At 36.1% G+C, this 72089-nt stretch overlaps 2 protein-coding genes across 2 annotated transcripts; one reads left to right on the top strand and one right to left on the bottom strand.

Annotated features, from left to right (window-relative positions):
- Positions 1-11046: 11046 nt before the first annotated feature.
- On the bottom strand, positions 11047-21321 carry LOC149832199 (putative LRR receptor-like protein kinase At1g51890). The gene is made up of 14 exons (XM_090013187.1): positions 21243-21321; positions 19871-20330; positions 18043-18506; positions 17821-17956; positions 17643-17714; positions 17504-17555; positions 17348-17430; positions 17049-17227; positions 16247-16251; positions 15502-15720; positions 15282-15408; positions 12174-12236; positions 11898-12087; positions 11047-11691 (listed from the first exon to the last, which is right to left on the bottom strand). The coding sequence occupies exons 1-14, from the start codon at positions 21319-21321 to the stop codon at positions 11325-11327; spliced, it is 2496 nt and encodes an 831-aa protein (XP_089869313.1). The 3' UTR covers positions 11047-11324.
- A 15307-nt stretch (positions 21322-36628) lies between these two features.
- On the top strand, positions 36629-47183 carry LOC149832198 (calmodulin-like). Its single transcript, XM_090014358.1, has 4 exons — positions 36629-36784; positions 45216-45373; positions 46640-46720; positions 46800-47183. The coding sequence occupies exons 1-4, from the start codon at positions 36709-36711 to the stop codon at positions 46932-46934; spliced, it is 450 nt and encodes a 149-aa protein (XP_089870484.1). The 5' UTR covers positions 36629-36708; the 3' UTR covers positions 46935-47183.
- The last annotated feature ends 24906 nt before the right edge of the window (positions 47184-72089 follow it).

The raw sequence follows: 72089 nt of genomic DNA, 5'->3' as shown, positions 1-72089 counted from the left end.
TAAGGCAGTTAAAAAACTTTATATGTGATTTAATCATGCTCATATGTATTTTAAAGGCAGTAAAAAAACTATTTTTGTGATTCTATCATGCTCATATGTGTTCTAAGGCAGGCAAAAAACTGTATATGTGATTATAACATGCTCATATGTGTTCTAAGGCAGTCAAAAAAACTGTAGATGTGATTATATTATGCTCATATGTGTTGTAAGGCAGTCAAAAAAACTGTATATGTGATTCTATCATGCTCATATGTGCTCTAAGGCAGTCAAAAAACTTTATATGTGATTTTATCATGCTCATATGTGCTCTAAGGCAGTAAAAAAATGTATATGTGATTCTATCATGCTCATATGTGTTCTAAGGCGGGCAAAAAAATGTATATGTGATTCTACCATGCTCATATGTGTTCTAAGGCAGTTAAAAACTTTATATGTGATTCAATCATGCTTATATATATTCTAAAGGCAGTAAAAAAAATGTTTTTGTGATTCTATCAAGCTCATATGTGTTCAAAGGCAGTAAAAAAACTGTATATGTGATTCTATCATGCTCATATGTGTTCTAAGGCAGTAAAAAAATTGTATATGTGATTCTATCGTGCTCATATGTGTTCAAAGGCAGTAAAAATATTATACGAAAATATTATATAAAAGGTCAGTATTGATAAATAAAATATACTGAAATAAATTATATCCAATGCACCTAAGTTAAGGCAATCAAAGTTATATGAAATCTAACGACATGCAATATATCACATGAAACTTTCATACCTGAGAGGCACCTGCAATCGAAGTTCTCCTGTTCTGCAAAATACTGTTGAACTCATCTTGGAGAATGTCGGCAATTGTTTCATAGAAGTAGTCACGCATTGTGTCATTAACGATCTGGCATACATCATCACCGAAAAAAATAGGATGCTTGGAGTTGATGTCGACGGGAGAAGTTTGTGAGCCATGACTGAAGGAAGCAACGACTGGTGAGGTGTTCATATTACTCCTAAACCCGAACACACGACCCTTTTTGGGTTCACCTGCTGTAGTCACCCATGATACAGGATCAAATGATGGATGCTGAGTAGAGTCATCGCCATATCTCTCTACCATCTGTTGCTCATATGCCTCCTACAAAATAATGTTTATAGTATGCATTAATAATTAAGAATTACAATGTTTATGATAACTTGTATATTATAATGATTATTAATACAATAAATACGTACCGTTGTCATTCTAGCCTTCTCTGATACGAACTCTCTTGTGGTCTTACATTTATGTGTTTCAACAAACACATCCTTGTATGGTACAATGCCTCCTTTTTCTGCTTCCTACGAAGTGAAATGATAAAAGATTTAGTTAACAGGTTTGCAACAATACTTATAAAATTGACAATATATATATATATATATATATATATATATATATATATATATATATATATATATATATTAATGAATTATCATTTTCTTCAGGTGGCTCCCAAAAGTCTTAGATCCACCTGTGTGTAGTTGGGCTTCGAGCATTTTCGCTCGGTTTTGTGTAGCCTTCGCTAAGCGATTTCGATATGCATCCTTCACCCACTTGTCGCACATTCCCTCTCAATAATCTCTCCTGACAGTAATAGGGTCATGACCCTTCCACTGTAGTGGATCATCTATTCTGCCAGATGTTTTTTTTGTTGCAGTCTTCATATTGTGTAGCATGTCTGCAAATTGATTGGCAGTCACCTTCTGTCACACCTTCCTTGCATCATGTTTCTCCATCGTAGTCGTGAAGCGATTCGAAGCCTATATATATTTTCAGAAAGTTAGTAGACATGACTATAACAAAAAATTAAATATGAAACACATTAACTATGATGGATGACTGTATATCGTGAATAAGGACCACAATCTGTCTATCACCTCTTTTGGATACTTTTTTCATTAAGCGACCAGTTCTGGTAGATGTTGAAGAAGTGAATTCCTAATATCGTGTACTACTTCTTGTGGCTCAAACCTCATGTTGCACATGAATTGGTACACAGTAAATATCAATATACAATATTTATAAGATATGCAATAAGTGAAAATAAAATACTTATGGTCGATTATCGATATACACTATTCGAATGAGTCTTCTTGTGTCAGACTGAGAAAACTCTGCATTCTGTGTTGGCTCTTGACTTGTATGATCAACTAGTGTAGGTGGGTCATGTACAGGCGAAACATCATCTGTAAAAAATACGTTAGAAATCCTCAGAATGTGCATTTCAACTAATTAAGCATCTAATTAGTTAAATGATATACCTATCAAAGGAGCCTGTGAAGATGAAGGTTGAGCCTGGCTACTACTGGATGAACGACCACTGTAAGCTCCACGAACCATATTCTAACAAATAAAAAATGTCATGCAATACGTTCAAATTGTTTCAAATCATTCACATCAATGCATTATATTTCAATACATTCAAATAATTCAAGTCAAGTATTGCAATACATTCAAATCATTCAAATCAATGGAATACTTGTAAATCATTCACATCATTGCAATACATTCAAATCATTCACATCAAGTATTGCAATACATTTAAATCATTCACATCAAGTATTGCAATACATTCAAATCATTGGAATATGTGCAAATCATTCACATTATTGCAATACATTCAAATCATTCACATCAAGTATTGCAATACATTCAAATCATTCACATCAAGTATTACAATACATTCAAATCATTGGAATACCTGCAAACCATTCACATCATTGCAATACATTCAAATCATTCATATCAAGTATTGCAATACATTCAAATCATTCACATCAAGTATTACAATACATTCAAATAATTCAAATCATTCACATCAAGTATTGCAATACATTCAAATAGAGGTTTGTATTACAAGATTTTGCTCACTAACTTGAGAATTCTTCTTCATCACTTGTTTGACTTTCATATTCTTCTTCTTTTCATCATCTTCTTCTTCTTCATTTTTTGCCCATCCACTTGGTATATCATTTGGATCACATTCTTCTATGAATGTTTCATCGACCAATGGAGATATGACATGCATATCATGCGCAACATCGTGACCATAAGAGAAGTCATAGATATCATCTGATTGATAGTAATCACTCTCTTCAGTTAACTTGTCTTCTTGTAATTAATCATACTCAGGGTATAATTTGGACTTCACCTTGCAAACTGCCCACCATTCATTTCTATCTGACTTTTTTGTACTCAGATATGAAGTATAATAAACTTGTTAAGCTTGCAAGGCTAATATGAATGGTTCATATGTTCCAAACCTTAATTTATGATTCACCTCCACAATGCCTGAGGCTTTGTCGACTCTTGTTGTAGTTGGATCATACCAATGACACTTGAATAAAGTTACCCTATTATTTATGCCTAAGTAAGTCAACTTCATTATTTCCTCTATAACACCGTAGTAATCATGTTCATTTTCACCGTAGTTGCTACCCTTGACACACACGTCACTATTCATCATTGATTTGTTTATACCATAATCTTTTGTATGAAATCGATAACTATTTACGATATACCCGTTGTAACATTGCACAACTTTGGTCGAACCATTTTGTAAATCACATATTCCTTGATCTTTAGCATCACCATGGCGGACCTACACACAAACATAAACAATGTTTGTGATCACGACCAATTAAGTAACTTAGTGTTGTTTACAAATACACAATTTATGTGAGCGTCCTTACCAACTGTTTCAACCACTTCACAAACTTAGTTTCACATTCTTTTTGTACTTCTGCATTAGTGAGATGTGAAGCTTCTCTTCGCAACTCTAGATCAAATCGTCTGCAAATCACAAATACTTATATTACTGAACCATGTATGCACATATAAAACATAAAAGGATTTAGAATTGTGTTGCGTCTACATATACTTACTCGATGTATGGATCGATCGCTGAGCAATTAAAAAGAATATAGATGTGTGTTGGGTCTTGATCTCGATCTGTCAAGAGTCTTGATCGACAACTACCAAATGCATGCCCAAGTGGTTGAAATATCAACAGCTTGTCAGCTACAGTTACTTGTTCTTCATCATCGTTATGAGGCGGGCATGTGTAACGTGTTGGAATGTGAGGTTCAAAGTACATAGATGAGAAATTTGAAATCTCTTCTAAAGTGTACGCCTCACAAATAGAGTCTTCTACTTTTACTTTATTACGAACCTTTTTTTTGAGGTCAAATATGCATCTGTCAAAAATATACATTTCAAATTTGAAATATCTGTCATTGAAGAGACAAATATAAGAAAATATATACCTTTCAAATGGGTACATATATCGATATTGCACAGGACCACCAACCCTTAGTTCATATGGAAAATGTATGATCAAATGTTTCATAACATCGAAAAATGCTGGCAGAAAAATATTTTCTAGCAGACAAACAGTAGTGATGACAAAGTCCTTAAGATTCTTTACATCAGATACTACGACTTCCGATGCACACAATGTTTTAAAAAAATCATTCAACTCAGACAATACCCCCCATATAGGTTTGTCTAACATATCATGGAATGCTAGGGGTATTAATCATTGCATAAAGATATGACAATCATGACTCTTCAACCCATATAACTGTCAATCGTCAATCTTCACAGCCCGAGCAATGTTAGAGACATATCCATCTGAAAATCCCAACTATCTCAACCATTGACATACCTGTTTTATTTGATCAGGTCCAAGCACGTACCTTGCCTTTGGTTTCAGTACTTTGCCATTATACGCTTTGAGTTTCAATTCTAGTCTTTTACATATTACTTTTAAATCCATACGGGCCTTCGGATTATCCTTTGTTTTCCCTTTAACATTCATTATTGTATTAAACACATTATCAAACACATTTTTCTCCACATGCATCACATCCAAATTATGTCATATCAATAGGGTCGGCCAATATGGTAGTTCTCAAAAAATAGATTTCTTTGTCCAATTGTGATCCTTCCCAAATCTAAGGAAGGGCGTCGGATTACGGGCATCTATTAATACATCTGAAAAGTATCGCAATCTTCTTAAAATCTCTATGCCAGATAATCTTGTGGGTGGACCTTCCATTTCAGTTGTGCCTGCTTGAAACGCATTCTTTTGTCGTCGGAACGGATGGCCAATGAGTAGAAATCGACGATGACACTCAAACTAGCAAGGCTTTCTTTCATGCGTCAATCTAAAAGTTTTTGTATCCTCCCTGCAGTATGAACATGCCAACCTCCTATGTGTGCTCCAACCAGATAACATATCATATGCAGGGAAGTCACTGATTGTCCATAGAACAACGACCTTCATATTAAAATTTTATTTCTTGGGGGGATCATACGTAGTAACACCGTCATCCCACAGTACTTTTAGTTCATCAATCAATGACCTTAAATATACATCAAGATTTTGGCCAGGTGAGGTCGGACCAGGGATCAATAGAGACAAGAAAAGATTTGGACGCTTCATACACAAGATTAGTGGAAGGTTATATGGAGTTACAAATACTGGCCAGCATGAGTATGGAGTTGATCTACCCCCAAATGGATTAAATCCATCTGTACATAGACAGAGTCTAACATTTCTCACTTTCATTGCGAAGTTCTGATGAGTACGATCAAAGTGCTTCCAAGCTTCCACGTCAACATGATGCATGATCTTGTCTTTATCATGTCGAACTTTATTTGCATGCCATCTCATGTGTTTAGCTATCCTTGAAGACATATACAATTGTTGCAATTTAGGAGTGATAGAAAAGTAGTGGAGTGACTTGTATGAAACTTCTTTTGATCTTGTGCTACCATTGCCTCTTGTCTTTGGCTTGAATCGATGATGCCCACATGACGGGCATGATATATTGTTTTCCTGATCCTTGAAATACAACATGCAGTGATTTGGACAAACATCTATCTTTTTATACCTCATACCTAAAGCGTTGACCATAACCTTCGCACGATATAAATTTTGTGGCAATTTTTCATCTTTAGGCAACATACTCTTCACAATCATGCACAAATAGTCAAAACATGATTAACTCAAATTATACTCGGAGTTCAAATTCATTAGTTGAAGAACTGCAGACAAGATAGTGTGACTCTCGTAACCGTTTCAAAGTAGCTCATCAGCATCTCTAAGTAAATCATAAAATCTACTAGCTGCATCGTTTGATGATTCTTCATTTACTGCAGTTGTTACATCATTAGGATCCATAGCAGAACCTAGTTTTGTTCATGCGGCATCAAATATCAAATCCATATATGGATTATCGTGCACCACATTCACCCGTGCATCAAAATTATTTCTAAATTCTTTACCATGAAGCATCCAATTCTGATAATCGCTAACAAAACCCTTCTTGTATAGCTCATCAGCATCTCTAAGTAAATCATAAAATCTACTAGCTGCATCGTTTGGTGATTCTTCATCTACTGCAGTTGTTACATCATTAAGACCCATAGCAGAACCCAGTTTTGTTCCTGCGGCATCAAATATCAAATCCATATATGGATTATCGTGCACCACATTCACCCGAGCATCAAAATTGTTTCTAAATTCTTCACCATGAAGCACCCAATTCTGATAATCGCTAACAAAACCCTTCTTGTATAGGTGATGAGGTTCTACAAATCGATTGTTCTTACAAATCTTGCAGGGACACCTAATCCGACATGTAGGATCCACTGTACCGACACTTGCCGTTGCAAATTCAATAAAACTTTCAACACCATCCATATATTCATGCAATAACTCATTGCCAACTATCCTACGATATATTCATTCACGGTTTGCAGTCATTTTGTCGTATGATGTTACAAATAGTATCCTAACCAGTTAAAAGAGAATCATCAGTATGATAAAGAAAATATCAAATTTATCATGCAATATATGATGTCATACAATCACAAGAATTATGATGCGTGCATTGATAACTTAATATTTTCATGTGCAAACTATTCATAACACGATACATTCATTTGAAGCATGCTTTTATTATACAATTTTACATGGAAGTCATAATCAAATTGAAAGTAACTGCATGCAAGCATGGATATAATCACATCAAACATTGCAATACATCGAAAACATTCATATCAAAAAAATGTCAAACATGTACCTGCAATAAACACACTCTACTATCCCGCTAACTACTACCATGCCTAGTATGGAATCCGTACTCCAAAAATAAGAATATTTCTATTCTCATAAATTAAAATCATGCTGAGCATGATCTTCAAACTCCAACAAAGCAGTCCTAGATATCAACAACTAAGTGAGTATGTGAACAGTAAAGTGATGTATCCAATAAATTAAATAACATGTGATGTGCTTGCAACACTTACTCACCACGGGTATTTACCCGATTTGCATTGTTTTTGTCACTTACTTACCACGGGTGGCGGGGCACAAGCGGAATCCATTGAAAAATCTGCAAAAGACACTATGTTAAAATGAAGTCACCTTGTGCCGAAAGGAAAAAAATTAGAATAAATATTGAAGTCTAACAGGATTCCGGCGAGGCGGAACGCCTCCCGAGCGTTGACCACCTCTCCGTTCGGCCCGACCGCCCTCGAGTTTGGTCGACCAGTTAGTAGGCCAGCGATGTACAACAACAGCACAAGGTCTTCAGAGGCAGTGATCATCCCCCGAAGCGACAAACACGGGGTGATGCCGTGGTTCAAGAACCCGGCGATCGTCGGGCACCACTCAGCTCGTAGCCCCCCTGCCGAAAAAAAAACGAGGCAGGAGAGGCGACCCCCTGTCGAAAAAAAAAACGAGGCAGGGTCGCCCCCCTCACCCCTGCCGGAAAAGCAGGGGGGGTGACCCCCTGCCCGAATAAAAAAATGAGGCAGGGGGGGCGACCCTCTGCCGGAAAAAACAAACGAGGCAGGGGTCGCCCCCCCTGCCAAAAAAAAAAGAGGCACGGGGGCGACCCCCTGTCCGAATAAAAAAATGAGGCATGGGGGCGACCCCCTGCCGAAAAAGCAGAGGGGCTACCCCCTGCCCGAATCAAACAACAAGGTAGGGGGGTCGCCCCCCTGCCAGAAAACACAAAACGCGGTAGGGGGGCGACCCCCTGCTGGAAAAGCAGGGGGTAACCCCCTGCTTGAATAAAACAATGAGGCAGGGGGTCGCCCCCTGCCGAAAAACACAAAACGCGGCAGGGGGTCGCCCCCCCCCCCCCCCCCCCTTGCCGAAAAAAACAAACGAGGCAGGGAGGCGACCCTCTGCTCGAATAAAACAATGAGGCAAGGGGGTCGACCCCCTGCCAAAAAAATAAAAGGGGCAGGTGCCCCTTTTATCGAAAAAAAACTAAAAAGGGATTTACCTGGGAGACGTCGAGCGGCGAAGAAGTGCGTCGGGCGAGCGGGAGAGACGAAACAGGAAAGATGAAAAAGGGCTCTGATTAGGGATTTGCGCAAAAATTAGTGACGAATTTGGCGACAGTGGAATTCCATTGCAACGCCATCGTAAATATAGATAACCAGTTAGTGACGGAATATTTTCGTCACTAACGTCGTCGCTATGTAGCGACAAAAAAACGTCTATCGCCAAATCTGTCGCTACCCATCGCGTGTGTTGCGACAAAAAACTGTCGTCGCTAACTAGCGACGGAAGTATTTCCATCGCTAGTTTCGTAAATATTACAAATCTTAGCGACGAATTAGTTTCTTTCGTTAATCTGCTGCAACTTGGCGACGAAAAAAATCTGTCGCAAATATCCGTCACTAATTGACAATTTTCTTGTAGTGATATTTAGTGGTTGTATGATTGTTTAGGGCATTAAATGCATATTTTATAATTTTATTGGACCTTGTAAGTCTTATTATTTACTTTTTCTGTATTTTCTTAAATTTACCTGAATTTTTAGGGTTTTTTATTTTTTCTGAGTTTTTGAACAATTTTTCAAAATATCATTAATTTCAAAAGGCTTATTCAAAACTATTCGATTCAGGTCTGAAATAGCTGATTTGTTGAGTGGTTTCAAAAAATGGATCGGTTCAAAACCGATTTTTTATAAAATTTGTTTGAAGTATTCAATGATTTTGCAATAGAAAAAGCTGACTATGCACATCGGTTTACAAAATTTCTAAGGAGAATTCATTTGTTTTGAATGGATGGAGCAATTAAAACATAAGGAAGAAGAAAACTATTGTAAAAGCATCATGGGACCAATTATTGGAAAAGGAAAGAATGCATTAAAAGAAGATTAGCTACTCCCCTTAGTGCTATAGTAGGATTATTATTTTTTTCCTTTTGAATTTTTTATGGGTCAAGCTCTAGGAATACGATCGACATTCTTTATTCAATAAAAACATGTTTTAGATTATCCAAAAGTTTTATACAAAAAAATAATAATTAAAAAGCCAGTGATCCATGATATACAAAACTTTCATGATTGCAAAAGATCATCATTCACTCTAATGTGAAGCATAATCATCAAACCATGTTAAACAAATATGTGGCATCGGATTGATTCGATAAAACTCACACATATGACTTTCTTCTAGAGAGCACATTATGGTTGACTATACCATATATAAAAAGACATCTAGTTCATATATGGTACGTGCCCACAGGGGCTCAAGCACACTTGGATAGGTGGGTCAGTGGGTCGGCTTAAGATGTTTAACATAAGGCAGGGTAGTCGTGGGGCCCCACCCAGGTTTTTCCCTCACTTCGGCAAGGGTTCCTTGTCATAAAAAAAAAGTTGAAGTTCTATGCCCGAGGTGCACGTCCCTTGCGGCAGGAGGATACCCAGAGGTTTTGTATCCACGATTGGTTGGGAAAGGGACAGTTGAGGCAGTCATACTTCCCTAACTTCCCTCAACAGGTGGTTTTCTTTGTTATATAGATATGGTCACTAGAATCTGAGAACTAATATGTGAACCACGATTTTTATGGATTTTGTGTTCTTTTTTCTTGAATCTAACAGTTAGATTGTGATCTACATGCTTGGTTTTATAAGAACCAGCTTTTGAATCATCCGATCTTGATGCATAAACAAGATTTCTTTAAGGCTTTAAAATCAATGGCTCATAATAGTAATAAATATTCAAGCATTCAAAAATCACATTTTTTCATCGAAAATACACTATCCAATGGTTGATTCCTAGCAAATTCACCACGCCAAGCACATCCACATGGTTGGATTTGCAAAAAAAGTGTTGGAAATGTCCACATTTCTAGTTCTCATATTATATATATAGTATTATATATAAAATCATAAGCATAAATGAATTTGAATATTGGCTTTTGAACCAGGTTTGTGGTTTGTCTTGGGTTGCAGGTAGGGGTGTCAATGGATAGGGTATGATCTGATCCCAACCCCTATCAAATCCTATAGGGTCAGGGTCTGGTTACGAAGAAGGGGGTCCAATTAACTATCCAGGTCGGACCCATGAGGCTATTATTAAATGGGTCAGGTATGATTTATGAAATTTTATATCAAACCTGGGTCCAACCCCAGTTCCGATTAAGATCCGTAAATTTTCAATGTAAAAATCTTAAAAATATTATTTTACTGAGTATGAACCAGGCCTGGTTTATGTAATTCTTATCGGATTCAGGTATGATTTATAAAATTTTATACAAAACCCAGGTCTGACCGCAGTTCTGATTAAGATCAATAATTTTTCAATGTAAAAAACTTAAAAAAATATTATTTTACCGAGTATGAACTAGGTCTGGTTTATGTAATTAGTATGGGATATTGAGAACTATCTAAGAAAAAGAAAACTGAATTTCTTGGAAAAATATCATGAAAATATTGTGGGCAACATCTAAGAAATTCAGGTTGCCATTCTTTCAGCATAAATTACGCTCGACAAAGGTATCTGAATTTCAAGCAAGAAGAGGGTGCCGGATTTTGTTTTAGATTTGATAATGTATGGATATTATCTGAAACATTAATCCTATATAATTAATGTAAATTGACAACTTTTGTAGGTAAGACCACCTTGCACCTGAATGAAAGAAGGGCAAATAACTGAGGAGTTGATTAACAAATTGTCACATATCAAAAGTTTTGAATCTGCAAGCCACATTAACATGACCAATATTGTTATTCATGGTGCTTAACACTTCATGTTTTAGTACATAGAGATGCAGAATGCAGGATAATGTGAGAGAGTGCCTTCTTCTAAAACATCTTATACGGTCTTTATACAGTGAAAAAAATTGCTCCCTGCATTAGGAACTCTGTAATAGTTTTTACTCATTGCTATCTACCGTGTTTTTAATCCACTAACTGAATCCTTTTTGATTGACAAGTCGCCTAAGGATAATCCAGAAGTATTTCTCTTTTGATGCTTTTCCTAGTCTTTTATCGGCTACCCTCCAGCTCCATAGCTTCTTTTAGCTTTTTTATAACATCATCCATTGTAGGTCTCATGTTAGCAGTCTGAGCAGTACACTTCATTGCTATCTCTGCAACAATACGTAGGGAACTGCTACTGTACTGCCCCTGCAACCTAGGATCAACCACACTCTGAATATCCCCTTCTGAAAGCTTTAACATGGCCCATTGAATGATATGAATACGGTCATCTTCGGTAAAGATAGCTGGCCGGCCTGAGATAATATGCTCATCTTCGGTAAAGATAACAGGCCGGCCTGAGATAAGCTCAAAAAGAACTACACCAAAGCTATAAACATCACTTTTTTGGGTGAGCTTATTTGTATTGTAATACCTGCATACAAAAAGATGGTGTATAAGGTTGATGTACTTGACAAGTGGAAAGAGATTTTTTTCTAATGACAAGTGGAAATAGATTAGAATTCCATCTTTTGCAGGAATGAGAGCTATAAGCTTAATGTAGATGAGAAAGCAGAGAAAAATATGCTTCATATGCATTTTTGCTGAGATGAACATGTCTAAGTTAACAATTCAACATACTCTGGATCTATGTATCCAGGTGTGCCTGCAACTACAGTTGATACACATGACGTCTCATCTATGATACCAATCCTGGACAACCCAAAGTCAGAGAGTTTTGCTTCCATTTTTTCATTGAGAAGGATGTTGGATGTCTTGACATCTCTGTGAATGATTGGGGGCCTACATCCTGAATGCAAATAGTCCAACCCTGCATACGAAATCAATTCCTTCAGGTATTATTTAAAGTTTATTAAAAGCTATAAACAAAACACAGTTCACTAGAGAGTTACAAACCTGTTGCAGTACTTGCTGCTATTTGAAGTCGTTTTCCCCATGTCAAGTCTTCTGATTTTCTGTCTGCAAAATCAGTGATATGATTGCTGCATGCACTGTTCTTCATTCAATTTATTCTATTGAACTTGCTGATATAAATGAACAAGTGGATACATATTATACATCTGAATTTCATTTTATGTAGTCAAAAGCACTAGGAGGTGCCTAGTCGGTAGACCCCTAAAAAGACTAGTCTAAGACTAGGTGTGACTAGCCAGTAGTTGGTATCACAATTAAAAAACAGAAAGGTATACAAAATATACACAAAAATATGTTTAATTATTTTAGTAATAAGATGTTTTCATCACACAAGTACAAAATTATACATGCTTTAACAAAATATACATAACCAGAATATATATATATATTCAATTATTCATAACATATTCAGTATAACCAACAAAATATGCTTTCGGCCTTTCACAGAAAAAATGATTTTAACACACATTCACACATATATATTCTATTCATAGCATAATCAGAATATGTACACACACACACACACACACACACACACACACATATATATATATATATATGTATTTATTTATAAATAAAGCATACTTTTAAGCTTTTCACAGAAAAATCAGAGGACAGTAGCACACATATAAATAACATATTACATAATCAATAATACTAAGCATGCTTCCAGGATTTTATGGAAAAATTCACAGAAACTCACACATATATACAAATAAAAATCATATATATAGAACTTAAAGCCTTGAACAGAAAAAGTCATCAAAAACAAAGTGACGCATACATGTATGAAAACATAATCAATTAGAATTAACTGTGCATGATTTCAATGTTCACAGAAAAAATTCCAGAAGCAAAGTAAAACACATATATGCAAAAATTAATCAATATATATATAATTAAGCATGTTTTCATCATTTGATAGAACAAATCACAAAAACACATGCACATATATATAATTATATCTACAAAAAAAAAACAGAATACATATCATAATAATAATGAATGACTGAACAGCCCCCACAGCTAGGCGAGGGCAGCTTAGCCGTGAGTCGACGTCTAGTCTTTGTACCTAGTACCTTTTAAGGTAGCCACCTAGGAATTGCAAAGCCTAGGCATTTTACTTATGCCTAGGATGACTAGGTGGACTAGTCGGCACTTCTGACTACATGGATTTCATTATATTGATCTGGCTTCAATTGCCCAAACTATGATGTGCTGGTAAAACTTAACATGGTTCTCCAGAAAAGGATGATGTAGGAAGGAGGTGGTTGTTATTGGGTTGTTTTTGGACTCTCCAACTCTTGTATGTATGTGATCCCTTTACGACTCCAAATTAATTTATTATAGCAGCAATTGGTAGTCCCAAAACTTTAAGTTGCAACATATCAAAAGATTTTCCTCATTTTCTCCACCAAGTTACTTTGCATGTAGATTGCTACCCAGATTGGTAATTTTTTAGTATCAATCTCCAAAAACCACACCAAATTTAAACAGATGCTGCGGGAAGTATGGTTAGCTTGGCAGATTTGATGAAAGGTTCCTTGCACGAAAGTAAGGGTATCTGCAAACTGAAGATGAGCTAATAGATTCCCTAGAATCAACATTTCCTCCACAAAACAATAGCAAGACGGCTCAGCCAGACGTGAAACACAAAATTGAAGAGAAGAGCATGAGCTGTTTCCATGATGTGATGATGCTTATTTCTGCTTTATTATTTTGTTGAGTAGTTTAAGAATGGAATGCTCATAAAATGTTTGCTAGAATGGAGGACTGAAGATTACATGGTGTTTACTTTCTCCATGTGATTAGATGATGGAAATTTCATTAATATGCGTATAAAAAATAATTAAAAAATATTTCATTATGTTGCTACTCTGAAGATATCCATGTAACACAAAAAAAAAATCAATAAATGGTCTGTGATGGAACCCAACTTATTATTGTCAAGTCTTAGGAATAAGTCCCTGCACATCAATATGAGCAAAAGAAAAAGAAGTATTTTTATTTTTTCTTTCTTCCCACAAAGGAAAAGATAATATCTAGATAATTGAATCTATACAAATTTGAGTAAAACTAGTTGCAGTAGATAACCAAAAGCCTAAGCATGGATGGTGAAACTAGGCAGAGATGAAACGTGACAGAAACAAAAAACAGTCATAAGGTTGATATTGCAGTAATTATTGGAGAATGGCATGCCGAACAAATGCTGTTGATACAGTATCTGTCTCTGCAGCTTGTACCAAACCACCTCCTAGCTTGTCCCAATTGGCATCTAAGATTGGTGATCCAGCAAGTAAAAGTGGCATGTTTGAGGAATAGAAATCTAAGATGGACACTAAAACTTCTGCAGTGTTTTAGGTAAGGCAAAAAACTTGGAACAAGGTAGATAGGTAGCCAAATTTCTCAATGTAAATGTGGTCTAGTCAGTTTCATATATGACGCACATAGATGAAGAAAGAAAACTATTGGATAGAAAGGAATCATTTAGAACCATGTGATGAGAAGCTCCAAGGAGTATCAGAACATGCAACAAGACTTTGTAGACTTGTTGATGATAAATCCTAACATGACATACAAAGCATATTGCAGAAACTGTCTATCTGCCATTGTTTCATAGTAGATACTATCTAGATGCTATCACAGACTACAGAAAACAAAGATGTCATCTCAATCTAGTTTTCTAGTGCATTATAATGATTCAATCATTCATGTGTTATGTGAAAAAATGTGGAATTCATTAGTTTTCTTGTACTGCATTCATGCATCCACACCATCATAATGCAAATATTTTGGGTGCATACCTCATGTGAAACCGCCATCTCATGAATTTTATTTTTTCCAAAATAAACATGTCATGGTGTTGTGTCCTTTGTCGCTACCTATTAAATTTATGAAGTCTCCTGCATTGTTAAGCTTCCATATGGTGTGTGTGTGTGTGTGTGTGTGAAAAATTCATCACTTGGTTGTTCACTTACGAACCAGAGAGGGATCCCATACCGTTGCTGTTTAATTTTGACAGTCTAAATTTAATAGCAAATGGAAAGTGGTACACTTAATCTTGAAGTTAGAAATGGAAGCGGATAATACCTGCAAGCAGCTCTCTCAAGTTACCATTTGACATGTACTCGTATATGAGGATCATATTGGCACCTTCTTCACAGAATCCGACAAGAGAGACAAGATCTTTGTGATGAATTCTCATCAATAGCTTAACCTGCAACTTGGTGCAATTGTCAATCAGTTCTGTCAAGCCATTTATGAACATTCTTTTTCTTATTTTGGAATATTTGTTGGTTCCCATACAAACCTCTGAAGCAAATTCCTTGATTCCTCGAGGTATTGATCCACCTAGTATCTTGACTGCGACTTCAGAACCACTTTTCAGGCAGCCATGGTAAACAACTCCAGATCCACCTTTACCTATGACCTTCTGAAAATCATTTGTCATACCAATAACTTCTTCATATGTGAAAGCTTGGTTGCTTTTTGGCTCCAGTGAATCTTTTTGTTTATCTGTGGTACCTGTCTTTCAAAGTACAAGTGTCTCAGAGTGGGAAATGTCTTGAGTGGCTCATTAGTAGTTCAAGCCTACTGTTGCAAAAGTTCACTCTAGTTCATATAGTGACCTCAATGAGCGAAGCTTTATCCAGATCTTGTTCTCGTATAGTAAATGGTTTGAGCCTATGCATGTAAACTAATTACTATGTTTGCTACTGTTGAGGAACATGATGAGTACATTAAGTTAGGCTGCTGGTTTGAATGGTAGATTAGTAGCATCATTTCATTATTGCATGTCCATTGGCATTTTGACTTGTTGATTTACTTTCGAATTGTCTCACTTTTTCCAACTATTGTCTTCTTGGGCTAATTCTCATTTCTTGCAACATTAGCCTTGGGTAGGGTTTCCAGTATAAATAACATGAAGGGATTTTATTATGTTCTCCATATGGGAATTTTGTTCCTTTGACTACTTTCATATGCCAATCAGTCTTGTTACTTTTATTTTATTATGTCTTGTTCGGTCATGTGCTTTCCCTACGTGGTTTGATTACCTTGCCTGGTGGTTCAACAGCTAGGCCATGGATTGAGCTTCATTCCTGGACCCATAGGACCTCAGCCTAAACCTGGTGTAATATTTATCAAACCAGGCCTTGGCAGGTTCTGGTCACTCCAAGAGCCCAACAAACTGGACCTTATTGGATCCAGGCCAACTCAATAAAAACCTTGGCTGCCTCTAACATTCAAATGTTTAATATTATATACATATTGGACTAATGCCCCTCATTGTTAATCAGTTTAATGAAAATATTTTTCTTCACTATTTTCTGTATTGTACCATTATAATGGAAGTGCTGTGTTTCTATGGAGAGCCTCTCAAAGTCCAATTTATCTGGTGGGTTGGCACTTAACAGGTTTTTATGTAATTCCCTTGATGTTTTTGTATGCTTAATATATACAATGAATGAATGTGCATGGATCTCATGATTTTTATGCATTTTTAAGAGAAGAAAAGGACACTTTAACTTTCTGAGATAGTCAATTTTCTTTGACTATTTGCTATAATGATTTTTATTTTCAGAAAAGAATCCTGGTCATTGTTGTCAAAGAAGTTTGGAAACTACCTGGCTGTTTTTCAGGTTCAGTCCATGATGATGATAAAAAAGATTACCACGATGGTTGTCATGCTAGATGTGCTAGATAACACTATTAGCACCACAGTTACTGTAGTGATCTCGTTGCTTTTTTTGCCAGCCTGATTGCAGGACTGATCTTGACAAAGCTGAGATGCTATTTTTGTTTTAGGCTTTTAGCAAAGAATCTTGGTCATTGTTGTTGCATAAGTTTGGAAATTACCTTGTTTTTTTTCAGGTTTAGACTTCATCTTGATAATCAAAACGATTAACACAATGACTGTCATGCTAGATGTGCTGGATAGCACTATCAGCACCATTGTTACTGTTGGGATCGTGTTGCTTTTTTGTCCAGACTGATTGCAGGACTGATCTTGACAAAGCAGGGAATTGTTTTCAACTCTGCACTCATCAAGCCAAACAAATAGAATTTCTTTTCAACTCTGAATTTATCAAGCCAAATAAATAGGAACTACCTCACTGATAAAATAGATCCTTTTGTACTCCATATTGACTACAAACCTTAAGAAAAGTAGACCATCATTCATTCTTTGTTGTAGAGCACTTGGAATCTTTCCAGTTAGTGAATTTCTTGATAAATCTCTGAAATTTACAGATCAGTAGACTGATAAAGTGCCACTTTACTTATTTTCCCTACATAACCAATATTATACTCACAGTGATGTTAGCGCTGCTAGAAAAGGAGGTATTGAACCGTGCAATTGATTTCCTGATAGATTCCTGTACAAAAGATATTAATTAACCGAAAGGCTACACTAATCCCAAAGACCATTTGTATCCAATCAGGCACACTCACAGTGAATTTATTGCAGTTAATTCAGCTAAATAATCGATGATTGTGCCATTCAATCCACTGTTTGAGAGATCCCTGCAGAGTAATAATGTTTTCAATTTTAATGTACTGAACTTTGCTAACGTATGAGCAATATATATCCAAGAAATGCCTGAAGGAAGAAGATTTTAGTGGCACCAACAATGAAACAATTCTTGGTGATGATGAATAGTTACTACAAGTCACACCATCCCACTGATAATTCTGTGGCAAGCATGGATCTGCTTTCCAGTTCTTCTTTATGCCATAGTATTCTTTGATTGCTGTTATTGCAGTGACTGCAAATGGGAATACAAGGTGAGTCCGTTTTTATGATATCAGCAAGTAGTTTACTGGTGTACCTTGTATACAGAAAGCCACTTACCATCTTGGGTGGAAGTTGCCAGTCCAGTCAGTTGAATGACTTGGTAGACCTGGAAGCCATTGAGAATTGGACCCTGTACTGAATCTTTTGGTACAGATATCGAGAATGAATAGTGGCTTGCACCTTTAATAATAGTTGTGTATACAATTCTTGAAACAAGGTACTTCGGAGAAAATGGGCCAAAAAAATATGCCCCATTCTTGGTTATTGTCATATTTCTTACTTGGTTGGCTGGGAGTTGCATTAACTCCACAAAGTGCATAAAAAAATGGAAAGTAGAGTCTGGATCTGCAGCCCAATTGATTCGGATATCACTGGATGAAGTTACAGCAGTCTGTAGCACACTGGAGGGTAGATCAAACCAATAGGTTGCATCTTCCTGTATGCTGAGTGTGGTGTTGATGGAAAGCCCATATGAACTACTACCTGGTATCCATATGCGATCATAATGGTCAACTGGGCACCTGTACATATTACCATTCTTTTTGTTATTGCAGTGAATGTGTATTTATTTTTTATACACAGGATCAGCATGTTGATGACTTCCCACATTAAAGCTTGTACAGTGAGAGATGTTCAGTACCGTTTTCGGGAAATTGCAGTGCTGATGCTTTCATCATTTTGAAACTGTTTTTTCATGAATTAAAGCAAGATTTTCTTTGCAATGATGTTGAGGTTAGATCTCCTCTATGATTACTTTGCTTTCAGATCATAACTTGGTTTTAATTTCCATTTCTTTGTAGACATTACTCTATGTTGTATGCCAGAAGATGTACATGAACAATGCTGACAAAAAAGTTGATAAATTTGACCTAGTTGGATCACTATTTTGTGCATACTACGTAGAATACATTTACTAGATTGTAGTTCATCATTAATACATGTAGGATTAAAATTAGATCCACTAGAACTGAATCAATGGTGGCTTTCAGTCCCCAAAACATTGTAAACATAGAATTTCACTTCTGGGAGTAACCTAATTGGAAGAAGACTGCACAAGAATTTCTAACTTTGTTTTTTCTTTATCTGAAATGGGTTACTTGATTTTGTGGTGGCCTTTTTAATTTGATCACTTCCCCTTTATTGGACTGTTTTTTGGAATTTGCCTTTTACAATGATGTAAACATATTCTTCCTATTGATTTTTATATATTCTGAATAAATAGATTGGCTTTTGCATGTGATCTTTCATGAATGTATGACGTAGATTTAGAGTAGATTGTCAGTGGATCTTGGTTCAGGAATCCAATCAGATGAGCATATATCTGGCCCATACATGCATTCAAACTAACATAAATTTGGTTCTGACATTTGATTAAATTTACATATATTTGAGTCCACTCAGTCCAGATATTTTCACTATGATTTAATTTAAACAATTGGCACAGGTTTATGTTAAGCAAAGTTCAGTACATACGAAGCACCTATATACTTTTGTTTTATTATATTCATTTTAATTCATGAAGCATGGGTATCATTTTTGGCTCACCATTGTTCTTCATACAATAGAAGTGGATGGTTCGGATAAAATATAAAGATGGTAATGCAGAAAGTATTAAAAGCTTCTTAGATATATAATGTACTTCATATGTTATATAGTATCTGTATTTGGCAGCAACCAGATGCACCTACACTGGCACCAGACAAGTACTAGCATCAAACTGGGCATGCAGCAAAATTTGAAGCACCTATGCTGAATAGCCATTTTGGGGGATCATTTTTCTGCATGATATGTGCATCTGATGGGCCTTTGTTGATGATCTAGTACGCTGGTACACTCAAAACAAAAAATCACCAGTATCATGCTTAAGATTAGAAGCTTTACTGACCTGATCAGCGCAGTTGCTCCTGTGTTAACACGCATGACAGTTACAAGGGAAAGAGATTGGCTGACAAATGAAAAGATGTTATCGTTAAGTTGTCGAAGCTCCAAACTTGAGATGAAGGGAATTCCATCTGTGGTTTTTACCAGGCATATGTACATGGAAGTTGATGTAGCTTTGGTGGTGATCTCAGTTGAAAGAATGTGAGATGAGTTATCAAGCTTGACTGTATACCAAAGATCAACACCCATGTTGAGATCAAATGTCGGCAGTGTGTTCTTCCCATCATAATTTCCATACATGAAGGAAGCTCGAACCAAGTACCTTTTACCCCTGGTTACTGGTGTCAAATTGTAACAGTTTCTGTTGTAAACTGGAAAGCTTCTTAGTGTATTGTAGATCGTTGAGTTGCTGAGAAAAGCAGAACTGACGTGTTTATTGACACCAGTGTCGATGTACTCATCGTCTGGAACATATAATAAACCAATTTCGTTGGTTGAGCTAGAATTTTTGGGCAGTCCACAGTCAACATTGATGAATCCTGAAAAAAGTTTGATCGATTTTTTAATATTTCTATGTTTTGACAGATTTTTTGGGTTCTCATGCATATTATCTACAGCTTGTATTGTCAGACCCTTAAAAAAATCATGGTTTTCTTTCGTGTGCAGTAACTTTGCATTAAAAGAAATCATCATTCAAATGGTTCTATGATAAAACCCTATTAATTTCAAGCTGAAATTCATCTGCTGGAGTAAGCCTTTAAATGAATCATGTAGACTACATCCTTGCAGCAATATGAATATGCGGAAATTACATGACACTGCCTTTTAAATAAGTCATATACGCTATGGTTTTTTAATTTTACAGGGAGAGTAATTTGTTAAATAAATATCATAGAGCAACCTGAGACAGTACAGGACAAATTTTATTTTATCGAGTTTTTATGTCATTTTTCACATATTTATATTTCAGAACATTACACTTTAATGGAGATCTTATTGAGGGTCTTTGAAGATTCTATTTAGAAGTGACGCCGGATTGTGTCAAACAAATATTTTTATTCTTTGAATAGAGAAGGAAAGGAAAGCATGAAAATTTTGAAGATATCATTGAATAAGGATTTAACATGTTCTTAACATATTGTCCTTAAGAAATCAAAACGACACCAGTGACCTGGCGCCCTGTAAGGAGCTCTAAGTCTCAACAATTAGGACTTAGGGCATATGCCCAAGCTAGCCAAGTGGGTTTTTGACCTAACCCACCTTGCCGAGAGAGAGAGGGAGACAGAGGTGCACTTTTCTGTTGCATAGATGATGAGATTTACAGCAAAGGATGCAAAAGGGAAGTTTAAAATACTACTGAAAAATATGTTCCTCACCTTCCTGTCCACTAACCAGGACTGCAATTCCTAGCATGACAAGGAAGTTTAACCCAAATGCTATCATGAAGGGATCCATCTTCATCCTCTGAATTGCTTCAAGTAGCAAAAGGAGGTAAGGGAAAACAAAACTGCAAGATGCTAGCCTGATATCTTTGGAATATACAGTTTCCCATGGTGGCTCATGGCAGCAAGTCTTCGGGATACATGATTAGTGTTTCTACTGGAGAAGCCCTGCAGTTAAAAGAAATGCTAACGCCAGTCCGTGGGAAAAATGTCCAGCAGAGTCAACTGACCCAATCGTAAATTACATGATTCAAACACTGAGAATTGGAAATCTTCCATGGGAAATTACTTGCCCAATCGTATCACGTATGTAAGTTTGAAATTCTCCGAGGGTGTGGGGAATGTCTTTGTTAGGCTACGGGCCAAAGATGGCTGAGTTGGGTTTTTATCACCATGACAAATCTACACTTGCTTCTACCTTGCAACTTTTGTCTGCTCGTTGAATAATTATGCAATGTTCAGCAGTAGAGCACAACGTTAATGTATAGTCCTCAAGCCATCAAGACCAAGGTCTTTTGACGGTAAACCATAATACTCTTGAAATGTGGAGGTAGGTCTATAAGCTAATTGTAATGCGCTTGATAGATGCAATCCTGATATGAGTTGGCGCTGACTTGATTCTGTAGATAGAGATAACAGAATTCTTTTCACTTCCCCTCAAACTCAGCTGGGGACACAGGCTCAGTTTGCTTCTCAAATGAAACATAATTTTGGCTAGATATTTTGTAAGAATATCTGCAATTTGAGTTTTTATGGGCCACTTTTTTGCAAGGCGGTAATTTCAATATGTTTCTTGCATGTTATGAAAAACTGGATTCACCATCGTATGAAGAGCATTGATGTTGTCGCAATGTAATATAAGAGGATTTTGAATTGGCACTCCAATGTCTCGAAGTATATATTAAATCCAAGCTAGTTTGGTTGTAGTCAAGGTCATGGACCAGTACTCGGCTTCAGCACTTGACCGAGCAACAATTCTTTGCTTTTTTGCCCTCCAAGAAATGCAATTGATTTTCAAGTATATACAAAACCCAGATGTTGATCTTCTGTTGTATGGACATCTTGCCCAGTTTGCATCTGAAAAAACATATAAATCAAGAGTACTTTGAGATAATATTCTTATTCTGAAGTCAGTTGTGTTGGATTTTTTGCTCAAAACTCCATAAGTATTTTTTGTCTTTTATTTTTTTCTAAGTTTGTGGGTATAGGGTTTCTATAGAAGTTTAGCTCCATGAAGATTTTGGAAAATCTTTTATCCTTATATAGAGGGGTGGTGCTTCAAAAGGTAAGGCCCTCAAGGGCATTAGATCTTAAGCTTGTATATCACTTTATTTTTGTATTTTGACCCTTGATCTTGGACCTTGGGTTTGAGTTTGGTCTAGTATTTGGTACGTATCTAATCCCTACGTCTAAAACCGACCATTGATCAACCCATTAATTGACTTTGACCCAACATTAATCCTCTTCAAATCTTATCGGGATCCGTTTGAACCTGCCCAATAATTTTGCATGGGCATTAAAGGTTTGAAACAGTCGATAAGTTGTCCCTTATCCTTGGCTTGGTTGACCATTGACTCTTGATTCGGATAAGGTCAAATTTGACCTTGCCAAGGTCGTTTTTATCCCTATTTGATACCCAACTTTTGCCTAACATCTCATCCTTTATTGTTGATTGTTTTGGCCACCTATAGCATTTTATTGCTAGATATTTTGACCTCTTTATAGCCTTAAAGGTGGCTTGGGGATTGGGGCTTATATAAACCCCAACCCTCTTCCTTTCTTCACATCCCTCATTGTTCTCATCTCCTATCTCTCTCTCGTGAGTGCTCTTTGCTCTCTCCATAAGCTCGGTTTCTTTTCTCCTCTTTAGATTCTCAAAGGCCAGAGTTCGAATCCAGTTAATATTTAAATTCATGTCAAATTGCTATCCTGATCCAGTTAGCTCAAACTCGTTTGGTTCAGATCTATTTACAGATTCTGTTAGCGCAAACTCCTTTGGTCTCAATCCGGTTAGCCCATATCCAGTTAAGATCCATATCCAAACTCATACTTGTATTCATACTCAGGATCCAGACCTAGTTCTTATGTGAATCATTATCCAAGATTCAATTCTAGTTCTTGTTCGGATTTCTATCTAGGATCTAGATCTAGTTGTTGTTTAGATCATTATCCAGTATTCAGATATGATTACTGATCAAACCCATATCCAGTTGATCGGATCTTGATCCAATTGTTATTTAGATTCAAATCCAAATGCTATTTAGATCTAGATCTAATTGCTATTCAGATCCATATCCATTTGCAATCTAGACCCAATTGGTGTTCAGATTTATTACTAAGATCTCGGTCCAATTGTTGTTCGGATCTATACCCACTTATAGTTTAGATTCATACCCATATCCAAACCCAGGACCCATACCAAATTCAAACCTAGATCTTCATATCTTAATCAAGAGCTTGTTCAAGGTGGTTCATGTCGAGGTTATCAATCTCACCCAGTGCAAGGCATGGATTTATTTTTTTTAGAAGGCAAAAGCTCGATTGTATCCTGAGAGCATAGTTGCATGAGTACCAATTGCACCGAAGACTTCATCCTAAGTAGGGCAACTATCGCTTGAAAGATAGTGTGCGTATATGCTTGCCTCTGAGTGTACCTGGTTCTAGCGTAGTTAATTGACCCACTAAGTTAAGTAGAAATTTTAACAATTTTCAAGCGATAGCCCTGCAAAATGCCAACTGTGAAGGTTGGAAAGCAAGAGTTGTCCCAGTTTGATAGCACTAATTTCAAATGCTAGCAACACAAGGTGCTCATCTTTTTCATGATTGCAAATATGGTGTACTTGCTCATGGAGAACTATCCTGAAGAACGGAAAGGCAATGCAAGAGATGAATGTGAAAGAAGGATAACTTAGTGTGATGTGAACACATACTGAATGCACTCTTTGATACCCTATTCGACCTATACTCAGAAGTTAGCATTGCAAAGAAGTTGTAGGAAGCCCTTGAAAGCAAGTACAAAATTGAAGATGCAGGAAAGCATAAGTTTTTGGTTAATATGCATATGGATTTCAAATTCTTCGATAATACCACTGCTACTTCAAGTCTATGAGATGCAGATCCTTGCTTATTAGATCAAGTTTGAGAGTATAAACCTTGATGAATCATTCCAAGTGGCTACAATCATTGTTAGATTTCTCCCATCTTGAAAAGATTATAGAAATGAATTAAGACATAAGAATAAAGAGTTTACCTTAGAACAACTTCAACATCTTTGAATCGAGGAGGAAACTCAATCTCAAGATAAGAAAGATGAAGTAAAAGAAGTACGTGCTAAGGTAAACATGGTTTAACAAAAATCAAAGTTCAAACCTAGACTTAGGAACACGAATAAGGAATCCAAGTTCATTGCTAAGACGATAAATAATGTTTTGTGCTATACTTGTGGAAAACTGGATCACTAGGCGAGAGAAAGTGCCGACATAGGAAGAAGTTCCAAGGCAATAAATCTAGAAAACATGTAAGTCCCATTTGACATCTTTGAATGGGGAAGGTAAGTAAAAAAAAAAATCTTGAACGAATGGGTAAGACAATTCTCCAACTGTCTCTCCCACTCATTGCAGGAAAGGAGTGAGGATAAGCCTCCCCCACCCCGATCGTCATGTGGGAGGGTGAGTCTTTGCCCACCAAAAGAGAGAATCGAGAAAGAGTTCGAGAGTGACAAAGAGAGCAGGAGGAGATTCACCAGACCATGCCGCTGGGAGGAGCCACTATCGGTAAGTACGCCCTCCCACTATTCTTTGTTAATACTTTTTTTTAAAAGGTATGTCGGCATGATATAGAGAGAAAACCAACAGGCATGGTTGTCGACGTTATTACAAAGAGAGAAAGATAGGGGAGAGGGTTGGCAACCAAAGGTTGCCGACAAGAGAGAAAGAGAGAGGGAGGTCGACAACTAGAGGTTGCCGACAACCTCTATGGTGAAGGCTGGAGGTCGAGAAGGGGTTATGCCCCTTCTGCCTTAACTCTCATCCAAGATTTGGCAGAACCGACTCAGTCTAGGATAGTAAACCAGACCGAGTCGGGTCTGCCGTGTCTTGGATCAGTCTGGGATGACTCAGACCGAACTAGAAAAAAAAATCTTGGTCGACCAAACCAGTCCGGGCTGAACCAGACCGAATCAGTCTAGGTGTGAACCCAAACCATGTTAGGTCTAACTAAGACCGACTTGGTCTGGGTCAGTCCAGATTGAGTCTAGTCAACGAGTCTCAAACTCAACTCGATTGATCGAACCGGTTCTGACCAAACTAGACCGAGTCGGGTCTAACAGGGTCTTGGTTTCTTATTTAGATATGGATTGAATTGGACCAGACCAAGTCTAGGTCCAGTTTGATCCAGTTGACCTAGACTGATTCAAATTGAACCAAATCTAGACATAACTAGGTTGGATCTAGCATAGAGTTTGATGGATCAATCTTAGATCCATATCAGAACACGATCTAGATCCTATTTGAGACTATTCGAATCAATTCTAGATCCAACATATAGCTGGATCTAGATCTAGTCCATAGGTGGATGGATCAGTTCTTAATCCACATTAAAACTGGGTTTGGATCCTGTCTAACAATTTTAGATCCAGATCAGAACTGAATCTAGACATATTTTGTAATTTAGTATGGATCTAGTTTGGAACTGAATTGAATCCAATTCAGTCTATTCCTGACTGGGATAAAAGTAAACTAGCCCAGTTTATCCCTCACAAATAGAACTGAACCCAATTAGAATAGTTGGGTCCAGTTCAATTGCACCAAACTGGATATAGATCCACACTTGTTGGTAAGTGGATCCATTATAATTTTTTTTTAGAATTCAATTGAGTTTGAACCCAAACCCAATTGGCTCTAGACTAGGTTTAGTAAAACTAGTATTCTAAACTTATATCAAACCTATTTTGACCTAAGATAAGTCAAGTCAAATCACAAAGTTGAAATGACCAAATACCCTTTTGTATACCGAATATCCAATTAAGTAAAATGGGAATAACTTTGCACTTCGAACTCAAAATTGAGTGAGTTTGACACATTGGATTAATATCACAGAGTCTGTCCTATGGTTCTGACCAAACACGGGGCATAAAAATCAAGGTCTGACATATCACCTTAGAAGGGGTATTGATAAATTTGTCAAAATATAAATAATGTATGCATATTAATATGAACATGCTTGTGTGATTATTAGATTTTATTGTTAGAGCCTTTAGAAACTTGATTGTGACTAGAGTGCAACATTCACATTTAATGTAAGGGATATTATAAGTAACCTTAGTTATGAATAAATCATGTTAGCATCATTTGTTATATATTAGCATGTTTAGAAATATATCTCTTGAGTTTGAACATGATATGCATAGAATGATCATGCATGAGTTAATTGCAATGAGATGAATGTATACACATGTCGATTGTAATATGTTATGCATACTAGAAAAAAAGATTGTCTTTTGACAACATATCTATGTTATACATTCTAAATGATATGCATTGTAATAAAAATTGTGATTAGCCTTGAGTCCCTTGAGTTTAGCCATATTATTTGAATTTAAATTGGGATTAACATATTTAACCCCTTAAATCCCGAAAGTAGCGACCTTTGGAAATGACTACCTAGTTCACAACTAAAGTGCAATCACTATGAAGAGTGAACCACCAGATTTAACGATGTAGAAACTTTACCTCGTTTTATGTTTAATATGATATAAAGTGTGAACCCTAGTATGATTTTGAGATTGAGAATGAAACCCGTCGTGATTATTTTATGAAAGTGTTGTAGGATCGATGCAACGAGCACTAGAGGGGGGGTGAATAGTGCTTTTAATCTTCATCTTTGAAATTTGAAGAAATTTGAATACTGCAAAGCAATCATACACAAAGAACACAATAATTTTATCCTGGTTCGGTCTTCCAGACCTACATCCAGTCTCAAGCAAAACCCGCTTAAGATTTCCACTATCACACTTGTGTCACCACAAGATCAAACATACCAAAACCGATCCCACTTTCAGCAACAACCCTACTGAAAGCAAACTTCTCTTTTAAACCAAGGAGACTATTTCCTTTTACAGAAAAATTGAAATAACCAACTTACAATCAACCTACGAGCCTTTCTTATAAATGCAAATGGAATGTAATAGGGTTCTAAGGATGTTGAAATACTCAACTCGCAATTTCACTAACTCACAGAAAGAATTAGAGTGAAAAACTAGAGTGAAAATACTTAGTGAGTGAGAAAACGAATACTTGAATGAATAGGAGTGGAAAACAAAGAATTCGATCTTTCAAATCAATGTAATTCGATTCAATTCAATTATTTTGAGTGTAGATCACACTCTTATTTATAGTTGAGGAATTTCATATGTTGGTGGTACGAAAGGGTGTCAAAACTGTTAGTTTTGAATGGTTAAATCGTTTGAAAATTTAGAAAGATGCACCTTTTAAAAGTTTTAGAAAATGGCTATATTAGTCCACTGGAATAGTTATTAGTCACTGAAATCAAATATTAGCAGACTGACAGTTAAAATCAGTCGACTACTATGTCTAGCCAAACAAATTTAAATTCTGGTTTTTGAAACTTAGTCGACTAAAGAAAAGTTAGTCTACTGAAAAAAATCATTAGTAGACTGAAAAAAACTTTTAGTCGACTCCTGCTAATTTTTTCAGAAATCGAACATTCTGGACGATCGACTAAGAGTCGATTAGTTGACTAATCAGAAAGTTGAGATTTTGCTTTAAAAAACAGGCACGAAAAAATCGATCGACTGATGAGTCTATTGATCAACTGATAAACCTGAAAATATGGGTAAAGAGCTTTCTAAATTGATTTTAGCCAAGGATTCTTTTATTTAAGTTTTTCTTAAGTATTTTTAGGTGAAATGCAAGTAAGATATGTAATCAAAGTAAGGCTCTTACAAGAATCTAAGACTTTTAAAGAGATTTACATTTGCACACTTGTCTTCACGGATTCTTCAACGAATTCTTCATTTTTTTTCATCTTTCTTCATTGCCTTAGCTGAAATTCAGTTTTTCCAGTTGTTCATCATCAAAATCTTGTACTTGAATTATCGTGTATAACTTTCTTGTCTTAACATTTTATAATGACATTCATGGGAGAACGAGTAAAACATGAGCTTGAGAGTAAAGTTCAAGGTAATGAACTTAATATATGAGTTAGGGTTTTATATTCACACAGTATCAGAGACTCTAGACAACCATAGATTGAGAGAGTTAAGGAGAAAATTTATAATATACAAACCTTGTGTAGTGTATCAAAAACTAAACTCGGATTAGGAGCTTAGAGCACACTACAGTTGTAAGTTTAAGTCAATTATTGCTTATAAGTATTTTTTACTGAGTTGTAAACTTACCCTCTGAATAATTACAACTATAGGTTTCAGGTACACTAGTTTAGGGAGGACATGATTAGCTACTTCGACTATGCAGCAGAGTTATTTGTTAGTTGTATTTCTTATCATTGAACATTGATGTAATCTTTATTTTCATGTATTATGAATGATGAACCTTGTTAAAGAATTTGAGTCTATAAAAAAATTTAGTCATGTTTTCTTTGTACTAACTCTATATACTTTATCTTTGGGAAGTAATATCAACCGAACATGGACTCTAGAGGTTCCAGATCATGGTGTTATAAATCCCGATGATAACTTGGTGGCTATAGCTAGTGTGATATTTATGATTAATTCGATAAATGATAGTGCATGGATTTTAGATCAATATTTCACTCATGCAATGATAGAAATATGTTCAAAACATACAAAAAATATGAGGAAAGACCATATGATCTATATGAGTGACAAAAAAAACTAAGGTTCATGAAAAAGGCAGTATGGAACTTCACTTTACCTTCGAGAAATGTTTAACCCTTTAAAATGTGTATCAAGTACCTACCATCACAAAAAATCTTGTATTTGTCTATTTGCTTACAACTCATGATTTCAAAGTTGTATTAAAATCTGACAATATTATACTATCGATTAATTACAAGTTTATAGGCAAAGGCTATGCCATCGATGAGTTGTTCAAGCTCAATTTGATGAATAAAGTTGATTTTACGTTAGTTTATATGTTTGACTCATATTGTAGTACGTTATATCATGACATGTTAATTATAAGTCTTTTGATAAGCTTTGGTAACTTATGACTTATTCCTAAATACAAATCTAAACATGTTAGAAAATGTGATGTCTAAATAGTGATGCATGTGATTTGAAAATTACTCTAACTCGTAGGGGTAAAAATTATTTTATAATCTTTATTGATGATTTCACAAAATAAGCTTATGTCTATTTCATGAAATCAAAAGATGAATTATTAAAAATATTTAAGATTTTCATAGATGAAGTTGAAAGCTTTCATAATTATAAAATAATCTTTTAGATTTGATAGAGGTAGTATATATTTTTTAAATGAGTTCATTGAATTTTGTGAAATTCATCAAATATAAAAAAAAAAAATGGTCAAGAAAAGAAAGTTTGAAAATTGCTAAGGTCATTGTCTTTTAAAACAATCACATAAACAATGGCATGAGAAATTTGATGAAGTAATCATTTCATATGGTTTTAGAATTCACGACTTTAATAAATGCATATATACCAAAGTAGAAAATCGTCATGTTACAATTATTTATCTCTATAGAGATGATATATTCATCATGAGTAATAATGCTTAAATAATACCAAAAGCTTTCTTTCATGTGAATTTGACATGAAAAATATGAGTTTAGCTAATGTTATACTTTGTATTAAATTAATGAGACATGAAAATGGTTATGCATTAACTCAATCATACTACATTGAGAAATCTTGAGAAAAAATATAATCATTATGATTATAAGCTCGTTGCTACTCTAATTGATCCTAGTGTTAAGCTATCAATTAATACTAGAAGAAGCATATTTCAATTGGAGTATGAAAGTATTATTGGTAGTCTCATATATGCTACGAATGAAACTAATCTAGACATAACTTTCAGCATGAGCAAGTTGAGTCAATATATGAGTAATTCCATGATGAGCATTATGATGCAATATATTGAATCCTAAAGTACTTGAAAGGATCTCTAGAATATAAAATATTTTATAAAAGAGAACTTGTTGTACTTGAAGGTTATAGTGATGCAAACTGGAATTCTAATTTCAGTTAGACATTCATCCAAAAAGTGGTTGGATATTTAAATTTGAATCTTGAGCAATTGCTTGGAAATCTAAGAAACAAATTGTGATAACTCATTCTACAATAAAAGCAGAGTTGATAGCACTAACATAAACTAGTATGGAAGCTGAGTGGTGAAAGAATATCTTAATAAAGATACTATTAGGAGATGAGTCAATACTCCAATAGCTATGTGTTGTGATAGTCAAGCAATTATATATAAAGTGAGAAGTAATATTTATAGTGAAAAATCTAGATATATAAGTCTAAAGCATAATTATGTGAATAGTTTACTCAAGCAGGAAGTATTCTCAATTGAATATGTGAAATCTTGTCAAAACTTAGTGGATCCAATGACAAAGAAAATTTATCGAGATATCGTAATTAAGACATCGAGTGAAATAAGGTTGTCTATAAAAGCAATCATTGTTGACAGAAATCCAACCACATGATAAGGGTCAAACTATATCGAGTGATTAAATAGCAAGAACAAGCCTCTGAGTGATTTGATTGAGCACTTTATTTTTTTAAATTTGATGTCAAGTGCTCAAAAACTATATACGGAGGTTGAGTTTGAATTGAACTCTTAATAAGATCCATAGCCTTTATGGCTAGGGTATTTTAAACAAGTTTATACCCTTGATGGACTTACTGATGTAAGTGTGAATGTGAGAATCACCTTATATGGGACTTGGGCTTTTATCTTTAGATTACTCATGAAACTGAGATATAACACAAGACCTTTAATGTGCAAATTGTATATATTGGTAGACATACTATGACCAACTGAAGTGAAAGTGTGTGTTATGGTGTTAGAAAGGTCAATTAGGATTCTTATTTTAAAGCTAACGCTATAGAGATCCCAAACTGACTAAGACTAAGTAACACTAACATGGAGGTTCAAACCCAAAAAAGTATATTAACTTATGCACTGAATCTTCACAAACAACCTCTGTAGTCCTCTTATGTAGTTTTGATCCACATGGCAGATTATTTAATTTTTGGCTTAAAACTACCTAAGTATTCTCTCTATCTTTCATATTTTTCTAAGTTTGTGGGTATAGGGTAAATCTTGAACTTATATAGACGGGTGATACCTTAAAGGGAAAGGCTCTTAAGGGAATTAGATCTTTGGCTTGTGCATTACTCTATTCTTTGATTTTCGATCTTGAATCTTGGATATTGGATCTTGATCTTGATCTTGACCCTTGACCTTTAGATCTTAGATCTTGAGCTTTAGGCTTAGGTTTGGCTCTGGTCTTTGACTTATCATTTTAGTAGTTGTGACAAATCTAATCTCTAAGCCTAAAAATGACTGTTGACCAACCAATTAATTGACTTTGACCCAACATTAGTCCTCTTCGGATCTTTCTAGATCTTATAAGAATCTGTTTGAACCTGCCCAATGATTTTTTATGGCCATTAAAGGGTTGAAACGGTCCATAAGCCGCCCCTTATCCTTGGCTTGGTTGACCATTGACTTTTAACTCAGTCAAGTCAAATTTGACCTTGTCAGGTTTGTTTTTGTCCCTGTTTGGCGCCCACCTTTTGCCTAATGTCTGAGCCTTTATGATTGGTCGTTTTGGCCAACCATGAGCTTTTATTGCTAGATGTTTTGGCCACTTTATGGCCTTAATGATGATCTGGGGTTGGGGCTTATATAAAACCCAACCCTCTTCCTTTCTTATCATCCCTCATTGCTCTCCTCTCCTATCTCTCTTTCACGAGTGGTCTCTGTTATTTCCATGAGCTTTGTTTTCCCTCTCCTCTTTTGATTCTCAAAGGTCAGAGTCCAGATCAAGTTACTATTTGGATCTAGATCTAATTGTTATCTCGATTCAGTTAACCCAGATCCAGTTAGCCCAAACTCGTTTAGTCTCGATCTGGTTAACCCAGATTCAATTAGCCCAAACTCGTTTGGTCCTTATATGGTTAGCCCAAACTCATTTGGTCCTGATATGGTTAGCCCAAATTCAGTTAAGATCCATATTTAATTAGGATCCATATCCAAGTTGAGATCCATATTCATACTCGTAAATGTACTCAGAATCCAGATTTGATTCTTGTTCGGATCCCTATCTAGGATATAGATCTAGATCTAGTTGTTGTTTGGATCCCTATCTTGGATCAAGATTGGGTTCTTGTTGGGATCCCTATCCAAGATTCAGATCTAGTTGTTATTTGAATTCCTATCCAGTATCTAGATCTGGTTACTATTCAGACCCATATCCAGTTATTAGTTGGATCTAGATCTAATTGCTATTTAGATCCAGATCCAATTGCTATTTAGATCCAGATCCAATTGCTATTTAAATTCAGATCCATCTGATATCCAAACTTAATTAGTGTTTAGATCCATTACTAAGATCTCAATCCAGTTGTTGTTCAGATCCATACCCACTTACAGTTTAGATCTATATCCATATCCAAACCTATGATCCATACCCAATTCGAACCTAAATCTTCCTATCTTAGTCAAGAGGTTGTTCAAGGTGGTTCGTGTCGAGGTTATCGGTATCACCCAATGCAAGTCATGGATTGATTTTTGCAAGTAGGCAAAAGGTCGATTGTATCCTGTGAGCATAGTTGCATGAGTACCCATTGCACCTAGAACTTGATCCTAAGTGAGGCAAATATCGCTTGAAAGATAGGGCATGAGCGTACCTAGTTCAAGCTTAGTTGTCTAACCCACTAAGTTAAGCAGAAATTCTAACATGTTGTTCCTTTAATATACTGTAATAACTTTTAAAAACTTGAAAATGCTCAATAGAAGGGTTATGCATAAATTGGCTAACATAATTTACACTAAAAGAAAATTTTGATAGTGTAATGGTTAAGTATTGCAGGTCCCAACTAAGCTCTTGTATTGAGTGACATCTTCAAATAGTCTTTCATCTTTTTTATTTTTCAATGCCATAGGAGTGATTGTGGGTTTGCTTTCATGTATTTTTGCTTTTTCAAGGTCACATGCATATTTAGTTTGACAAAAACAATGCTATGCGGAGTATGAAACTTCAATCCCGAGAAAATAATAAAGTTTTCCTAGGTCTTTTTATAGCAAATTCCTTTTTCAACTTGGAAACAAAAAAAATTATTAGACCTTTATTATCCCCTATAACCACCATATGAGAAGAATCATGATTCCTTGACCACAACACATAATAAACATTGATGGATCAGCTGGGCAACAAAAAACAAAATCCAGAAAAAATACACTTGTCAATCAAACTTAGGATGCTTGTTGTAAACCATAGAGGGCTCTTTTCAACTTATAAACATGGTCGGGCAATTCTAAACTTTCAAAACTAAGAGGTTGTTTTATGTAAACAATCTCATTAAGATCCCTATGCAAAAAAAGCATTTTTAAAGTTGCTATATTTATCATTTCTTAACCGTTGCAACAGTTAAAATAGTACAAATACTAGTAGGATGAATCACTAGAGAAAGTCTCATAAAAATCAATTCTTTCAATCTGATTAAAACTGTGAGCTAGGAAAAGAAAAAAAATTTGGTCTTGCTGGAGAGAGAGAGAGAGAGAGAGAGAGAGAGAGAGAGAGAGAGAGAGAGAGAGAGAGAGAGAGAGAGAGAGAGAGAGAGAGAGACGGCTCCGACTACCGACCCCTCTGCAATAGAGAGGGAGAGAGAGAAAGGGACAACTTCTACTGCCAACCCCTCTGATATTGAGAGGAAGGAGATGGAAGAGGCTATGCCCCTTTTTATGATGACCTATTCGGTTTGGGTGCAACCCGGGTGGTCTGGGTTGCACCTAGACCGAAATAGGTAAACAAAAAAAAATACCAGACTGAACCGGTCTGAATCAAACCAAACCGATACAGACTGACTCAGTTAGACCGAGCCAATCTGGGTGTGAACCAAACCGAGTCTGGTCTGACTGGGTCTTGGTTCTCTCTTTAGATCCTGTATAATCTGGACCAGACCGAATCTGGGTCAAGTTCGATCCAATCAGTCTAGACCAATTCAAATAAAAATGTATTCAGATAAATCTGGGTATGGATCCTGCCTAACAAATCTAGATCTAGTTTGGATCAGTGTTGGATCTGGTTTGAATCAGTATTGGATCTAGATCCAACTGAATGGATCAGTTCCAACTCCATATCAGAATTGGGTTTGGATCCAGTCTAACAGTTCTGGATCTATATCAGAGCTGAATTCAGATCCAACTCATAATTACATGAAACAGTTCTAGATCTAGATCAAAACTGGGTATGGATCCAGTCTTATAGTTCTGGATCCATATCAGAACAGAGTCTGGATCCAGTTTGACATTTTTGGATCCAGATAAAAAATGGATCTAGTTCAAGTTTGTGATTAATTACGAATTTTGAGAATCCAATTGAGCTTTTGAACCAAACTCAAATGGGTTGAGACTAGGTTCAGTAAACCTAGTACTCTAAGCTAAGACTAAACCTGTTTTGACCTAGGATGAGTAAGATCAAATCATAAGAGTTAAAATAACCAAACTACCCTTGTATATACCCAATATCTGATTAAGTAAAATGAGCATAAATTTGCACTCTGAACTTAGAATTGAGTGAGGTTTGATGCGTTGGACTTGTAACGTAGAGTAAAACCTCTTTGTTCTCTAGCTAGTGAAATCAGAGGCACAAAAATTGAGGTCTGACGAGTCAACTCAAGAGGAATATATTGATGATTCTATTAAAATATAAAAAGTTGTGTAATAATACAAAAATGCTTGTGTGATGATCAGATCCTATTGTTAGAGCTTCTTAAGACTCGATTGCGATCAAGGTATAATATTTATATTCGAGATAAATGATATTATAAGTAATCTTAGTTGTGAACAAACCATTTTGGTTGTATGTTATTGCTAATGTTGTATTAGCATGATTAGAAAGATAGCACTTGAGTGTGGGCATGTTATTCAAAGCAATTCCATTGTAATATTTAAAAATAACATGATATGTTATGTCTCATGTTTTTTCTTCTCTATTTTCCAAATGTTGCACCAATTTGTCAATGCTAAATAAAACAAGAAATTTTTCAAATACCTTTTAAACGTTTCGGTCTAATTCATGGGCACACCAAAAGTTTCAGAATTTGTAAATGCCCATCAAAGTTTTTACCTGAGCTAATCAAATGACTCACAATTTAATTACCTCTAATTAATTCAGTTACATATTTTTTAAAATAATCATGCTACCCATATGTTTGGCCATATGAGCCCTACTTTTTAGGAAAATGCATTTATTTTGGGTTTAAATATTTATCAGGTCAGTTATTGATGAACCAAACATACCGCCGTTAGTAGGTCGAGTAATTGTTAGGTTGATTGGCTTACTGCAATTTAAGCTTTACACACACACACATATATATATATATATATATATATATATATATATATATATATATATATATATATATTAAAAATAACTATCAGTTTGTTTGATGGTAGTGTGGTTAGTTTTTTGTTTTGCTCAAACTTACTTTCCTAGGATAAGAGAAAACTAATAATTTTATTTTTCCAATTATAAGGGCAAAATAGTAACTCTAAAACATAAGTTAGGTTAACTAAAAAAACAACTCAAAGTTAGTTTTTGATTAAGGATATTTGATTAAACAATAAAAAACTTTGGTGGGTATTTGCAAACTATGTAAGGCTTGTATGTGCACAATTTAGTCAGAAACCTTTGGGTCATTTGAAAATTTTCCTTTTAAGAAAAATAAAAAAACACGTAAAAAAAAAAAAAAGGTATAATAAAGCATAGAAAATGGGGATGAGATCACCGTATCCAGGTATCAGGGATACTTTGAAAAAATCAGTTATAAACTTTGAAAACGCTACATAAAAAATCACCATATTTTCAAAATATCACCGATCTCAACCCAAACGCAGACGGCAAATTTTTTAAGCTCGAGCTTCGAGGCACCAATGTGAAGTCGTAAGGACACGAACACACGTGTATGCCAGCTTGCTGAGATGACCGCCGACGAGAGACGCACGAACTCGCTAATCTCCTCGCACCGTCAGATTCTCACGACGGGCATAGAGATCTGGACACGTGTCCATCTTAAAGTTCGTGGCGTCGCAGTTTTCCATTTTTTGGCGTCCAAGAGAGCAGAGAAGAGTGAGAATGGGATAAAAGGGGAGCTCTGCGAGCATTCTCGCGTGCTCTGCTGCGTTAAAGGGGAAGATCAAAGATGGCGGAGCAGCTAACGGAGGAGCAGATCGGCGAGTTCAAGGAGGCCTTCAGCCTCTTCGACAAGGACGGTGATGGTAAGGCCTCCATGTTCCTCTTCCCTCTTGTTGTTTCTCGTCTTCCTGCTCATTGTTTCCGTCGGGATCTTGCGAAACGGAGAGATCTGGGGTTTTATGTTCGCGTTCGCGTCGTGTTTATCTTGTTCTGAGTGATTTGATGCTAAATCTGGCTAATCGGGCCCTCATTGCATCCATCCTCTTGAAAATGTAGAGTTCCGGTGCGAAAGAGAGAGCGTTTGTAGTTGTTTTTTTCCGTTCTCGTTGAGTTTGTATTGTTCCGAACAGTTCGAAACTAAACCAAGACGGATCTTCCCCTAGCTGGAAATGTAGCAAAATGTTAATTTAGACGGGAAATGGAGGAATCTAGGGTTTTCTGTTCTCGTTCTCGTTGTGTTTATCTAGTTCCGAGCGTTTTGAAGCTGAACCTGAGGGATTCCTGATCTCATTTCTTTGATCCTCCGGAAAATGTAAAGGTATTTTCAGTTAAGGGCTGAACGAGGGATTTAGGTTTTTTTCCTTTATGTTCTGGTTGTGTTTGTCTTTTTTCGAGGCGTTTGACTTTAAATCTGTTTGAATTGTTTCTTCGCTTGGAAAATGTTAGCATAAGTGTAAATTTGGGCGGGAAATAGTGTTAATCCAACCTTGTGGCAAAGCAGGATTTAAGAAAAGAGATCTCAAAGCCTAGAGGCACGTTCTTAAGATCGCTATCTTTAGAATTTTAATCGCTCCACTCCGGGAAGTTCGAAGAAGCGAAAAGGGGTTTGTTGCAACTAGGCTTGAACCTCAAGAGAGTCACTCCTTCGCAAGGACAGATGATCTCTACCACACTTGTACTCTGCAAGCCAAATCGAGAAGGAAGAAGAAGATTGGAGAGTCAAAAAATTCTTGTGTTCCCAAAAGACAAAAATAGAAGATATTTATAGACTTTTAGAGAGGCCAAAACGTTTTGCGATAAATGAGATTAATGACCATAAATCTGACGGTTTGAAAATAGGACGAAAAGGTACCTGAACGGTCACCCACCTTCGACTGTCAATCAAAGGCCTTCAAAACCATCAAACAGTCACAATGCAACATTAACTCGATATACATGCAACTTAAAGCCTTTCAAACGGTCAGATAACACAAAACCGAAAAGTCAAAATAAACATTTGCACCTCGCACCGCTGCGAGTGTGCGAAGTGCGCCATCAAAACACCACATTGCGCCTCAAGCGCCCTTGCGCACATGCGCGCGCACGCGTGCGTGCGAACGGCACGTCTGTTGCTGCACGATGCACAACAACGTCCGCAAGCCACCTAAAGACACAAGGCTTACCAAAGTAAAGAATAGAGAACAAAGCCGGTATTTAAACAACTAGAAAAACTGATTTCTCTTAGATATGAGACTAAACTTTTAAAGCACTTTTGGTGGAAAGAAATCACCAATTTTAAAACTTTTATAACAATCCCCCACTAGTTTTAAAATATATTTGGCTTGCATAGAAACTTATGCATTAGTGAGAGTGTCTGCATGACTTGAACCCCCCACTTATTGAAAGAAAACCTAAATTAACCAAGGTGCTAAGTGGACTTACCAACTTAGCTCCTTATATTGTTAACAGAGTTTTCAATCATACATGGGTTTCCAAAAGTTCAATTGTGTGGATTTTATGTTGGCACATTTAGAGCCTTGTGCTTCCATGGATTCATGAGTGCTTTAGAGAATCGCCAATTCTCATAAGAAATTGTTCACGTTTCTACACTTATATAAGTGAGTTTGTTTAGGTGTACTGTAACACACACCCTAGCCTTAAGGCCTACAAACTCATTAAGAGTTATTGGCTCAACCCTCACATTAGTTACACCTCATGAGCACACATCAGTAATGGACTTACATAAATGTGCTCAATATTTGTCATTCACCAATTCATTTCCCATTGAACCTAGGCATGTGGGATCTCCAGCGCTCTAGGTTGGGTATCCTTAGGTGATGACTTAATTGACTTAATTCCCATTCCCCTCGATGTTTTATTGATGACATCTCTCGAAAGGCCTTTCGTAAATGAGTTTGCCAAATTTTGACATGACTTCACATATTTCAATGATATAATATTGTAATCAATCATTTGTCTTATAAAATTATGTCTTAGACTAATATGTCTAGACTTTTTATTGTATTTCATATTACCTGCTTTACATATAGTTGATTCGCTATCACAAAACATTGAAATAGCAGGTATAGGCTTCTCACCTAGTGGGATATCCACTAGCATATTCTTAAGCCATTCAACTTCTTTACAAGCAGATGTCAAAGCAATAAACTCAGATTCCATTGTAGAATGAGTTATACAGGTCTGTTTCTTAGACCCCATGTAACTGCTCCTCCACCAAGGGTAAAAACCCAACCACTCGTAGACTTGGAATCTTCAAAATCGGTATTCCAACTTGCATCACTATACCCTTCAATAATAACAAGAAACTCAGTATAGTGGATTTCGTAGTTTAAAGTATGCTTAAGATATCTAAGAATCCTGTTCACTGCATTCCAATGTTGATGACCATGATTATTAGTATATCTACACACTTTACTCATTGCATAGGCAATATCAGGCCTTGTGCAATTCATTGCATACATAAGACTACCTACAACACTGACATATTTTAATTGTTGAACACTTGCACCAACATTTGGAGTCAATTTCATATTTGGATCATATGGTGTGCATGCCGGTGAACTATTCATATATCCATACTTTGTAAGAATTTTCTCAATATAATGTGATTGACATAGTGCAACGCTATTATTATTTCTTACAATTTTGATTTTTAAAATAACATCTGCCACACCCAAATCTTTCATACAAAACACTGAAGATAAAATCTTTTTGTTTGATTTATGCATTCACTATTGGAATCCAAAATAAACATATCATCAACATATAAACAAATAATGATAATTAAGGTACCATCTACTTTCTGTAGACACATTTGTCAGCATCATGAATTTTAAAACCATTATGTACCAGAGCACTATCAAATTTTTCATGCCATTGCTTAGGGGATTGCTTTAATCTATATAAGGATTTCTCAAGTTTGCAAACTTTGCGTTCTTGCACTAGCCCTACAAAACCTTCAGGTTACTCTATATATATATATCTCTTCATCTAATTCTCCATTCAAAAGGTTGTTTTCACGTCCATTTGATGGATTTGAAGCTTATATATAGCATCCATGGCAATCAAAATTCTAATAGTAGATATTCTGGTTACAGGAGCAAAAGTATCAAAATAATCAATACCTTTTTTTTTGTTTAAAACTTTTTGCAACCAAATGAGCTTTAAATTTATCGATTGATCCATCAACTTTTAATTTCTTTTTGAAAATCCATTTGCAGCCACTAGTTTTGCAACCAATAGGTAAATCCACTAATTTCCAAACATTGTTAGCCATAATTGACTCTATTTCATCATTAATAGCTTCTCTCCAAAAGACGGCATCTTGAGAAGACATTGCCTCTTGAAAAGACACAAGATCATTCTCAATTAAAAATGTATAAAAGTCAGAACCAAAATTAGTTGGTTTTCTAATGCGTTTACTGTGTCTAACTTCAGTTTCTGATTCATCAGCACAATCATTAGAATATTTAATCATGTCATTAACAGGATGTTCATCTACTATAATACGACTGCCATCAAGAAGAATCAAATGTATTTTTATGTTCTATGAAAGATGCATCTCTAGATTCTACAATAACATCATTAACAATGTCCAGAAATTTATATGCTTTACTATGTTCAGCATACCCAACAAATGCACATTTAAATGCTTTAGGTCCAACCTTCTTCCTTTTATTTTCTGGAATTTTAACATATGCTAAACAACCCCAAACACGAAAATAACTAAGATTATGTTTCTTACCAAAACACAATTCATAAGGTGATTTTTCAGATTTGGAATAAGGAACTCGGTTAAGAATGTAACAAGCAGAAAGTATAGCCTTTCCCTATAAGTTGGAATGCAAACCTGTATTAAGAAACATAGCATTCATCATTTTTACAAGTGTTCTGTTTTTCCTTTCTGCTACTCCATTATGTTCAGGAGTTCTAAGAGCTGACGTTTGATGGATAATACCATTAACTTCACAGAATTTATCAAATTCTCCACCTAAGTATTCACCTCCTCTATCTGTTCTTAAATGTACAATCTTTGTTTTAAACCTATTTTGTATTTCAGTTAGATAAAGAAAAAATTTGGAAAATGCTTCAGATTTATGTTTCAACAAATAAACATAACAGAATTTCGAGTAATCATCTATAAAGTTTATAAAGTACTTATTGCCACCACGACTCAAAACATTATCCATCGTACACACATCAGAATGCACTATAATCCTTTTCTCCACAAGGAAACGAGAGTCTAGTTAGCTTAGTTTGAATGCATGTCTCACACTTATATTTATGTTCTATTCTAATATGACAAAGAAGAAGACTAAAGTTATTCATATTATGAATGCAACGAGAATTTATGTCCTAATCGTGAATGCCAAAGAAAATAAAAGTCAACCATATAAACTGAAGTAGTAGCTTCATTTATGCTCATCTTGAACATACCACCAGTGGCAAACCCTTTTCCTATAAAGATTTTTCTTTTGGTCACAGTTACAATCCTAGACTCAATAACAATCTTAAAACCATTTTGTGACAGAAGATCTGCAGATATTAAATTTTTTCGAACTTCTGGAGCATAGTGGACATTATCAAGTGTTAGGACTTTTCCGGGGGTGAACTTAATCTCCACACTCCCTTTTCCCAGCACTTTAGTTGATGAAGAGTTTCCCATAGAGAGATTACATCCCTCCCCCACTACTTCATACGACTTGAACAAGTTCCTATCGTTTGCCACATGAACAGTGCTTCCAGTATCCAGGTACCAGTCCTTATTTGCAACCACCATGAAGGTTTCAGAGATTACAACAATAAGCCTCTCCTCTGACTCATTTTGCTTAGGACCAGTCCTCTTCCTTTCTCTGCATTCTTTAGCAAAATGGCCAAACTTGCCACAAACATAACAACTAATTTTCTTTTTATCAGTTAACTTTTTCCCTTTCACGATTTTTTTTTTTTGATTTTCTGGGTTTTCATGATTTTGCCACCTTTGTTACTAACAAAATTCACTTTAGGATAACCCTTTTTAGGACTCAAATTCTTTTTGTCACAAAGACGAGTCTTCTTCTCAATTCAGATGTCCTTAAGAAGACCATCTAAAGTGATTTTCTCATTTTTATGTTTTAGGTGATTTCTATATTCTTTCCAGGAATCCGGTAGTTTCCCAATGATGACAACAACTTGGAAATCATCATAAAGATACATACCTTCTCCTTTGATCTTATAGGCCAGTATTTGCATCTCATAAATTTGAGCAAGTATAGGCTTATCATCAACAATAGAAAAATTAACATACTGATCTAAGATAAACCTTTTGTTACCAGCATCTTCTGCATTGTACTTGATCTCGAGAGCATTCCACAATTTTCCAGCCGACTCCAATGGTGAATACAAGTCAAAGAGAGAATCGGCTAAAGTGTTCACGATATGCCCTTTGCATCGGTAGTTGTCAGTATGTCACTTCTCTCGCTCTTTCTTCTGTTCTTCTGTCTCAACTTCTCCAACAACGACAGTGGGACATGCCTTTTTGAGAACATAGTCGATATGCAACTCAGACAGCAAGAAAGAGACCTTTGATTGCCACCACTTGAAGTTTGACCCATCAAATCGATCGAGTTTTTCAAGGTCACGACTAAGCAAATTGATGGAGTTGGATGTTGAGCCAGAGGCCATATTGAAGTTCTAAAATTGTTAATCAACCTTGTGATAAAATGGATTTAAGAAAAAAGATCTCAAGCCTAGAGGCACGTTCTTAAGATCGCTATCTTTAGAACTTCAATCGCCCCACTCCGGGAATTCCGAAGATACGAAAAAGGGGTTTGCTGCGACTGAGTTCCCAGGATACAACTAGGCTTGAACCTCAAGAGAGTCACTGCTTCGCAAGGACAGATGATCTCTACCACACTTGTACTCTGCAAGCCAAATCGAGAAGAAGGAAGAAGAAGATTGGAGAGTAAAAAAATTCTTGTATTCCCAAAAGACGAAAATAGAAGATATTTATAGACTTTTAGAGAGGCCAAAACGTTTTGCGATAAATGAGATTAATGGCCATAAATCTGACGATTTGAAAATAGGACGAAAAGGTACCTGAACGGTTACCCACCTTTGACTGTCAATCAAAGGCCTTCAAAACCGCCAAACAGTCACAATGCAACATTAACTCGATATACATTTAACTTAAAGCCTTTCAAACGGTCAGATAATACAAAACTGAAAAGTCAAAACGGACATTTGCACCTCGCACCGCTGCGAGCGTGCGAAGTGCGCCATCAAAACGCCACATTGCGCCTCAAGCGCCCTTGTGCACAATCGCGCGCGCATGCGTGCACGCGAACGGCGCGTCCGTTGCTGCACGATGCGCAGCAACGTCCGCAAGCCACCCAAAGACACAAGGCTTACCAAAGTAAAGAATAGAGAACAAAGCCTGTATTTAAACCACTAGAAAAACTAATTTCCCTTAGATATGAGACTAAACTTTTAAAGCACTTTTGGTGGAAAGAAATCACCAATTTTAAAACTTTTATAACAAATAGAACGATCTAGTATTTTCTTGTGTTTGTTTTGTTTCGCACGTTTTGGACTTGAGTGTTGATGAATGATTCGTCTCATTTCAACTATCATCAGGAAAATGTTGTGAAACATTAACTCAGGCATGAAACGGAGGGTTGCTGTTCTTGTTGTGTTTATTTCATTCCAAGAATTTTGAATTTAAGTATGGATCCTTTTCTTGTTGTGTCAATCCTTTGGAAAATGTTGGAAAATTATATTTTATGTGCGAGTTTTTTTTTCTTCAAATATCTGCCATGCTTTGGAACTGATAAAGGATCTTTCATAAATGTTTGCTTTGGCTTGAGTTTTGGTATGAATATCTATGTTCTTTTTTTCCAGTACATCATAGTGAGCTAGTTCTTTGCTAATTTTACCAGGATTATCTAGAAATAAGTGATATATTTTGCTTTGAACTCCACCTTCTTGCTCAAGAAATTGTTCCATCTTGCACATTTTGAGCAAAAATGGAGAGTTGCAGGGTTCAAGCCTTGATTTTCCACTTATTCATGTATTTTAAAGTTCATTTTGGATTGAGTGTTTGCTCTCTTTTTTTGAACATACAGAAAATCTAAATACTTTTCGGTTTAGACATGAGTTACTGCTTTTCTTTTTCTAAAGTATGAAGATGATTTTAGACCAAGTATTAGGGCCTGTTTAGGATCGGTAGCTGGGATGGGCGTTTATGGAGTTCATGCATCTGAGGATGTGGAAGGTGCTTTGCCTGGTACCACCTCTAGGAGGTGGTAGCTGCCAAATCCATCCTTTAGTGTAAATACAAAGGAGAAAGGCCCTCACTTCCCATCCCAAATGCATAAACGCCCATCCTAGCGCCAAGATTCCAAACAGGACCACCATGGGCGTTTGACCAAGATTTTGCCTCGGGAACACCAAATGCATAAACGCCCATCCCAGTGCCGAGATTCCAAACAGGCCCTTACTGTCATTTCTTGATCATCTAGATCTTGGTTTTGGCGTGAGTTTGTGCATGCTTCTGGTTTTATTTTCTAATATCTTGTAAATATTTTCTACTGCAGGCAGTGGTTATGTCTCTGCATTTTCCTGCGATAGCACATTCTTCAAAAAAAAATCAAATTCATATAGCTTAAAGGAAAATGGAGTAATCTAGTATATGCTTTTGTATTTCTAGCTTTATTTTTTAATATGTAAGCTTGTTCCTCTAGAAATCTGGCCAAATTCAGTGCATATTAATAAGTTATTTATCAGCTTGTGGGAAGTCTTCAGCAACTCTGCAAAATTTTCTTTCTTCAAGGATTTTGCATTCTTCAACTTCAAGGTTTGTTTTGTATCATATACTTCAAACAAAATATTTAGACGTGTTTCTTTCTTATGTTAATCCTTTTGAAAATCTAGATACATTTAACCATATATTTTTTGGATTTCTCCCTCCCTCAAGAGTATGCTGGTAACCTATAACCTATGATTTTTTGCCAGTGTTCTTTTCATATTCTTTAATTTCTATTTCAATTATGAACTTATAAAAAATGGTTCAACCTCGGGATTTGTGTTCATCTTCCCATGTGTGTGTGTGTTTTATTTTTATCTCTAATTCTCTATAATTTGTAAATTTATCTGATGGTTCTGGACTAAGCATAGTCTTTCCCCAACATTCTTGCAGAAGTACAATATCATCTATGAAAGAGTACATTGGAACCATACATAACCTATGCAGATACAAACTTGGATATCATATGTCACGTCATTCTTATTTTTATTTGTTTTTGTCTTCTCATTTAGGGTGCATCACCACAAAAGAATTAGGAACTGTTATGAGATCTCTGGGGCAAAATCCAACTGAAGCGGAGCTTGTGGACATGATCAATGAGGTTGATGCTGATCAAAATGGCACCATTGACTTTCCGGAGTTTCTTAATTTAATGGCACGAAAGATGAAAGTGAGTTTGGTTTTACAATATTCCTTAATGTGATGTTTGGAAGTTACATACTTACATTTATGATGCTTATATTATTGTTTTCTGATCTTGCTGTCGGGTTTTATCATTCTTCTTTCTTTTTTTGTGTACCTATAACCAAGAGATCTATAAAAATCATACTCTTATTTGAATCACCCATGTCTCTTTTTATTTAAATAATCAATATAACATCCGACTATGCTAAAGTTACACTACATGCTTGACCATCTCCCTTTTTAAGCGCCCATTTTCACAATCGATTCCTTGGTTATTTTGATTTGATGTTTACAAAATTTGTAGATAGCTGTTGTTTCACATCCTTTTGAACTTTTTGATATATAGATAATACAAGCCATTTTCCTATTTTTACAGGGGGAAAGCTGATTAAATATACCACAAATTCATAAAAGTTTGCCTGTTTGTTTTTTCTAACTTGCTACTGATGAACAAACACAATAAAATCTAACATAAAATTTTGGTTTACTTAAATTATGCAGGACTTGGTGACTGTTTTTTGGATTGATTGCTTTTGTACGTTGGGTTTTTTTACCAGTCTACCCTTGAATAAATGTGGAAATTATCAGCATTGCTTGTTTGACTTTCAGCTCTCTCTCTTTCTCTCATGCACACATATTGTACTGCCTAAAATTTAATTTATGAATTGGATAAACTCTCATTTGCATACTTTGTGCTTCATCAACTTAGCAGCATCAAGAACTAATGACATATAACTAAGGCTAACCATTAAATCATCCATGTCCTTATTAAGCTAATATTAGCCTTAAAGCACATAAATGTCGAAATAAGGACCTTTAGTGCATTGCTGATAATTAGATGCTACGCAGATTCTGATTCACATTGGCTTGTTGGTTGGTTTCTTTGTTCTTCCAAGATGACAAGAACCTCTGTTTGAAGAGTGCTTACAATTCCGGTGGTCTACATTCTTCATGACCTAGGGCTGAGCAGGTCATGGTATTAGCCATCTCAACACAATTACAATGAACATGAACAAAAAATTTTCAAAGTTTAAAAGCTGTTAGAGCGATTCTTCAGATCAAAGTCAAAATTGAACACACCCAAATTTTATTTGGTTGGCTTTTATACGTGGTGTCCTTGATTCATGTCACATTTCCTTGTTCTTATGTTTCTACTTTTCATAGTAGATCCATCCTTTAGTGTAAATACAAAGGAGAAAGACCATCTATTTACATTTTGTGTTTTTTTTTCTTTTGCCCTTCACATTTAAAGGATACTGACTCGGAAGAGGAGCTAAAGGAGGCTTTCAAGGTCTTTGACAAGGATCAAAATGGTTTCATTTCTGCAGCAGAGGTAAGTTGTGTGGTCCTTCAATATCTATGTGTGTGTGTGTGTTCTGATCAACATTCATTTGATGCTCAAAAATGTGCAGCTGCGGCATGTGATGACCAATCTTGGGGAGAAGCTCACTGATGAAGAAGTTGAGGAGATGATTCGTGAAGCAGATATTGATGGAGATGGCCAAGTCAACTATGAGGAGTTTGTGAGGATGATGCTGGCCAAGTGATGTTTGCAAGAAGGAATTCAAGCTGGAGGTCCGGTTGGTTTCTCCTACTCCTTGATTGCCTTGGCAATAGAACACCCATACTTCTTGTTTTTGCATCCTTTACGGAGTTCTACTTTTCGATTAGACCGTGTTCTCTGTTTTAGCTGTATATGATACTATTATGATAGATCTTCCATGTATACTGGGATTTTGATCATTTTGATTGTGATATCCTGCTCATCTGCACAATGTTACAATATGCCTTTTAGTTTCCTCTTGTAGATTCAGCGGGTGATCTAAGTTTTGAATTAGCAAAAGACGCTTGGTTCTGTTTTAACTTTTTGGCTTTCTGAAGCATGCCTGTCTGATCGTTGCAAAATTTTTTCCCTTTTCTTTTTCCTTCTTTTGAGGGGAAGAAGATGAGTGAAACTTTTTGCCGGGTCTCACTTGACCTTTTGAAAAAAGATGTTTTGAAATTACTCGCCATCGTTTTGAAATTTTGCAGGAAAATGGGGAGACGAGATTCGCTCGTCGATACGAGGTTTAACCATTCCTGACCTTTTTATCAAGGGTAATTAAATCAATGATCGAATTCATGCCTTTTGCTTTGCCTAAACTTGTCTAAGGGATTATTCTAAAATCTTAAATGCATATGGAATGATGCTTGTGCTGTGATGTATGCTTTTTGGAAATATTTTAGAAATTTGTGTTTTTCAAATGATTCTGAAATAAATTTAAGAATAGCTTTTTTTGAAATGCCTTTGAAGATCAGAAATTGATTTTGAATTGAAAGGTTGAAATATAAAATGGACTTGGATTTGAAAGCTTGAAATTGGGTTCAAAATTGAGAAATTTAAAATATGAAATTGATTGAAAAATCGAAGTTGAATTGATTTTAAATTGAGAATTTTAAACTTAGACATTGATTTTGAGGCCTTGAAATCAAAATTGAATTTGAAATTTGAATTTACAATTGAAGTTTTGGAATTTTGAAAGTTTGAGCTTTGGAGAAAATGAACTTGTAAATTGAAACTGAATTGAAATTTTAAAAAAAAGTTGAAATGAAAATTTGGTTGAGACTTGAATCCAAACTTCTGAATTTTGAAAATGAAATTTCGAAATTAGAGTAAAGAGTTTGAATTTGGAAGTTGAAATTGAAATAAAACTTGAAATTGGATTTTTAAAATGGAAATTTGAATTTGAAATTGAAATTTAACTTTAAAATTGGAATTGATTCTTGAAATCATTATTGAACTTAGAAATCGATTTTTGAAATTGAATTTGAAATTTAAGATGGAAATTTGAAATAAATTTTAAATATTTGATTTAGAATTGAATTGAGAATTGAAATGAAATTCAAAGTTTTTGAAATTTCAGAATGGAATTTGAAAGAAAAATAGAATTCAAAATTTATAATTTTTGAAAAAGAAAGTAAAGAATTGAACTTGTTTGAAATTGAGATGAAATTCCAGTGACTACATAGGTTATAGGTTACATAGAATTGCCAGCTGGACTGCAAAAATGATATGCAAATGCATAGCTGGACTGAATGCACATGCTAAAAATGATATGCAAATGCATAGCTGGACTGAATGCATATGCCAAAAATGATATGCAAATGCATGCTGACATAAGCCGATTCTAAAAAGAAATACAAGAAATGCAGTGCAATATGGAAGAAACATGGAATGGAATAGGAGATGATACATAGACATGATATGCAGTGGATGTGAAGAAAATAACATACTCGTGAGCCTATTCAGTCGGATGTTACAACTGCTATGAGATGCTTGTAAATATAGGGTGATATGCCAAATGCCAATGTAGAACTGCTATATGTGAATATGGAATTGTAAAAACATTTTGTCACACTACTGGATATACATGTTAATGCCCTTGCACAGATGCGCAAATTTTTATGTTGAAGATATTGTTGTAACTTTGGTAATAGTAGATGGGGAGAGAGACATACGGTCATTGTAATCAATGCTCGTTCAGCAGCATCACAGACAAAACATTTGTCTGGGCAAGACTTTAAAAGAAGTTATGCAAGCAGAGGCTAAAAAAAATCAATTGTCTGATCTCTATAAACCTTGAAGATGTCAGCAAGGTCATTATTACAGTTTTGCACATAGCACTTCTTGGATTCTTTAAGGACTTTCTACAAGAGATATCACATCACCCATTATTCCAAGGATGGTTTCTTTGTAAAATAATGCTGATTGCCTCACATGGTTAAGGGATTCACAGACCAAAAACCCAGTCTTTAGAGTCAAGCCTTGCCAAAAGTGTACTGAGAGTTGTATCAACATCTTCAAGATCATCCAGGTTACTGATAAGGAGCTTGGCTTTATGGATTAGCAATGTGCACTCATGGCTTGATCTCGGTTTTCGACAGTTTCTTAGCTAAGCTGTTTCTAATTGCCATATCAGGCAAAACACTGGATCTCAAAAATGGTTGCAGCACCCCACCTCCTCCACAAAGCCAGTGTTCATACTGTTCTGGCAATGGTTGACAGATCAACTGAAGGAGCATTGCTTGTAGAAAGTGAGGTAGAACGAGATGACACATGATTTCAATGAAGTGGCACATGCATATATGATGAAAATGCTGATATGTAAGCATGCCAGTCATGCAATGCAGATGGGTAAATTGAAGTGCGCAGATATAATCTGCAATACCGATATCTACCTGAGTCACTACAATGTGAAATAGCAGAAGCACATGTCGGATGAGGCAAAACATGCCAGTGGGCTGATGCTGTGCGATGCAGCTGTACGGAAAAAATATGATACAGGGAAAATGCAAAGATTCAGCAAATACAGATGATGCAGAACAACTATGCAGAAGTTGAAACCGAGAATGCAGAAGTAGAAGTAACACGGTAGATGATGTTGAACTAATGCAAGGCATGATGCAGCGATGATGAATGATGCAGTGAGTGTGGCAATGTACACAGTGAAACACCTCAATACCACTTCTGATATATGCTAATGTCAGAGGGGGTTTTAAGATCTTGAAAATAATGGAGATGATGTTGAAATAAATGCTGAGATACAATGTATATGAACACAACACCATGAATTACAAGCGATGAGTAGCATATGCAATGAAATAGAATGAAATAAGATGAAATGAAACACAAATTAGATTAGGGAACGAAGACTAGGGATGATAATGCGGGCTTTGATGTAAGTGAAATATGAACAAGGAAAATGGATGTCGAATAATGCAAGATGATCAAAATGAATTGCAGAGCCGGTTTACAAATGTAGTGATGCAAATCTAAATGTAATGAGGAATGATCGATGCCGTGATTAGAAAAATGAAATGAAGTGATGATGCAGATGATGTCGTGCGATGCTATGAAGCAAATCCAACACTGTATTGGATTTGATCATGTTGCAAATGGTGATGTGCATAGGGATGTCGCATATCTGATCAAATGAAGAGAGCGATCCATAATTTAATAAATGGATCAGCGATCTCTATTAATTCAGGCGATCCGATGATGCTAATATGCAGAATGTGTAGATGAATATGAGAATGATGCGGTTGTAATGGTTCTACGGCGAATGCTAACATGCACAGTGAGGTGAATCTGATGCTGAAGTTGTAATGGATGGATTGTGTTAAAATGTAAAACTGTACATATATATATATAATAATAATATTATTATATTATTATATATATATAAATATATTTTCATTTCTTTTTTTTTCTGTAACTTTTTCCCTTTATTTTTATTTTTTTGTTTTTGTCATTTAGCTCAGTTTGAACTAGAATGACTGTTGCTAGTCAAGTCCTGTCCGGACTTGACTAGCAATAGAGCTGTTGGGCACAGTCCAACGACTCTATTTAGAGCCATTGGACTGTGTCCAACAACTCTATTGAGTCCTCCTTTTTCAATTGTGTATATAAAGGGGTGTAACCCCTCTTGTATTCTATTCCAATGCTTCTTGAGCAATTAATTTTTCATATCAATAAAAAATATATTTTTATTTTTATTTTGTTTTCAGTTATACCCTTTTCAGGGGTTATGCTTTAGTGGCATTCATGACACTTTCTCTTGTGAATCTAAGCTCATGTTTCAAAGATCTCTATTTCATTTCATGGTATCATAGCCGCAGAAGTACTAGATCTTGAGGAAAAGCTGCCTTGGTTTTTGTGCCCGTTTGCAAAAGTGTTTGCCACTTCAAGAGAAGTGTTTTATCACTTCATTGGGGAAGATTTCACATCTTGTTGTATTATATTTTCTTCTTTCTTTTTCATTTCTCTTCTCGTTTTTCTTCTATCCCTAGTCCTTCTCTCCTTGTAATCAATGGATGACAATGTTAAAGTCACCATCATGCCTGTGAAACTAAGCGTGGGGAAAAGGCCTATGGGGGATTGTGGATGGTTCTGATTCGGAACCTAAGCTATCTCTTACTAAAAAGGAGGGAGATAAAACGGTACCTCTATCGAAAGAAGAGAAAATCAAGGCTCTTGCCTCATACAAGAAGAAATGGAAAGAATGGAGAATATCTCATGCGAAGATAATGTCATGGCTTATCAATAACGTTGACATTAAAAAATGCTCAAGTCTTGCCAAATTTGATCATGCCGATAAGGCATGAGAATACCTTAAGAATATGTATTCTCTTAAAGATATTGCACACGTATGCAACCTCCAAGAAAAAGTTCCAATGATGACACAAGGAGACAAAACTATTCGTGAATATTACAATGGGTTGTCTAAACTTTGGGAAGAACTTTTCCTTTTGGAACCAAAGTGACATTGTGCCGAAGATATCGAGCGATGTTGAACATTTTTACCAGTTTATCACTGGATTAAGGCCGGAATTTGAAACCACTAAATCGGCCCTCCTTCACCGAGGAAAAATTCCTTCTATTGTTGAAACTATTGAAGAGTTAACAATGAAAGAAAATCGTCTCTAAAAAGGTTCTTCAAAAATTGAAGATGATTCCATTTTAGTCGTGTCTAGACCAGGAAATCATGTTCAATCATATAGGCATCCTCACTTTAACTGACAAAATGATGACTATGATAAAAAGAAAGTTATTTGTCATCACTCTCATGAACCGGGACACTACAGGCCACAATGTCCCAAACTTAAGGAGCTTAGAGAAAAAAGAGTTGCAACTGCTGGATCGGAGCCTAAAGATCAGGATGCACCAGTTTCCCTGACCCAACTAATGGAGATTCTTCAGCCTCTCATCAAAGGTGCCTCTTCCTCATCTGAAGCTTCAACTGGCGCAACAGCCTCATCTTTTTCTGATCCAGATAAAATTTCTTGGCCCTTTGACTCTGGTGCATCTTTTTATATGACTCCAAATAATCAAAGTATATCCAAATGTGTTAAAAATAAAACAAGTGTGTCAAAGGTCTTTACTGCTGATGAGACTTCTCTTGAAATAAAAGGAATATGAAATTTTGAAAAAATTTATAAAACAAAGAAATTTTCTATTCCAGAAATTAGACATGTTCCTAAATTAAATTTAAATCTTTTATCTGTATATCAAATTTCTGATTATGGGTGTAATATTTTCTTTTCTTCTCATGGTTGGGTACAAGATCGCCAGTCAGGCAAGCTTATTGGGGAAGGCTATAGAGAAGGACTCTATTACATGAATTTTTTGGAAATGCCGAAGAAAGTTTTTTGTTATAATATTCAGAAAATAGAGTTGGAACTGTGGCATAAGAGACTTGGTTACCCACATATAGCCAAAATCCAACATTTTCCAAATCTAGGAAAATTTTGTAACTCTGAATCATTTGATTGTAAAGATTGTATTTTCAGCAAAATGAAAAGATTACCATTTCAGAACAGAACCTTTTTCTCTTCAAGACCACTTGAATTAATACACTCTAATGTTTGGGGTCCTGCATCAATAATTTCTAAAGGAGAATTTGTTTACTATGTTATTTTTGTCAATGATTTCTCCCGACATACATGGATTTACTTTCTCAAACATAAGTCTGAAGTATTTTCATACTTTCAAACTTTTCATAATATGGTTAAAAACAAGTTTCAAAATGATATTGCTATTTTTTGCAGAGATTCAGGGGGAGAGTTTTTATTCACAGATTTTCAAAATTATCTTAAATTGCATGGCATCACACATCAAAGATCTTGTCCTTATACACCTCAACAAAATGGACTGGCAGAACGAAAACATTGCCATATTATAAAAACCACTAGAACTTTATTTATAGCAAATCAAGTCCCGAAAGACTTTTGGACAAAAACTGCCTTAACTGCCACCTATCTCATTAATAGGATGTCATTTTCTTCGTTACAAAATATCACTCTCATTGAAAAACTTATGAACATTTCTCTAGACTACTTTAGACTAAGAATATTTGGGTGCAAATGTTTCATATTTATTGACAAAAATGATAAACTTTTACCTCGTGCGATTCTCTGTGCCTTTTTAGGATATGCTGAAAATCAGAAAGGTTATAAATGTTTTGACTTAAAAAACAATAGACTATATGTGTCTAGAAATGTTTCCTTTCTTGAAAAGGAGAACTTCTTTGATTTTAGAAAATTAAAAGATGTCACTGAGTACTCCTTTTTGCTAGATCTAACATCAACATCTGATAAATATGACATTGACTGTAACTTTGATGATGATCAAAGAATTATTGATCTTAATCATAATGTTGAAAATAAAGAAGTTCATAGGGATACTAGTATTCAATATTCCAAGCGACAAGAGTCTAATCCTCCATGTGCACTTGAAAAATATTCTAACATTCCAACTAGACAATCATCCCGAGTCTCGAGGCCTCCAGGAAAGTTTGTCTCATACGAGTCATTCTCACCCACATATAGGGCAATTATTGCATTAATTCACTCATATGAAGAACCGTCCATATATTTTCAAGCAAAAAATGATATCAAATGGATAGAAGTCATGAAAGCTGAATTAGATGCACTTGAAAAGGCTTCTACATGGACTATTCAAGATCTTCCTCTAGGAAAGAAAACTATAGGATGTCGATGAGTTTATAAAATTAAAACCAAGAGTGATGATACTCTTGAAAGATATAAAGTTCGATTAGTAGCCAAAGGTTATGACCAGGAATATGAGATTGATTATGAAGAAACCTTTGCTTCAGTGACTCGTATGACAACTGTCCGAACCTTAATTGCCTTATTTTCTATCAAAAAATGGTCTATTTTTCAAATGGATGTCAAAAATGCCTTTTTAAATGAAAAGCTAGTTGAAGAAGTATACATGGAACCCCCTTCTGGTCTAAGTATTCCTAAGAGTAAAGTCCTTCGCTTAGAAAAAGCTTTTTATGGACTTAAACAAGCACCGAAAGCTTGGTATGATAAGTTTAGTCGTGTTATGATTGATATTGGTTTTCAATTCTGTTTAACTAACACTGCTTTTTTTATTAAGAATTCTGATGCAGGGATCATTGTGCTTTTTCTCTATGTGGATGATATGATCATCACCGGAAGTGATAAACAGAGAATTAAAACGATCAAAACATTTCTTAAATCTCATTTTGAAATGACTGATTTAGGCTTGTTGAGATATTTTTTAGGCATCGAAGTTGCTTATTCTCCTAGAGGATATTTATTATCTTAGACTAAATTTGCTTTTGATATTGTTTCCAGGTCTAATATTACTGATGATAAGAAAGTCGACACTCCAGAAGTTATTAATGTTAAAATGAAGATTGATGATGGAGAACTTCTTGCAGTCCCTACTCTTTACAGACAGCTTGTCGGGGCACTTTCCTATCTATTCATTACCAGACCAGACATAACACATGATGTTCACACAATTTCAACAAGCTCCTACTTCTGTTCATATGGGAGCAATCATGTGTATTATCAGATACATCCAGTCCTCTCTTTCACGAGGACTTTTCTTATCTTCCTCCTCTTCTCTTGATTTAATTGCATATACTGATGCTGATTGAGGATGTGATCCCAATAACAGGCACTCAACCACTAGTTTTTGTGTTTTTTAGGGGAATAATTGATCTCGTGGAAGTGTAAAAAGCAGCATAATGTATCTCTTTCATCCATCGAAGCTGAATATAAAGCCATGACAACCACGACCATGAAAGTAGTTTGGCTCCGACGATTGCTTGCTGACATGGGAGCTGAAGCAACAAAGGCTTCACAAATGTGCTGTGACAACAAAAGTGCGATCTACATTGCCAATAACAGACCATTCCACGAATACACCAAACACATCGAAATGGATTGTCACTACAACAGAGAGGAATATCTACATGGGATAATTGATCTGCCATATGTCATTTCAGAATATCAGTTAGCAAACTTCTTTACAAAGCCTTTTGCTGCTCTCCGATTTCACTTTCTCTTAGACAAACTTTCACTCATTGTACCGTAAGTTTGAGAGGGAGTGTTAAAATGTAAAACTATACATATATATAATAATATTATTATATTATATATATATATAAATATATTTTTCATTTTCTTTTCTGTAACTTTTTTTTTTATTCTTTTTGTCGTTATGTCATCTAGTTCAGTTTGAACTAGAATGACTGTTGCTAGTCAATAGAGCTGACAATCCAATAACTCTATTTAGAGCCGTTGGACTGTGTCCAACAACTCTATTGAGTCCTCCTCTTTTAGCTGTGTATATAAAGGGGTGCAACCCCTCTTGTATTCTATTCCAATGCTTCTTAAGCAATTGGTTTTTCATATTAATAAAGAATATCTTTTTATTTTTATTTTGTTTTCAGTTGTACCCTTTTCAGGGGTTATGCTTTAGTGTCATTCATGATACTCTTCCTTGTGAATCTAAGCTCATGTTTTGAAGATCCCTATTTCATTTCAGATTACTCAGGCGGTGCAGAGGAAGCAAATGCGAGAATGATGCAAAATGGACCTACGGTGAAGGTGAATTAAAACAGAAACTAAATTATATAAATGAGAATGGAACACAATAGAGAATGATGCGCAAGTGGAACAGAATGCAGAGAATGCATAAGCAAATGAAAATACAACAATGAACTACCAAAAAGAAAAATCGAAGCACAAGCAATCATGAAGATAAGAATGAGATCAGTATTCTGTTGCAGTATGCAGGTCAATGCTGCTATAGGCAGATCGATGTTTCACCTTGTGCTTCCGATGGATAGTGGAGAGTGAAAGAAAAGAAACAACCGATGCTATGCAAAAAACGAAAAAATGCTTAAGATGCGAATTGCAGGAAAGCAAAAGGGAGAAGGGTTGATTCTTACTGCAGATTGGTAGAGGTGGAGAGGTGTTTTCTCTGTATGTTGTAGCTGGACCGAGCTCCTTCACTAAACAAGAAAAGAAAATAGAGAGAAGGGGGAAGAGAAGAATAGAGGAAGGGGAGAAGGAAGGCAAAAGGAAAGAGGGAGAAGGGGAGAAATCGGGAGGTTTCTTGCAATGCTCAATGCCTTCTCCCTCTCCTTCGATGGTTGTTATATAGGAGGAGGCCGTTACATCTTTTTTCAAAAATGGCCCCTCAAGCTTTTAAAAATTTTCAAAAAAAAATTTTAATTACGAGAATTTTCAAAATCCTAAAGCTTTTCTGAAATTTCGTTCCCTTTGTATTTTTTTAAAGAAAACCTAAAATATAAGAGAAATGCAGAGAATTTATCCAGATGGAGTTTTTAAAGGATTTTATAAAATATTTGCTTTGAAATTTGAGGATTTTACAAAAGAGAGCTTTTGAAATAATAGTTAATTTTAAAAATTGAATTTTCAAAATAGATCTGGATTCAAGATTTTTAAGTAAATATTGAGTTTGAATATTGAACCGAGGAAAAATGAGAAGAGTGGATCAAAATAGAGATTGGATCTAGATGAAATACCTGATTCATACAGAAAATTGATTTTGGATTTTTAGATTTTGAATTGAAAACAGGAGAATCAGACTCAAAATTGGATTCGGATATCTGATCTGGATTCGGGGTTGGATTAAGTACAAAAAATGAAATTGGATTTCGGATTTTAACAAGTGAATCCGATAAATAATTAGAAATTGACCCAATTGCTCTTCTGATTGACTCAGGTGGGTGCTAGGGTCAAAAAGGAAAATTTTGAAACTTTGAAAAATTTGGGTGTTTACAGCCTGCTGCGATGCTGTCTTGGTAGTCGGTAATGTGTTGGCAAACTTTATCTTCGAGGGAAAATCTTGTGATATATCTTTTTTTATCTTGGGGGACATCTAGGGAAAATAATGGCATGTTTAAGATTTAAAATTTTAGAAGTATGTAAAGCATAAACTTCTTTAAAACATAAAAGATTGAAACCGTGATAGTGCGACAATAATATCATGATAAATTTGTGATATTTTGAGAATATCACAATTTTATTATTTTTTGAAATATCACAATAAAATTGTGATATTTTAAAACCTCACGAATAATTTTGAAATTATGATTAGAAATAGTGATTCCTTCAACAATGTAAAATAGCCTGCCCGAGACTTTTCAGTTTGATTTAATAAGGGTTTATATTTGATTCTACCCGTGGTACCACACTATCCAATACTTCCATTGCTTTTCTAATTTTCTATTGAATGTTTTTGCGAATAACACTATAAATATATATTTATTGTTGATGATGTGGATTGTGCTGCTTGGCCCTTTAAAATTTCATACTTTTAGGTGTTTTATGCTAGATTTGAACGTTAAATATATTATTTTTAATGAAAAAAATTCTTTTATGCTGGAAAGGAGCCTGTGACATGCCAAAAAGTGTTGAATTAGATCCAAAATGAAAAGTCCAGTCAAAACAAGTCTTACCATACTCCAAACGGGAAAGAGCCATCTTACAAATCCTATATTGTTACCTAATCTAACATTTGTATTCCCCCATCCACAAATCCCATAAGACAAAATTACCATGAAATTAGAAGCACCAAATGAACTAGAAGTTCCTAGGCCTACGCAATCTAGTTGTCAAGTGAACCTAGGGAGCTTAGTATTCGTTGTCCTCCGGTCTAAGCCTAATTGTTGATCTCTCAAACAACACTTCTCATGACCCATCACATGGTCACAAGATCTCATTATGCGACACTAAGGCCACGTTTATTTCTTGGGTCCAAATATCCTGTGGCTCTTCCTAGTGAAGTCAATAAGAATAATAACCTAATTCCTTTAATCAAGCCATCAATGAATTCAAGCGACGTTAAACTATAAAAGATTAAATTATGACACTTTATCAAATCAAACCTGGACTCTTGTTTTCCCAAATAAAGTATGTAATCTGGTTGGGTGAATGGATCTACAAAATCAAGGATCCATTGCTAGATATAAATTCTGTTTTGTTGTCAATGGCTACAGTCAACAAGAAAGAGTTGACTATTTTGAATTATAAAACCCCACGTTTGTGAGGATGATATGATCTATTGTTGTTAGTTTGGGTTGTCCTATACATCAGTTGGGTGTGAATAATGTTCTTTATGTTATTTTGATGGATGAAGTTTACATGTGCCAGTTACTAGGGTTCAAAGATGAAAACCATCTTAATTTTATTTGCAGGTTTAATTGTGCTCAATATGGACTAATACGTGATTTGGAAGACTTTGCCTTTATTTAGAAAAGATGGGTTTTGCCAAACCAAAAGTTGATCAATCACTTTTTATTCGTCATAATTACATATGTTTATCTTGGTATATGTTGATGGTATCACTGTGATAGAAAATTCATGTGACACTAAGAAGCATATTATACATGATTTCAGTTGTGATTTTTTTTTATAAAGGATTTGGGTTCTTTGTATTATTTTCTTAGAATTAAAGTGGTCCATGGATCCTCAAAAATTGTATTGTGTCAAAGGAAGCATATTCTAGATCTTTTAATCAAAATAGGCACAACTAAATGTAAACAAGCTATTACTTCAACCGCACCAAATGTTACATTGTTGAGTCTGGGTTCATGGGTATTACTTTCGAGAGGAAAATATCAAAGTAGTTTACAAAAACATAACATCAATTTTTTTTCTAAATAAACTGTTATCAATTAAATTCAAATAAATAAACCTCACATGAGCCATAAAGGCTACATCATCCAAATGAAGCATCACTTCTCAAGTTCAATAAATAAAGAAGAGAAAATTGCTCTGCAAGAAAATGATGCCACCTATGTCCTCAAGTAGATTGGCAATGTCTTACAACAATTCCAATCCTACAAAGTCACTTAAAACCTATAATTGTAATAATTAAAATGAGGGTGAGTCTCTAACTTAGTAATAAATATTTTATAAAAAAAATAGAATTACAAAGCTTTAAGCTCTTAGTCTTATTTTATTTTTTGATTACACAAGACACACATGTGTGTCTTTTAAATCCCCCCAGTTTCTTACTCGATTCTCATAAGTTAGCATTCTCTTGATACTAACCAATATCTACTTCAACTATTCCGGTAATAGCCTAACATGAGCGTAGCAACTCATGTAAAATACTTCAATTTTATGGTGTTGGTTAGAATATGAACCACTCTATCTGTCTTTGTCTACTACAATGTAGGACCCTCGATAGCGAACCGACAAGTTAGTAACTAGAGTTATACCTGCTCTAAGGTAGGTTTTTGTGGTTCATGCTACATCTTAATATAACTCTAGAATCCCAAATTTCTCGATGAAACCTTAAATTTTTTTAAGATATATATAATATGCATTTCAAGCATTCACATGAACTCTTACCCGAGTTCATACGTACTGTCTTCTGACAAGTGTTCTCAAAGAATAATCCTAGGAATATGAAGTTTACCAATTTTTTAAACATGCGAAAATGTAGTCTCTCTATATCTATAAATCCTGAGGGCCTCGACAGTGGCGACTCTCATGCTGACGATCATTAGCTAGCCATTTTCACTCGTCACCCCTCTTATAATTTATGGGTTTTAGCATGCTAAAGTATTTCAAGTCACAGTAGCACATCTGTAACTAGTACAAGACTCAAATCTCATCTCAAGGACTCTGTTCTCATGAAAGTATTTCTAAGTTCTTTACAAACTCAAGTATGTGTTTCATCTAAAATACGATAATTCAATACATGCAGATCATGTTCAAGTATCACATATACATGAAATCATTTATGGCATTAGGACTAATTCATGTGCATTGATTATGTAATCACAAGAAAAGTGTATTTCTAATATACAATTGCAAACTCATTATAATACAATCGTAATCTCAAGTAAACAGGATTTTATGTAGTCTAATTCACAAATACGTTAGTATATAATATTTTATTAATTAAAATGCTTATAATTTTTCTTACCTCGAATGTAAATGTTGGACTCTAGTCTGTTGTCGAGTTTCTTGTAGCTCTAATTAGTAGAATCTGATCAATCACACACGTATGTTCATATTAATAACAAACGTTCTTTATACTTTATCAAAATTATCAAAATATTTCTCCCAAGGTGGTATGTTATACATCAACTTTCATGTCCCTTGTTTGCTCAGAACCATAGGAAAAACAGATTCCTCTTTGCAACACGAACCCAGTGAACCAAACCTCACTTAATTCTGAATTCGGGGTGTGAAGTTATGCTTATTTTACTAACTTGATATCGGATCACACCTACAAGGGTAGTTTGGTCATTTTAACTCACTACGATCTGACCTGACTTAGCCCAAGTCGGACTGGACTTGATCTGAGTTTAGAATACTAGGTTTATGAAACCTAGTCTGGATGCAATTGAGTTTGGGTTCAGACCCATTTGGACTTCTCTAAATTTCTATATCAGATTCCCTCAGTAAGTGGTGCAGATCCATATCCAGTTTGTTGTATAGACTGAATCCAAACTATTTTAACTGAGAACAAAATGGAATGATCCAATTCTTTTCCAGTTAAGAACCAGACTGGACTAAATCCAGTTGAATCCCAATCACAAACAGATTGGACTAGATTCAGTTTAGTTCTAGTCAAGATCCAAAATCGATCCAGTATGGAACAGACTTGACTGGATCCTGTTCTGTTCTAGTGAAGAACCATAACTAAGCACAGACTGAATCCAGATTTAGTTTTCACTTGGATCCAAAACTGGCCTGTCTGGTTACAGATTGGATCTAGATCCTGTTCTGATCGGAATCAGGAACTGATCTGTATGTATACAGACCCAGTTCTGATCCGGATCCAAGATTGATCTAACTAGTCACTGACTGGATCAAGATCCAATTTTAATATTGATCTAAAGTTGACCCAACTAGTCACAGATTAAATCCAGATCCAATCCTGATCTAGATTCAGATCCAGATTTCTTCTTGATCTGGATCTAGGACTGGTCCTTCAGGTCGCATACTGGATTGAGACCCTGTTCAGTTTGGGTCTGACCTGGAATAGTCCAAACTAATTGGATCGAACTGGACCCAAACCCAGTCTGGTCCAGTTCAATCCAGATCCAACTCAACCTGTCTCAGTTCTTTGATACATTAACCATACTCGGTATGGCTGGATTGAAATTGAGTCGGTCAGACCGATTCAGTCCAGACTGGTTCGGTTGATCAAGACTACTTTTTTTTTAAATACATAGACCAGACTTGGCCTGGCTGGACTCGGATCGAGTCGGTCTCAGTCAGACCCGACTCGGTTTGGGTTCACGCTCAGACCGATTCGGTCAGATAGACTAGGTCTAGTTCAGTCTCGACCGAGTCAGCCGGCTACTGATCGAGACATTTTTTTTATGCCGGTTCGGTCTGGGTCTCACCTAGACCGACCCATCTGAGTATCGGCAGACCCGACTCGGTCTGGTTTACACCCAAATCGAGTCGGTCCTGCCGACTGGGATGAGGTTGCCGGCAATGCTCTCATTGTGACTCTGTGACTGATCCCTCTCTCTCTCTCTCTCTCTCTCTGGGCCGATACCGGCAGTAGTTGGCTGCCTGCTTCCTCCCTTCAAACACGTCGGCAGTCACAGTTACCAGCTTCCTTCCTTCAAACACGTCGACAGCCATGGCTGTCGGCCTTCTCTAAAAAATGAAAACAAGCATGGGGAAAGATGATCGTTTACCTGTAGTGACCATCGACGATGCTCTAGTGAACTTCCCCCCTCTCTCCCGATATCTCAAGCTCTTTGCCACTCTCTTTCTCATGGAGTGGGGTAGGAAGGCACACCGTGAAGGCTCTTATAGAGCCCTCACTGTTGGAGGAACCGTAAGAGCCTTCACTGTTGGAGGAACCGTCTTTCCACTTTTTATTTAAAATTCTATTTTTTTTATGCTTATCCTCTCCACCCGACTCTGCCCGGTGGGTTTTATATGTCATTAATTAAGATGATATGTCAGTTTATGCATGAACCAAATCATTACCATTGGACACATGTTAAAAGAATCATAAAATATCTCATATCTCAAGGGAACTATAAATGTAGGGCTTAAAATCAAGAAGTCACCTTCTCTACTTGTTTGTATTTTCTGATGCTGCTGACTGGATGATGGTAAGTCTACACGTTGTTACCTCACCTACATGAGAATCAACATCTTATCATGGAGTTCAACTACATAACACATTGTGTCCAGGTCAAGTATTACATGAGCAATTTCTGAACTTGTATGGCTCAAACAGTTGTTAATTGAGATGAATGCTTTTCCATATGAAACTCGGGTCTTGTGGTGTGACAATTTGGGTGTCACTTATCTTGCTGCAATCCAATATTTCACGCTAGAGCCAAACCCATTGAGATAGATTGTCATTTTATTCGGGAGAAGGTTTCTAAGGAAAAATTAATGTTCAGTTTATTTCTTCTCAGATCAAGTTGTTGATATTTTCACTTCGAACCTACATTTGGCTTCTTAAGAGACGAGTCCAATCTCACCAAGATTGGTTTGAGGGGGCATGTTAAGACAATCGTAGACCCATATCCAATGATTCATCAATGTGAGTCCAAGAAGCAAGAGACTCCTCTCAACGTGAATCCAAGAGAGAAGAGGACTAATACCAATGAGAGGACTCCTGCCTTGAATGTGAATCCAAAAGGGAGTCCTCTCAACATGAGTCTAAGATAGAAGAGTGGAGTCTAAGATAGAAGAGTGGATCATCCATTGGACATATACATACATCTATAAATAAACATAAACCCTCTCCTCTTCTCTGTTGTGTGAAATAGAGAGGGAGTTCATGGACGCAGGTTGCGTTAAGACCCACATTAAAAATCATGATTGTTTGTGTGTCATGCCCGTGTTTGCATTTTCAGTTAACAATTGTGATGAGCCTTCCTTAACCAGACTAGTTGCCAAATTAGTGAAAATCGTCCTGTGTGCCCCATGTAGCTGTCACGAAAGCAGCCAATTCAATCCTGCGTAGGGCTTTGAATGGGTCAAGTTTGAGTCCATGCATAAAACCTGGTTCGGGCTTTAATGTAATGGGACTAGTAGCTAAGTGGCCTGGGTCAGACCCGTTGTATATATGCAATATATGGATCCTGATATAGAAGGTTGATTATTTGACACAAGGTCACCCGATATCCAAGTAAGTTTCAGAATCTTTACATAAATGTTCTTTTTAAAATGGAAATTTATGGAATTTGGCTCTTTATATCGAAACTGAGCACCAGATGAAATTCTGGGTTGAGATCTGCCATGTCAGGCTTAATTAGGTTCGGGTGCTTCACATCCCTCGCCATAATGGTATAATGCACTTGATTCCATTAACAAGTGAAGATCTTACCTTAATATAAGAGAGAGAGAGAGAGAGAGAGAGAGAGAGAGAGAGAGAGAGAGAGAGAGAGAGAGAGAGAGAGTTCAAACAAACAAAAAATGTGTTTTGTCAAATTACATGACCTGTCCTGCACGTGGGAAAGGGCTCTTGTATAGGGCTGGTAAACGAGCTGAACAAACCGAAGAGAGGGTGTTCGAGATTGGCTCGTTTCTTGTGTCTGAACCAAGTTGAACTTGAAATGAACATGAGCAAGTTCATTTACAAAAAAAATTGTATCTTTTAAAAGTTAAAAACAATACAATTTAGATCCTAAGCCTAGGACACCAAGATCAAACTAACTCATTTACAAAATAAAACTTATAAGCAATAAGATTTGAACCCCACTTGCCGAACAAACACTTCATAGATCTTCATTCTATAATATAAAATATACGTAAAACATATTTATTACTAACCAACTTGATGTAGCATATAAATTTTAGCACCTCCGTGCCGGTATTGTTCCCTAACAGAGAAACTTGGAAGTACAACTAGTTTAACCAGCCCTACTTGTCATCAAAACTTATCTACTCACCCTCCTGTTGTATGCTCGGAGCATTATGCCTCGGTTGAAATAAAGTTTAATATTATAATACCACGTGGTTACAGGAGAACCTAAATCCGTTGGTGCATCATATTCAGGAGGACAAACATACTCGCAACGAAAATCTCCCCACAACAATTTGGCCCCGATCGATTGACACATGAATCATCCTATGGCATTTTCTTCGTATCTCATCATTCCCTTCAAGTAGGACCACGTCAGGTATCCCAGACCAACTGGCCAGATTCTCGTACAAAGAGCCAAGTTGACAAGTGCATTCAGAGATCAAACGGCCATCTACCACCTCTTCAACGTGGACAGCCATCCCCTGAAGTTCTTCAAAGCGCCCTCTCGTTTCCAAGTAAAGGCACCAACCATTAGCGATGCGTTCGTTGAACCGTCTAGAAAGGGGAAAAGAAAGCCGTGCATTGCTGGAGCCCTCAACACTCATCAGACTTCCAGAAATATAAAACGAAGCCATGCTTTCAAAGCCGGCCTCCTGAGCAGAGATGTGAGCATGACTCAGTAAACAAATCTAATGGACATGGATCAGGCCGAACGGCATTTACGGGTTTATTGAAAAAACGATTCCTTTATGTGTTTCATTCATTTCTTACTCAATTTCTTTTATTTTTTGATTGCTGATGTTTTTTTAATATTTTTTTAAAAGATCAAAAACAGATTCAAAAGTATTGGATCCGATTTAGTTCAAGACAACTTTCAAAATCATTTTGAAAAACTATTCAGTTTAGAAACCGATTATGAAATCAATTATTAGTTTTAAGCTTCAACACAAAAGTGAAGTTTCGAGTGAAAACAAATACAGATGCATTTCTCCAAACAAAGGAAAAGACCTTATCATAATTCTATCCCTTACAGAATCAGAAAGTCAACTACATCTCGCCGCCCCTTAATAAACAACATGTATGCTTCGTTAGAGAACTAAACTAAGAATAGAAACTTAGAGCTCACTGCGATTATAACAGTCGTGTCTTATTCATAAATGAAAACTTACTGAGTTTTAGACTCATCCTCGCTTGGTTACAACTGTACGTTCAGGAGCAGTAGCAGATAGAAAGACGTGACTTGTGGACATGCTACTGATAGACTTTAAAGTATTAAAAGTACTTTGCTTTTATTTTTGCACTTTTATTTTGGGACATGTAATTTGAATATTTTACTTTTGTTAAACCTAGATGGTTAGTATTAATGATGGATGAATGGACCTTGTTATATATATATAAAATTATGGCATGGTTTTCAAGGTTGTTTTGGTAATTTTCTTCTGAGAATTAATATCCATGAACCCAGGCTGGAGAGGCCTCAATTTGGGTTGTTACAATTAGTATAAGAGCTAGATTATGAAAAAGATTAGTAAGGATGATGATGATTATCTAGTTTACAAGGTTTCATAAGAAAAATGATTGGCACCATCTAAGTTTGGTCAAGTAGTCTAAAGTCACAGGAGAGTCCATATAGCTACTTAAACCTCATGCTTATATGTTGACTCGTGTTAGCAAGTATGGATGCTAACAACAATAACATGAACGGTTATAGGGACGATGACATGAATTCAGAAAGAAGAGAACTTTCGATGATCATTCATACAGATCAAATGGTGATCATTCTAACATACTTCGTGATGACCCTGATGGATGTATCTAGGTTAAATAGACACATGGCACCTCTTACTCTTCCCATGACACCAATCATCATCGTGATCAACAATGGCGGCTACAATAGTCAGGGTTTGGACCTGACGTGGTAGCACCACCCCATCCACCGGTTAGGAGAATGCCAGCATTGTGGGGATGCCCTCCTCTTGTTCATGTTAGAAGGGGACAAACGAAAAACCGTAGATGCAAGGGGTGCAGCAGTACGTGGCACGGGTTGTCTAATGACCCATTTGGAAGCAAGACACTCTCGTAGAAAAAGAAAAAAATTGCCTATATGAAGCTTTGATATGATATTTTTTCTAAAAATGAAAAATTTTCAATTGTTTGGATAGCATTAGAAAAATAAAATGAAAAATCTAAAAAAAAAAGAGATAGCAAGGGTGGTCGTGGAGCTTCTCTGGTGCAATGAGTGGTGGACATTTGGAACACTGCATCCGAGTAAACAAACGTTAAACTTGATAAAGTTCTATTCTATTTTTTTTGTTAATTTTATCCAACCCTGGACAAACCATCAAACATACCCTTAAGGACTAGTATTGAAAGTTTTTAAATAAAGAGGTTGGTTTGACATGTGAGGCAGTGTTGATCAATATCCCACTGTGATCAGACACAAGTTTCAGAATCAATCTGCCTTTAGTGTTCGGAACTTGTTGTACCCAACAGTCGTTCACTATGCACGTATCTAAGTTACCCACCTTATCATAAACATTTTATTCCCCACTTTTGGTTTGGATCCTTGCAAGGATGCTGTAAAAATCATCCCTCCTTACCCATCACCTTTCTTAGCAAAGTGTAATCTTCTGATATTTAAAAAAAAAAATCTGTGGAAAACATTAGTGCATTTAAAATTTTAAAATATAAAGAAAAGTACAAAAGAATTGAGTCCAGATAGGGTGCAGCATGATTGCACAAAAATATGTGCATTAAGCACCTGATAGCCCTCCATTAAGGTCTTGGGTTCCACACCTGGCAGGCCCTGTCCCAGAGGGTGATCAGGTGCTTAATGCACTAATATTTGTGCAATCATATTGCACATGATATTTTCACAAGAGAATTGCAATAAAAAGATGTTAACATTGGAATAAAAGCACAATAATATGATGATGAAACTACCATGGATTCAAAATAGGCAATACTTATCACAATTTATTGGGGAATTAGTTTTAAAAAACATTGTGATTAAATCACGATATCATCGACACGAGTTACTAGGCTTTAGGTTTTGTTGAGCAATCATGTGGGTGGTGCTGACTCACGAAGGGTCTCATTTACGATAGACCAATGAATTAAAGATTCCAAGTTTCAGAGCATAATGTCCAATGCTTGCCAGAAGGAGAAGGGCCCACAAAAGTCTAAAGCTGATTTGTCATTATGCTTGGAAGCCTGACATCTTTAATTTGTTGGTTTATCTTAAATGGGGCCCTTGGTCTGTCCGCACCATGTTGCATAAAGCTGATTTATCATTATGCTTGGAAACCTGGCTTGGTTAGTTGTGCATCCTTAGCTGCATGTGTTCTTATTCAGGAGGACCACACTCTTTGTAGACCACACTCTTGTATGCCTATGATGCAACAAATGATGATAATTGTCGAATCAATTCTTTTGTTCAAAATTTTGAGAATCGCCCTCTTATGTTCATTCATGTATTTGAGATTTCTAACTCTCACCGGCGAAAAAATGGTTAGGCTAGTGGCAGCTACCATCCCAGCTATTTTCCAGCGTTTAGTCTAAAAATGGCCAAATGTGTTGCACCTTTTTTCTTGTTAAGTATTTTTTTTTTGTATTTCCAGTCATTTATGGCCAACCACTATCTGGAAAATGGTTGCGCTAAAGGTTAGCCAGTGGCTGCTACCATCCCAGTCATTTTCCTGCCAATGGCTGGCTGGGAAATGACATGACCTGGCAAAACCCGAACCCAAATCTTAACCTGACAATTCTTATTTGGATGGGTTTATAGGTTCAGGGTGTGATGGATCTGGTACCCAACCCATTGACTGCCCTCCAAGTCGCATCTCATGGCCAAAATTTTTTAAAACAAAATTGCCTCATCCTTTTGATCATATCTATTCTAGAACTGTTTTAGATTTGAATCCGTACTGTCCAATACCCATCATTTGTGTCGGATCCTGTTAGTCTTATTTTAGTTTTCGATCACACAACACACACATTTTTGTGTCTTTTAAATCCCTCCTATTTTTTACTCGATTCTCAAAAATTAGCATTCTCCATGTTAACCACTAGCTACTTTGGTTATATCAGTAGTAATAGACTAATACAGGCATAGCAACCCGTGTAGAATACCCCAAATTTATGGTATTGGTTAGACTATAAACCACTCCAACTATCTCTGTCCATTACAGTGTAAGACCCCCAATAACGAACTGACAAGTCAGTAACTAGAGCTATACCTGCTCCAAGGTTGTTGTGGTCCATACTACATCTTAATCTAACTCTAGAATCACAAATATCTCAGTGAAACCCTAAATTTTTTTAGAACATATACAATATGCATTTCATGCATTCACATGAACTCTCACTCGAGTTCATACTCACTATTTTCCGATAAGTATTCTCAAGAGCCAATCTTAAGATTATGAAGTTTAGCAATTTTTTAAGCATGCAAAGACGTAGTCTTTTTATATCTATAAATCCTGACGCCCCGACAGTGGCGACTCTCACACTAACAGCTATCAGGTAGCCATTTTCACCTGTCACTCCACCTGTAATTTATGGGGTTTTAGCATGCTAAAGTATTTCAAGTCACAGTAGCACATTCATAACTAGTACGAGACTCAAATCACATCTCAAGAACTTTGTTCGCATGCAAGTATTTCTAAGTTCTTCACAAATTCAAGTATGCATTTCATCTAAAATACAATAATTCAATACATGCAACTCATGTTGAAGTATCACAATACATGAAATCATTTATGGCATCAGGACTAATTCACATGCATTCATTCTCTAATAACAAAAAAAGTGTATTTCTAATATGCAGTTGCAAACTCATTAGAATACAATTGTAATCTCAACTAAATATAATTTCATGTAGTCAAGTTCACAAATACGTCAGCATACAATGTTTTATTAACTAAAATGGTTATAATTTTTCTTACCTCGAATGCAAATGTTGGACTCTAGTCCACAATCGAGTCTCTTGTAGCTCTAATTAGTAGAATTTGATCATCACACAAGTATGTTCATATTAATAATAGACATTCGTTACACTTTATCAACATTACTAAAATCTCTCTCTTGAGATAGTATGTTTAACCTCAATTTTCATACCTCTGGTTTGGTCACAACCCTAGGGCAAGCAAATTACTCTTTGTGACACAAACCCAATGAACCAAACCTCACTCAATTTTGAGTTTGAGGTGCAAAGTTATGCTTATTTCACTAACTTGATATCGGGTCACACCTACAAGGATAGTTTGGTCATTTTAACTCACTACGATCTGACCTAACTTGGCCCAAGTTAGACCAAACTCAGTCTGAGTTTAGGATACTAGGTTTACGAAACCTAGTCTGGACCCAACTGAGTTTGAGTTCAGACCTATCTAGACTTCTCAAAATTTCTATACCGGATCCACTCACTAAGTAGTGCAGATCCATATGTAGTTTGGTGTAATAAGACTGGACCCAAACTATTTTAATTGATAACAAACTGGGTCAGTCCAGTTCTTTTGCTGTTAAGAACATACTCGACTGAATCCAGTTAAGTCCCAATCAGGTACAAACTGGATTGAATTCAGTTCAGTTCTAGTCAGGATCCAAAAGCGATCCAGTCCAAAACATACTGGATTGGATCCTGTTTAGTTTCAATCAAGAACCACAACTAATCATAGACTTGATCCAAATCTAGTTCTGATCTGGATCTAAAACTGATCTGTTTGGTTATAGACTGGATCCGAACCCAATTCTGATATAGATCCAGAACTGATCTGTTTGGTTATATATTGTATCTAGAGCCAGTTATGATCCTGGATCCAGGATTGATCCAACTAGTCACTAATTGGATCCAGATTTAGTTCTGATTTGGATCCAAAATTGATCCAACTAGTCATAAATTGAATCTAGATCCAGTCCTAATATGGATCCAAGACTTGTCCTTCTGGTCACATACTGGATCCAGACCTGTTTAGTCTGGGTTTGGTCCAACTTGGACCAATCCAGACTAACTGGATCAAACTGAACCCTTTGGTCCATTTCAATCCATATCCAAAAAAAGAAAACCGAGACAGGGATCAACCTATCTCGGTTCTTTAATACATTGACCATACTCGGTCTGGCTTGATCAAAACTAAGTTGGTCTCAATCACACCCAGATCTGTTAGGTTAGATCAACTCAATCTAGTTCAGTGCAGAACAGTTTAGTCGATCGAGACTACTTTTTTTTTTAAACACATTGACCAAAGTTGTCCTGGTTGGACTCTGACCAAGTCGGTCTTAGTCAAATCCAAACCGGTCCAATTGGGTCAGACAAACTAGGTCCAGTTCAATCCCAACCCAGTTAGTCGATTGCTGATTGAGACATTTTTTTTAAAACGGTTTGGTCTAAGTCTCACCCAGACCGACCCATTTGAGTATCGCCAGACCTGACTCAGTCTGCTTTATACCTAGACCATGTCGGTCTTGCTGACTGGGTTGAGGTTGTCGACGACCTCCAATTGTCGGCTTCCTCCAATTGATCTTTCTCTCTCTGGGGCGATGGCTTCCTCCCTCTTTCTCTCTCTGTCATTTTGTGACTGATCTCTCTCTCTCTCTCTCTCTAGGACGATACCGGCAGCCAATGGCTGCTAGCTTTCTCCCTTCATACACGCTGGCAACCATGGTTACCAGCTTCCTTCCTTTAAACACGTTGGCAGCCTTTTCTCAAAAATTAAAAAAAATACATGAAAAAAGATGATCGTTTACCTGTGGTGGCCACCAACGACGCTCCGATGGATTTCCACCCTCTCTCTCGATATCTCAAGCTCTTTGCCACTCTCATTCTTATCAAGTGGGGCAGGGAGGTGCACTGTGAAGGCTCTTATAGAGCCCTCACGATTGGTGGGGATAACTCCCTACCTACCGTGATTGTGGGGAGGGTGAGGCTTATCCTTGCCCTTCCTACCGAAGAGAGGAGGAGGTGGTTCCTCATTTGGAGGAACCACCTTTCCCCCTTTTATTTAAAATTCTATTTTTTTATGCTTATCCTCCCCACACAACTCTGTCGGATGGGTTTTATAGGTCATTACTTGAAGATGCTACTTAATACAAAAGCATTGTTGGTACTTTGCAATATGCCATGTTTACCATACCCGACGTACCCTTTGCAATTAATAAAGTATGTATGCATGAACCAAATCATTACCATTAGACACGTTAAAAAAATCTTAAAATATTTCAAAGGAACTATAAATCTAGGGCTTAAAATAAAAAAGTCGCCTTCTCTTTGCTTGTTTGCATTCGCTGATGCTGACTGGATGATCACAAGTCTACAAGTGGTTAAATTAGACTAGTTGCTAAATTAGTGAAAATCGTCCTATGATACCCAATGTGCGCCCCCATATAGCTATCACGAAAGCAGCCCATTCAATCTTGCTTAGGGCTTTGAATGGGTCAAGTTTGAGTCCATGGTTTGGGCTTTAATGTAATGGGACTAGTAGCTAAGTGGCCTGGGTCACCCGCTGTATATATGCAATATATGGATCCCGATATCCAAGTAAGTTTCAGAATCTTTACATAAATGATCTTTTTAAAATGGAAGTGAATGGAATTTGGCTCTTTATATCCAAACTCAGCACCAGATGAAATTATGGGTTGAGATCTGCCACGTCAAGCTTAATCAGGTTCAGGTGCTTCACATCCCTCGCCATAATGCATAATGCAGTTGATTCCATTAACAAGTGAAGATCTTAACTTAATATAAGAGAGAGAGAGAGCTAAGCGTTTATGCATTATAAATGTGATTTCAAAACACAAATATATTGTATTTTGTCAAATTACGTGTTTATGCATTATAAATGTGATTTCAAAACACAAATATATTGTATTTTGTCAAATTACGTGTTTATGCATTATAAATGTGATTTCAAAACACAAAAAAATATATTTTGTCAAATTACGTGACCTGTCTTAAGGGCACTTGTCTAGGGCTGGTAAATGAGCTGAACAAATTGAATAGAGGGTGTTGAAGATTGGCTCATTGCTTGGGTCAAGCTGAACAAGCTGAACTTGAACTCATGAAAAGCACGAGCTAAACAAGACAACACAAGCAAACAAGACAAACATG

This window comes from Nuphar pumila, chromosome 7 (genome assembly GCF_984573655.1).
Source record: "Nuphar pumila chromosome 7, dmNupPumi1.hap1.1, whole genome shotgun sequence".
In the NCBI taxonomy this organism is placed as follows: domain Eukaryota; kingdom Viridiplantae; phylum Streptophyta; class Magnoliopsida; order Nymphaeales; family Nymphaeaceae; genus Nuphar; species Nuphar pumila.
The sequence above is the reverse complement of the archived record's forward strand: the minus strand, read 5'-3'. Positions and strand labels throughout refer to the sequence as shown.

Excerpts from the sequence above, each read along its gene's own strand:
- LOC149832199 (XM_090013187.1), bottom strand. The coding sequence starts at position 21,321 with ATGGATCCCTTCATGATAGCATTTGGGTTAAACTTCCTTGTCATGCTA. Across the intron at positions 17,957-18,042 it reads GGCAACTTCCACCCAAGATG|TCACTGCAATAACAGCAATC; the intron begins GTAAGTGGCTTT and ends TCCCATTTGCAG. Across the intron at positions 17,715-17,820 it reads TCACCAAGAATTGTTTCATT|GGATCTCTCAAACAGTGGAT; the intron begins GTTGGTGCCACT and ends ATTACTCTGCAG.
- LOC149832198 (XM_090014358.1), top strand. The coding sequence starts at position 36,709 with ATGGCGGAGCAGCTAACGGAGGAGCAGATCGGCGAGTTCAAGGAGGCC. Across the intron at positions 45,374-46,639 it reads TAATGGCACGAAAGATGAAA|GATACTGACTCGGAAGAGGA; the intron begins GTGAGTTTGGTT and ends TCACATTTAAAG. Across the intron at positions 46,721-46,799 it reads GTTTCATTTCTGCAGCAGAG|CTGCGGCATGTGATGACCAA; the intron begins GTAAGTTGTGTG and ends AAAAATGTGCAG.